General features: G+C 36.3%; 4 protein-coding genes, 2 long non-coding RNA genes and 1 pseudogene across 9 annotated transcripts in view; 6 read left to right on the forward strand and 1 right to left on the reverse strand.

The window, feature by feature from the left end:
* The window catches only part of LOC133029125 (uncharacterized), a 2,002-nt gene extending 1,818 nt beyond the window's left edge, over positions 1-184 (forward strand). The window contains exon 3 of the long non-coding RNA XR_009683329.1: positions 1-184. This exon is cut by the window's left edge and continues 79 nt beyond it. This is a non-coding gene — a long non-coding RNA (uncharacterized LOC133029125).
* Positions 185-5,236: 5,052 nt separating this feature from the next.
* LOC133029295 (uncharacterized) lies at positions 5,237-7,576 on the forward strand. Its single transcript, XR_009683438.1, has 3 exons — positions 5,237-5,924; positions 6,787-6,849; positions 7,314-7,576. It is a non-coding gene; the product is annotated as an uncharacterized LOC133029295 (long non-coding RNA).
* A 10,295-nt stretch (positions 7,577-17,871) lies between these two features.
* LOC115697964 (putative serine/threonine-protein kinase) lies at positions 17,872-21,412 on the forward strand. The gene is made up of 7 exons (XM_030625141.2): positions 17,872-18,272; positions 18,544-18,638; positions 19,076-19,188; positions 19,322-19,532; positions 20,039-20,276; positions 20,376-20,526; positions 20,737-21,412. The coding sequence occupies exons 2-7, from the start codon at positions 18,566-18,568 to the stop codon at positions 21,100-21,102; spliced, it is 1,152 nt and encodes a 383-aa protein (XP_030481001.1). The 5' UTR covers positions 17,872-18,272; positions 18,544-18,565; the 3' UTR covers positions 21,103-21,412.
* Positions 21,413-22,201: 789 nt separating this feature from the next.
* LOC115696306 (pentatricopeptide repeat-containing protein At1g03100, mitochondrial-like) lies at positions 22,202-23,326 on the reverse strand (annotated as a pseudogene).
* Positions 23,327-31,450: 8,124 nt separating this feature from the next.
* LOC115697521 (putative pentatricopeptide repeat-containing protein At5g09950) lies at positions 31,451-35,058 on the forward strand. The gene is made up of 2 exons (XM_030624561.2): positions 31,451-31,567; positions 31,824-35,058. The coding sequence occupies exon 2, from the start codon at positions 31,831-31,833 to the stop codon at positions 35,056-35,058; it is 3,228 nt and encodes a 1,075-aa protein (XP_030480421.1). The 5' UTR covers positions 31,451-31,567; positions 31,824-31,830.
* Positions 35,059-35,808: 750 nt separating this feature from the next.
* On the forward strand, positions 35,809-39,935 carry LOC115697522 (protein root UVB sensitive 2, chloroplastic). The gene is made up of 9 exons (XM_030624563.2): positions 35,809-35,925; positions 36,516-36,604; positions 36,703-36,787; positions 37,870-37,929; positions 38,067-38,160; positions 38,306-38,403; positions 38,669-38,848; positions 38,932-39,054; positions 39,139-39,935. Exons 1-9 carry the CDS (start codon positions 35,815-35,817, stop codon positions 39,562-39,564), a joined length of 1,266 nt encoding a protein of 421 aa, XP_030480423.1. The 5' UTR covers positions 35,809-35,814; the 3' UTR covers positions 39,565-39,935.
* Positions 39,936-42,732: 2,797 nt separating this feature from the next.
* Positions 42,733-53,330, forward strand: LOC115697237 (RNA polymerase II C-terminal domain phosphatase-like 2). Of its 4 annotated transcripts, none has more exons than XR_009683440.1 (17): positions 42,733-43,258; positions 43,414-43,884; positions 44,321-44,531; positions 44,831-44,988; positions 45,068-45,138; positions 45,229-45,334; positions 45,441-45,524; positions 45,683-45,824; positions 45,919-46,280; positions 46,396-46,453; positions 47,188-47,321; positions 47,400-47,453; positions 48,569-48,665; positions 49,024-49,187; positions 50,274-50,350; positions 50,612-50,870; positions 52,902-53,330. XR_009683440.1 is itself a non-coding variant. In XM_061101787.1 (17 exons), exons 1-17 carry the CDS (start codon positions 42,989-42,991, stop codon positions 50,718-50,720), a joined length of 2,391 nt encoding a protein of 796 aa, XP_060957770.1. In that variant the 5' UTR covers positions 42,733-42,988; the 3' UTR covers positions 50,721-51,069. The 4 variants fall into 4 exon arrangements, 3 of the variants coding, with proteins under 3 accessions (XP_060957770.1, XP_030480023.1, XP_030480024.1); XM_061101787.1 differs by lacking the exon at positions 52,902-53,330 and having other exon boundaries at positions 43,414-43,513; positions 43,691-43,884; positions 50,612-51,069; XM_030624163.2 differs by lacking the exon at positions 52,902-53,330 and having other exon boundaries at positions 50,612-51,069.
* The last annotated feature ends 18,215 nt before the right edge of the window (positions 53,331-71,545 follow it).

Here is a 71,545-nt window from a genome sequence, read left to right on the forward strand (position 1 = left end):
AAGCGGGTTGGGGTCTACCAGCGTTGAAACTTTTGTAACTCTATTCTTGCCGCTTAGGTCGGCTAAGGAGAAAAGACTTGTAATATTTTGTAAAATGATTTTTTTTGGGATCCCGTAACATGTAACTTTTGTTTGTAAGGTTAAAATTATTACAAGTTTATTTTCATTCCGTTTTCGTTTAAAGTTTTAATTTCTGCGCTTATTTTAAAACCAATCCCGTTTAGGGGATTAGGGTTTCTTAATCATATTGGGTAGCGTGCCTAAATCTTAGGGCGTTACAGTTTGGTATCAGAGCGCCAAGGTTTTTAAACTTCCTGTAGACCGGTCGAACATGTACAATCATCGTCAGAGATAAGCTCGACTCATGGTGCAATAAGTGTTGAGAGTAAATACTTTACTGCTTATTTGATCAATTATTTACCGCTTTCCAGTTTAGGCAGTATGTAAGCATCTAGAGTATTTATGTGATATATGATGCCATGCTTAAAATTCTATATGTTAAGTGTTTAATTATATGAAGTAAATAGTTGAGTTAGGGTTTAAGGTAATAAGTGCATAAGTGTGGTATTGGTGCTTAACTCGCTGGGGTTGTTGGTTACAGGGGTACTTGTAAAAATGGACCCTCCGCAATCATCTAGAACACAGGGCGAGCAAGTAGAGCATGGTGTAGACCAAACCAATCCACCGGCACCGCCTGCACCTCCGCAGAATCCGGGGGATAATGCGGGGGTTGGCAATGCTAATCCTCCTGCCGGCGCGGCAGATGTTCCATGAAATGCGAGGTATCATACTTCGTCAAGAGGAAGAGTTGCGTCGATTAAGGCAACCGGCACCGGCTGCCCCTGTTGAGCAAGTGTTACCACCAGTGCCTGTGCCAGTGGTGGGTAACCAGGGGTTTATGATGCCGCATAGAGATTCCGTGTTTGAGCGGTTTGTGAAGCTACAACCTCCTACTTTTCTGGGAGGTACTGACATAATTAAAGCTGAGCAATGGATGAGTACAATCACCCATATCCTTGATAATATGGGAGTGACGGGAACAGAGAGAGTGAATTGTGCAGCTTTCATGTTACAAGATCATGCCCGCGTCTGGTGGGATATTGTGGGACAGACTCGTGATGTCAATGTAATGACTTGGGATGAGTTTAAGAATTTGTTTGAAGAAAATTTTTATAACATCGCTGTGAGGACTTCACACATGGAAGACTTTGTGAAATTAACTCAGGGGAAGATGTCTGTGGCCGAATACACTCTAGAGTTTGATCGGCTGTCCAAGTTTGCTGGTGATCTGGTGCCCACAGATTTCACCGGGAAACGAAAATATGTGAGAGGACCGAATGCCACAATCGGTCGGGACTTGAAGATTACCACTACTCATGACACTTTGTACAAGAAAGTGGTAGAGCTAGCCTTAATTCTTTGAGGAGGTGAGCATCGAGTAATAAAGGAGCGGTACGCAAAGGATGTTGTCACGGCATCGAACCCTGCTGCTAGTGGTAATATCAGTAAAGGGACCGACAGTGGTAACACTGATCACAAACGAAAGGTTGATGCTTCCGGAACATCAGGGGGTAACAGGAAGTTTTGAGGAAACAGAGGTGGCCGCCAGGGCCGCGGATCTTCATTCCGATCTTATCCTGAGTGTTCAAAATGCAAGAAACACCATCAGGGTGAATGTCGGGCCAAGACTTGTTTCCAGTGTGGCATGGTGGGCCACTTCATCAGAGATTGTCCTCAGACTAAGAAAGAGGAGCCTAAGAAGAATGTTACTCAGAACCCGGGACGACTTTTTACCATGACTCGGGCGATGCTGATGCTAGTCCGTCAGTGGTGACAGGTCAGTTGTCTATAAATGGTTGTTCTTATACTGTATTGTTTGATTCGGGAGCTACCCACTCTTATGTGTCAAGTAGAGTAATTGAAAATTTCGATAAACCATGTGATATTTATGCTTCGGGGTTTGGTACCCTTCTACCTTCGGGAGACCTTATAGTATCCACTAGGTGGATTCGGTCCTTGTCCTTCTGGATTGACGGTTGTGAATTAACCGCCAATCTAATAGAATTGCAACTGTCTGATTTTGATATAATCCTGGGAATGGATTTTCTGTCTAAGTATGGGGCAACGATTGACTAAGTCGGAAGATGGTGGTGTTTGAGCACGATAGTGCCAACCCAACGGTGTTTGTGGGTAAAGTTCGGGGGCACGCATACCAAGAATAACACTTTTGAAAGCTAAGGACACGATGAGCGAGAGGTTGTCTGGGATTCATAGTTACTGCAGTGGATACCAGCCAACCTGTGACATCTGGACCTGAGAGTACAAGATTGGTATGCGAGTTTCTTGACGTCTTTCCAGAAGATCTACCGGGATTGCCACCTACCCGGGAGATTGAATTTGTAATTGAGTTGGTTCCGGGAGCGGAACCAGTATCAAAGGCACCGTATCGAATGGCTCCAGCAGAATTAGAAGAAATGAAGATACAACTACAAGAATTACTGAATCTGGGATTCATTAGGCCGAGTTACTCTCCTTGGGGTGCTCCGGTATTATTTGTGAAGAAGAAAGACGGGTCTCTGCGAATGTGTATTGATTACTGAGAGTTGAATAAGCTTACCATCAAGAACAAATATCCTTTACCTCGAATTGATGATCTTTTTGATCAACTGAAAGGGAAGATGGTCTTCTCCAAGATCGATCTTCGCTCAGGCTATCATCAGCTGAGAATTCGAGAGGAAGATGTCCCGAAAACTGCTTTCCGTACTCGGTATGGACATTATGAATTTCTAGTGATGTCTTTTGGACTCACCAATGCCCCGGCGGCATTCATGGATCTTATGAATCGGGTATTCAAGGATTACCTGGATAGATGTGTGATCGTGTTTATTGATGACATCTTGGTTTATTCTGAATCGGAAGAGGAACATGAGTTGCATCTTAGATCTGTATTGCGACGATTACGAGACCACAAGCTCTATGCTAAATTCAAAAAGTGTGAATTCTGGTTATCTCGTGTCTCTTTCTTGGGGCACATAGTAGATAAGGATGGGATAATGGTGGACCCGGCCAAGATTGAAGCTGTTCGGGATTGGCCAATACCAAAATCGGCTACTGAGGTCAGAAGCTTTTTGGGTGAAATTTGGGTATTATCGTCGATTTGTTGAGGGTTTCTCAAAGATCGTTGTACCCTTAACGGAGTTGACTCGAAAGAATTTGAAGTTTGTTTGGACTGATCGGTGTGAGAAAAGTTTTTTGGAGTTAAAGCATCGCTTGATTACCGCTCCAGTGCTAACTCTTCCTTCAGATAAGGAAAAATTTGTTGTTTATTGTGATGCCTCGAGACAAGGTCTCGGCTGTGTTCTTATGCAAGCTGGAAAGGTAATAGCTTATGCTTCTCGGCAGTTAAAGGAGTACGAGCAGAGGTACCCTACTCACGACTTAGAACTCGCGGCAGTAGTATTTGCGCTAAAGATTTGGCGGCATTACTTATATGGCGAGAAATGTGAGATATACACTGATCATAAAAGTCTGAAATACTTCTTTACCCAGAGAGACCTGAATATGAGACAAAGATGCTGGCTAGAACTGGTGAAGGATTATGATTGTGAGATCCTTTATCACCCTGGTAAGGCCAACGTGGTTGCTGATGCATTGAGTAGAAAGGGGCAGAGTCAGATAAATACTGTGAATCAAATCTCGCAGCAGTTAGCAAATGAGATGACCCGAGCTAAAATCGAGTTGGTTGTAGGGCAGTTGGCTAATATTACCCTGCAATCTACTCTTTTAGAGCGAATCAAAGAAGCACAATTGCAAGATCCAGAGTTAATGAAATCCCGAGATAGGGTTTTGGCTGGGAAGACTAGTGACTTTACAGTGGATGAAACAGGAATGTTACGATTTATGAATCGTGTTTGTGTGCCTATGGATGACGGTATTAAAAGAGAGATTATGACTGAGTCTCATACGACTCCTTACTCAGTTCATCCGGGGTCAACGAAGATGTATCAAGACCTCAAGGCCATGTTTTGGTGGCCAAGCATGAAGAATGACATCGCTAAGTTTGTTGCTAAGTGTCTTACCTGTCAGCAAGTGAAGGCTGAACATCAGAGGCCTGCAGGGTTGCTGCAGCCATTGAATATCCCAGAGTGGAAATGGGAAGACATTGCTATGGACTTTGTGGTAGGCTTGCCGAGAACCACGGGACAGTTCAACTCTGTATGGGTCATAGTGGACAGGTTTACAAAGTCAGCGCACTTTTTGCCTGTTCGAACGAACTTCTCCATTGATCAGTATGCTGAGTTATATGTTAGAGAAATTGTTCGTCTTCATGGTGTCCCAAAGTCCATTATTTCGGATAGAGATCCGAAATTCACATTAAGATTTTAAGAGAGTCTACATCGAGCTATGGGAACTCAGTTAAAGTTTAGCACAGCATTTCATCCTCAGACGGATGGACAATCCGAGAGGACTATTCAGATCTTAGAAGACATGCTACGGGCATGTGTGCTTGACTTTGAAGGATCATGGGTAAAGTACCTTCCCCTGATCGAGTTCTCGTACAACAACAGCTATCAGGCAACAATCAGGATGGCCCCTTATGAGCTTTTATATTTAAGAAAATGTAGATCACCTATTCACTGGGATGAGGTAGGTGAAAGAAAGTTCTTGGGTCCCGAGGCTGTTCAGAGAACAAGTGAGGCAGTTGATAAAATTAGAGCGCGAATGCTCGCGGCTCGGAAAGCGGCGAAGAGTTATGCCGATCCAAAGCGACGGGATATTAATTTTCGGATCGGGGACATGGTGTTTCTCCGAATATCGCCGGATGAAAGGCATCAAGCGCTTTGGTAAGAAAGGAAAACTTAGCCCCGTGTTCATTGGACCTTTTGAAATCCTTGAGAGGATAGGGCAAGTAGCGTACGGAGTTGGCTATGCCCCCCGGCGGTGCCGTACATGATGTGTTCCATGTTTCGATGCTTCGAAAATATGTCTCAGATTCGTCCCATATCCTGAGTTATGAAGCATTAGAACTACAACCAAATTTATCATATGAGGAACAACCGGTGCACATACTTGACAGAAGGGAGAAAGTCTTGAGAAACAAGACAATTGCACTGGTGAAAGTGTTATGGAGGAACAGTAAAGTAGAAGAGGCAACCTGGGAACTCGAGACGGATATGCAGCAGAAATATCCAGAGTTGTTTAGGTAAATTTCGGGACGAAATTTTTATAAGGAAGGGGTAATTGTAATACCCTGGAATTAAGGAAATGGATTAGCAAAGCCCTAACTAGTTAATTGAGTATTATTGTAGAATTATATTATATTATAATTTATTATATGCGAATTAATATGAGAAATGACATGTTAAGACCCCGTTGGTGAGTTAGGGGCATTTTAGTAATTTTGACCCGAGAAGGGTAAAACTGTGAATTTAATTTATTTATGTGCTTATGAACTATATTATTATATAGTATATCTGGTGTGTCCTTTTTCAGGTGTGTTCTGACAAGTTGGCGCGGTATAGTCACAATCGGGTATTTCGGGCTGAACCGGGTTCGGGGCCGAAATATAATTTTGGGATAAATTATTGGCATTTTATTTATGTGTGAATAATCTGAAATTATTTAAATATGTGTTATATATGAAATGAATTCAATGCCCTTGATTGTTTGAGTATGTGAGAAATGGCCCTAGGGGCAAAATGGTAAATTTGTATTTTTGGATTTATTTTCAACTAAAGGCCTTATTTGTAAAAAAATGAAATTCATTTTCTGCATTTACCTTAACCCTAAAACAGCCCCCTTTCCTCTCTCTCTCTATCTCTCTTTGTATTTGGTTGAAAAATTGGTGATTTGCTTGGTATTCAAGCTTGAAATTGAAGAATTGTTTGAGGAGTTGTGGCTTGATCATTGCATTGAAGCTTGAGGTAGTTTTTCTATTGCTGAAATTTAATGAATTTGCTGCTGTGATTTTATGGTTGAAAAGCATGAAATAGGTTGGGATGGTCTTGAGATGCATGTTGGTGTTTTCTTGTTGATTTGAGCATGTTTGTACTTGGATCTTTTGAATTGATGTTGGGTTAGGTTTAGACAGAATTTAAAAGGAATTTTATTGTGTTTTTATTCTGTTATTGAACTTTGAAATTAATTGTTCAAGTTCAAGTTCTTGAGCTTGAAGTTCTTGGTGATTTTGCTTAAGTTGGAGCTTTGAAGTTTATGATGTTTAATCTGAATTTTTGGGGTTTTTACCATTGGATTTTTAATGCACGAATTGTGTTTTAAGCTTTTAATTTAATTACTGGAAAATCTATTTAATGGATTTAAGTTTTGGTTGTGAATTGAGTTGAAATGGATGAGTTTTTGGGGCTTAAATTCATTGTTGAAAGCTGATTTTTAGTTGCTGGTTTTTGGTGTTGATTGGAGAGTGAATTAGGTGTAATTCCTCTCTAATTACGTGGTTTATGTTAGGTGAAAGTTTGGTATGATTGTGGGTTGATATAGCATGAAAATTGGTGTTTTTAGATGCATTTTCGTGGCTGGAAACTGGGTTTCCTGGGTTTTTAAACCCAGTATCCGCGGCCATTTTTGGCAGCTTATTGTATTTTTTTTCGGGTTTTTGTTTTGGTCATAACTTTTGACTCGGGACTCCGTTTGGGACGTTCTTTATATCGTTGGAAAGCTCGTTCCGAGCTCTATCTGAATATCTGGAATTTAAATGCCCAGTTTTTAATTTGTGGAAATGGATTTTGGGATTAACCCTATACTTGTGTATCCCGGAATTGTGACTAGGATTACCGGCACTTGGTCAGGAGCACCCGGAGATTTGGAATCTCCATATTTGTGGGACATCAGGTAAGACAGTAGTTAGCACGTAGAGATATGCGCAATGGCGCTTATATGGAATGTGATTTATATGAGAAACTAGAAACCGGGATTAGAGTTATTACTCTAAAGTGAGCGGTTTATTGGCTTAGGGTTATTACCCAAGTGAATTGTTAATATGTAATTGTTATGCCATGATGTATATAGCTGTATATTGAAGTAAAGGGTTATGTGTTCAAGGCATAATCGGGTTGGACTCGGTAACTAGAACCGAGATGAACCGTTCTAAGGCCTTATTGTAATTAGACGTGTGAGCGTAACACGTAGGTCTATGCCACATAGACATAAATAGGCGTGTGAGCGTAACACGCAGGTCTGTGTCATACAGACAAATATGAAATGGCATTATTATTATTTATGTGATGAGTTATATATGATTAACGATATATCTTCTTGTCTTCTTGGGCTTGGCTCACGGGTGCTCTACTGTGCAGGAAAGGGTAAATCTATCTCTGATCAGCCATGAGTATGGGAGTTGGGCGATGTATGTACATGTTCGGGCCACACTAGACCAAGCGGGTTGGGGTCTACCAGCGTTGAAACTTTTGTAACTCTATTCTTGCCGCTTAGGTCGGCTAAGGAGAAAAGACTTGTAATATTTTGTAAAATGATTTTTTTTGGGATCCCGTAACATGTAACTTTTGTTTGTAAGGTTAAAATTATTACAAGTTTATTTTCATTCCGTTTTCGTTTAAAGTTTTAATTTCTGCGCTTATTTTAAAACCAATCCCGTTTAGGGGATTAGGGTTTCTTAATCATATTGGGTAGCGTGCCTAAATCTTAGGGCGTTACAAGAAACGAGGTACCCCATCATCGAAAAGCTGGTCTTTTGCCTCCTGATGGCCTCAAGAAAATTAAGGCCATACTTCCAAGCGCACCCGATCAAGGTACTAACCAACCACCCGCTCCGGCAAATCCTCCAAAAACCTGAAGCATCGGGAAGGCTCCTCAAGTGGGCAATGGAGTTAAGTTAGTTCGACTTACACTACATTCCCCGAATCTCCATAAAAGGCCAAGCCTTGGCAGACTTCATTACCAAATGCAACGAAGTCGAGGCAACCGCAAATGTGCCAGCACCATCGGTCCCCGCATGGAGAGTGTTTGTGGACGGAGCCTCCAATGAAAATGGATCCGGAGCAGGAGTGGCAATGATATCCCCGACCGGACTGCGACTCCAGGCGGCCCTACGGTTCGACTTCCCAGCTTCGAACAATGAGGCAGAATATGAAGCCTTAATAGCAGGGCTGAAATTAGCGAAAGCCGTAGGGGCCAAAAGAGTGGAAGTCTACAGTGATTCCCAGTTGGTCGTAAATCAGATATCGGGAGAATACCAAACGCGCGGCGAGCGAATGGCCGCATATGTAACAATAGTCCGGGAGCTGCTCCACGAGTTTGTTAACTCAAACTTTTATATCTCCTTGTTTTGATGATTAACAAATATTTGATTATTATTTGTTATTAATGATTTGTTGATTTTGTAGCAAAATTAAAAGAGAAAATAAATAAATTGGTATTTTTACCAAACTTTTTAAAGCAACCCTAAATGGATTCAACAAGAATATCAAGAGCAAAAGATTCATCAAGAGATCAACAACTCAAGACCCTATTCAAAAGAGGTCTTCAGAAGGCCAAAGTCAAAAGTCAACCCGAAAGTCAAAGTCAAAGTCAAAGTCAAGAGTCAACTCTCGAGAAAAGTCAACATGAGATCAAAAACATGCAAATCAAGCTAGGAGGCTCATCTACATCAAGACTACTCAAAATCAAATGGTATAAATTTACTTTAGTCTTGTTAAAGTGAATTGGAAACATATCTTGGGCTAACAGAGTTCACGGACTACAAAATAGAAAGAATCCCCCGGGAAAAGAACGCTCATGCGGACTGTCTGGCTAAGTTAGCTTCAGATAGTGAAATCGAAGGGCTGGGGGTAGTACCAGTGGAACGCTTGGCAGAGCCAAGCATCAAAGTAAAAGAGGCCATAATAACGGTTGGGCAAGAACCCAGCTGGATGGTCACCATCATAGAATACATAACAAAAGGTGAGTTGCCCCAAGAAAGGGCACTGTCTCGAAAGATTCAGTATCAGGCTCATCGTTATGTAATGATGGATCAAATTCTCTACCGAAGAGGACTCAGCATGCCTTATTTAAGGTGTGTATCGGACCCTGAAGCTAGACAAATTATGCTAGAGGTCCACGAAGGGTTCTGTGGAGATCATACAGGAGGACCCAGTCTCTCAAAGAAAATATTGAGACAGGGATACTTCTGGCCAACAATGAAAAAAGATTGCATAGACTACGTCCGAAAGTGTGATTCGTGCCAAAGGTTCGCGAACATACTGAGAGCTCCTCCCAATGAAATTACCCTGATGACTAGTCCCTGGCCCTTCGTGGTGTGGGGAATAGATCTTATTGGGTCCCTGCCAATAGGAAAAAGAGGAGTAAAGTATGCAATAGTAGCAGTAGACTACTTCACCAAATAGACAGAGGCTGAGCCCATGAAGACTATAACTGCTAAAAAACCACTAGACTTTGTTATCAAAAACATAGTGTGTCGATATGGCATGCCTCACAAAACAGTCTCTGACAATGGAAAGCAATTTGATTGCGAAGAATTTACTGACTTCTGCAACCAACACGGAGTAGTGAAAAGCTTCTCCGCAGTGGCAAGACCGCAAACAAACGGTCAAGCAGAAGCAGTCAATAAAATCCTAAAGGTCACCCTGAAGAAAAAGCTGCTGGCCTGCAAAAACAACTGGCCCGAAGAGTTGCCAAGAGTGTTATGGGCCTACCGGACGACCCCTAGAACCACGACCGGCCACCCGCCTTTTTCAATGGCGTACAGTTGCGAAGCAATGGTCCCGGTAGAAACGTTATTCCCGTCCCACAGGAGAACGATTTATGATCCAGGCACGAATCAGGCTTTGCTTCAAGAAGCTCTGGATCAGGCTGAAGAACTCCGGGACGAGTCTCAAATACGGATGGCAGCTTATCAAAAGAAGGTGACCAAATATTTTAACTCCAAAGTCAAAAACAGAAAGTTCGCTATTGGGGATATGGTCTTAAGAAGAGTCTTCCCAGCCACCCAAGAACCCGAAGTGGGGGTACTTGGGCCAAATTGGGAAGGACCATATGAAATCGAGGACGAAATCAGTTCAGGCACTTACAAGCTAAAAAGGATGGACGGAACCATTGTGCCAAGAGCCTGGAATGCCGATCACCTCAGAAAATATTACCAATAGCCAAAAATGTAACTTAGATTTTGTTTAAAGAGTTTGTACCGTCTAAAGGTATACAGCCTCCGCATGATAAATAAAACTGATGCCTTAAAAACAAAGTTTCTATGCCACTCAGGGGGTACTAAGGTATACCACACGGATAGACAAAAAACAAACTAAGTAAAATATCCTGACCCAAAGGGCAGGTCAAAATATCGTGACCCAAAGGGCAGGTCAAAAAAGAGTATGCACAAAAAAAAAAGAAAAATGAAAAGCATATGTATAAACATCCTGACCCAAAGGGAAGGTCCAAAAGAAAGATATGTGCATCGAAAAAGATCATATATAAATATAAAAATCCTAGCCCTAAGGGCAGGTAAAAATATATACAAATGGCCCGGGGACAGGCCTTAAATATTGTCTCCCCTTTAAATAAAAAAGAAACAGCTATGTAAATATTGTCTTAAATACAAGAAAATTGGCTGTAAATAAAAAAAAAAAAGAGAAAAAGAGTGAAATCCTGGTTGTAATGGGTTGAACTCGAAGCGGCCTAATCAATGCGAGGAGGAAGGCGAGGACCGATGCGCGCCTCCACCATGGCATCAAGCTTTTTCTTCTTCTCCCGAAACTTTGCGATCATCTCCTCGGGTTTGAGGTAGAAGGTAAGCTTGATATTCTAGTCATTTGTAGACCAGGCCATGAAGACGCCATCATCAAAACGCTTGGCACACCGACTGCAGGAGACAGGAGAAAGGAGCTCATCTCTTTTTGCCTTCTTCAAGGCTTGGTCTTTGAAGTCCTTGAGCTCCTTCAACTCCACAGCCAGGTTGGCCCTAGACTCCAAGTTTGCCTGGTGAGTTTCCTCTAAGGACCTCACCTTGGCAGCCATTTCATCCAAGGCTTCCCTGACCTCCCGAAGCTCTCGCCTGGCCTTAGCAGCAGCTTTGACCTCCGCCCTCAGCTCCTCTTGGTGCCTGGCCTCCAGCCTATCTCTCTGAAGGGCCTCCTCCCAGATCATTGCCTCCGCTTGCGCCTCCCTCCGCTTGGCCTCTTCCTCACTGGCCTTGGCAAGGGCCTCCCGGCGCTCAGCATCCTCCTGATAAAGCTGCCTTTCAGCAGTCAGGTCCTGAAGGATTTTCTTGACTTCGTCCATGCCCCCAAAATCGGACAGGACGAAGTCATGATTAATTATGTTCTTGGAAAGGCGGCCAGCCTCAGCAGTAAGCTGGGAAAGGATACAAGTATGAGTAAGGACCTCTAAGAAAAAATAATAATGAGAAAAGTAAACTACAGAATATTTACCACGGTGAGGGACTGGACTTGGAAGATGGAGTTCAAGGACGCACAAGCAGCAAACTGCCTGGGTGCACACCGGGTAAGCTGGGACGCAAACTCGCCAGTCATCTCCGCGGCAAAGGGAGCTAGTGTGGGCCCGAGGAAACGAACGAACCAGTCCGACAAGGGATCCAAATTTAGATCCCACGGATTCTGGTAGTCCAGGTTGTTGAGAGTATTTTGCATCTCAACTCGCAAAATTCTCTTCAGAGCCTCCACTTCAGCATACCCCCGGGAGTATTCGTCCATGGCGTAGTTGTGTTTAGCTATCCGGAGCTCCTGTCTCGCCTCATCTCCAGGAACCGGAGTCAGCATAATGTTGGGAGGGGCTGTGTGTTCCTCCATCTCGGGAGAGATCCCGCCATCAAGACCATGGGCCGGAGTATCAGCTCTCCATTGCCGTTTGGGCTCCTCCTGGGCAACAATTTTGCCCTTGCGCTTGCGAATCAGGGCAACTTCTTGCTCTTCTTCACTTTCTTCAACTTCCTCAGGAAGCGCCCATTGCTCTTCTTGACCTTCTTCAACTTCCTCAGAAAAGCCCCATTGCTTTTCTTGACCTTCTCCCGAAAGCACCTCCTCATCCACTAAGTCAATAGTGTCTGGAGGGGCACTGGAAGAAGCCTTTAAAGGGGTGGCCATCTGGGAAGAAGTTAAAGGAGGAGGAGCTTCAGGAGTGTGAACCCCGGCAAGTTTGGCCAAAATGGCATCCATGGAAGTACCTGCTACAACAAAAGAAAAAAGGCAAGTGTTAGAAAATCCATGGAAAACAACAAACACTCAGATATAGCAATCAAGCTAGTCCTACCCTGACTCTCTAATTCGGCCCTAGCAAAGTTCTGAATCTTAATGCTGGCAGCATCGTCTCCGAGATAGCTATCCGAAGGCCAGAACCAGCTGGATGAAATATAAGCCGAAGGGTCTAAGGGAACGGGCTCCGGAGGACCAGAACCCATCCGGGACCGACCTAGGAAATCTCCTAAGTTGGAAAAATAAAATTCCTTCATATGGTCTCCCCACCGGGTCGAGGGCATCCTAAACCTATAAAGACGCTCATCGAACCCTACAGGCCTAAGAATGGCATATTCGCCAACAGAAGGGACGTAATGTACTGCTAAAGGAGACTTACCGGAGCCGGAAGTGCTAGCGCCAAGAGCCCCAGTGTTCGACTCCTGAGCCGAAGGCTTTGGCCTAGGAGCCCTTCTCTCAGTCGAGTCCCCAATACGAAGGGGCTTCCCACCGATCGCCTGGCTTCTCCTCTCGACCGGGCTCCCCACGCGAAGTGGCCTCCCGAAAGCTGCTTGAGCCTTGGAGTAAGCTTTCTCCTGAGCCTTCCGGTAGAGATATTCTTGGTACTTCTTCTCGGCACTGGCGATGATCTCCTCCCGGAAGATCTTCTCCGCGGCAGGCGCCCTCACATTGGGACAGATAACCCTGGAGAGGTTAGAGTCCTCCACTGATTGGTGCAGCAGGATGGGCTTGGCCTTCCGGCAGTTCTCCGTCGTGACCAAGCCTTCGACGTCAAGTTCCGCCCGGTCATAAGTTGCAAAGACCTGGGCCCTCCGGAGAAAGACCTGAGTAGGCGCGGTCCACTCATAGGGCGGAATCCTTACCCACTTCGTGAGAAGCTCCGGGTGCTCCACTGCTCGGAACCCGGAGGAGAAGAAGAAACGGTGGCGGTACTCCTTAACGTGAGTTTGCCTATTATAAGGGACCACCCCGTCATTGGCAGGGTGGGCCCGGAATCCATAAAAATCATCTTTAAATTTGTCCCCCTTTTTGGGGACAGATTCAAGTTCATAAAAATACAAAATCTCCGCCGGACTGGGAGAGCCCCATCCCCGGGCGGAGTAAAAAATAAATAAGCCTGAGAGCAGGCGGTAGGCTTGGGGAATCAGTTGGTATGGCGCGAGGCCGACAAAAACTAAAAAATTAACAAAGTAATCCTGGAGAGGAAGCATAGCCCCGGATATCAAGTGCGTCTGGCTCCAAGCCCTGAAGCCGCCATAGTTATGGTTGGGCGTCTCCGCATCTCGAGGCGGCCGGTGGTACGTCGCGGATGTGGAAGGCTTAATTCCAGCCACCTCCACGATGTTCTCCAGCTGATGGGGGCAGGTTAAGGTGGAGTGAAGCTCTGTCGCCTCCCATCCGGTGGCCCGGGACTTATACCCCTCCTGGGCAACGGGACCCAGGGAGACATCTTCGAGGGTAGCTAGACGCTTACCACTCTTCTTGGACGACTTTGAACCAGATGCAGACATGTTTTGATTCTGAAAAAAGAGTTAAGATTCCAGCAGTTAGGCCCCATACCAAACCCTAAACCAAGAAAAAGGGAATGGGGGTCCCCTAACCGCTGGAAAGAGGCCCCCTCCGGACATCTGTCAAATAGGAAACCCCAGAGAGGTTTCCTGGACAAGAGTCTGGTGCAATAAATTCACAGAAGACGACATTGTGCATTAAAGAAAAGGAAAGGGCAGAAAATCGAGAAAAAAAGCAGTCTCCTCTATGCCCTAGACGACCAGTATACGAAGAACGTATGGTCCTTTGCAGAAAAATAGTAACAAATACGTGACAAGAGCAGTCCTAACACCCGAAATGGTGAATCTAGACCTGTTACGTGAAAAATCTAAAAGAGTGCATTCCTAGAAACTTCAAATACAAAACCCAGAAAAAACGAATAGATAAGTAAAAGCATGCCATGTACGTTAACAGTAAAGCAAGGGGTGCAAGAAACTTACAGTGAAGTGTTGAGACTGGGGGTTCTACTGTAGATCAAACAAAGATAAGAAGGATTGACAGTAGTGAACGAAGATGGACTGGGAAATTTGCAAAGTGTTCAACAGTGTTTTCTTGGTCTGAGAATTTTTTCTCTCTAGGAAACTTGAGCAAAGTTGGCAAGAAATGGGAAGTAACCGAAATGAAGGAAAGGTGGTGGCTTTTATAGGCAAAAATGCATGAGGAACAGGCACTATCACCTACCAATCGAACGGTTGGGGAAACGCACGATTCGAATTCCCAAAGATCAACGAATCAGATTGATTTGTAATTAAGGCGGTGGAAACGTTTGAGTGTCCGTCTGACACGATTAATGCGCCGTATCAATCAATGGGCGTGAAACGAATCGACCTCTGCAAAAAGTGAATCGCTGCATTAAAGGCCATCATTAAATGCACCCTCACGCGCTCAAAGCTCGTGCCAGGAAACCGAGGAGTCAACCGGAGGCACTTGAGCAAGCCTTGTTTTATTTTTCAAATAAACAATGCTTGGGGGGTAAATGTTGCCCCTGATTTTGCCCAATATATGTGGACCAACCAGACAAGGACACGTGGATCAAGCAACTTATCATCCAAACTATTTGCTAAGTCCTTATGTAATAAAGCAGCATCCGGGACATGCTTCCCGGAGAAGGCATATGGAACCCCATATGCTCCCGGAAGCCCAAGTAACGCTAAGGCATCTCCGCGAGGTGTCAGGTTTCCCCTGAGCAATCAAGTCGCATTTAATGTCGCATGGGAGGAAGCGTGTTGGGACTGCTACACGCAATAAAGTCTGACGACACAACCCCCAATCTGCAGCTACAAATTAATGATCATTTAAGTCTATCGACGGCTACACTGTGAAGAGTCACATCAGTCAAAAGACAATAAGGACATTCCACATAAAAGCCCTACAGCACCTAGGGATTGGACCATGCATTACCCATGGTATATTCATTGGGAATACCCAACTTTATGGATACTTACAGATACACTTGTACAATAGTTCTGGGGATCACCCCACCAAAAACACTATAAATACCCCCTCAAAGCTCATTAAATGGGGTCGAGAATCTTGGGTTGCATAAGAGCAAGAAGAGTAAATACTCACCAAGAACATTCTCTGTATTTATAAGAGTGAAACATTCACCAAATACATTCTCTGTATCAAATACATCCATAAATAAGATAGACTCGTGGACTAAGGCTCATTAACGCCCTAACCACGTAAAAATCCTTCTCTAATTTTCTTACAGCTCTATAAATTTATAATATTTTATTGGTTGCCGAAAACCTCGGTCAACAAGTATAATTTAGTTAATATTTTTAATGTGTATTATTTTTAGAGTTAATTAAATGTAGTTTATTTTGTAAGAGTGAAAATGTAATAGAATATTTATTGTAAATGAAACCCCTATTACAACTAGCGCTGCAACAAAAAATCGTATAGAAACTCCTATTACAACTAGCGTTGCAACCACTTTAGAAACCTAAACCGTAAATTTAAAAAGAAAAATTAAAAAAAAATAGTATATGGAGTAATTCCCCTATAAATAATTAGTTATAACAAATTATTATTATACAATAAATAATTTATTAATTAATTAAGTTTTGAAATGCATTAATTAAACCCTTCAAAATAAAATTTAATTAGTATTTTTAAGGTGTTTTAATTTTTTAAGTAAATTAAATACTATTTTTTAAGATTAAAAAAAATAATGTAATGTTATTACAAATTAAGAAATTTAATATTTTACTAATATAATTTATTGGATTTAATAAATATTTAGTATTTAAATATTTTTAATATATTAATAAAATAATAAAAAATATAAAATTTAATATAATTTTTAGTGTTGTAATTAAAATTAAAAAAAGTTAATAATAATGAATCGCCTCATTCCTCTCTCTTGTTTTATCGGCTGTCCACCATCTCTTTAATTTAAGAATTCATGCACACACAGTCTAAATTGGAGAGTTTTTTGGCAAGCCTGAGGCAATTGTATAGACAATAAACTTGAGGACAAGATATTGGAGAATACTATTGTATTGATCTTCTTGATTGATGCCAAAGTTTTTCTCATTCCCACATCAACGTCTTCTTCTGTGAAGGGTTCAAGAGCAGTCGTCTGAAAGTAGTTTGGTTCGGCTCAACGACGTCATTCGTTTCAGATTTTTGTTTTCATTTATTAATTTATAATTATTAGTTTAATTCTAATTAATATTTTTATGGGGTTATAATTATAAGGAGTTCATTCCTTAATTAATTTTAATGCTGTGATTGTGTTTATGTGTTGAAACTAATTTAGTTTTTACATTAGTCTTGTCTTTTGACATGGTTCTTTAGTCTTTTCCTTTTAGTTTTTTCTAGTTCGAGTCTTATCTTTGGCATGAGTTGTGTAGCTCAGAATCATCATGGTGCTATGGTAGAAGCATTCAAGAAGGGGAAGATTGGATGTGTTCAATCCGAAATTGCTGAGATAATAGGCATTAAAGAAGTATTGAGTTGGATTGCAACTCATTCATGGGATAGAGTCATGTTGGAAACAGATAGCTTGGTGTGTCCAAGCGATTTAGAGTGGTATTTTATGCTTTCACAATTTGTGTTTTGTAAAACGATCTGCAAATAAGTTGACTCATTTCTTGGCAAGAGACTCTTGTTTATCTACAGATCGTGTGCTTCAATTGGAGGATTGTTCCTCTGAAGTACGTTATATTGTTTTGAACGAATTTATTAGGCCAACTCCAATGGGCCCGCAAAACATCAATTATGGTGTGATATTACACCAAAACAAATTCCAACCGAACGGCAATTGTATAGCCATTTTTGAGTTTGTCTACAGTGTTCCACCATATTTGGGTGGGCACTGTAGACAGCACTAAATTATTTTTTAATTTTTTTTTTAGTAATTATATAATATTTAAAAAAACTAAATAATTATAAATAAATATTAATCAAAACTTTTATAAATGTATTTGTTTGTATTTTTATATTTTTAAGTGTGCTAAAAAAAATTTAGGGGTGTTCACGGGACGGGTATTGCGGTTTTTGACCATTTTTTTAAACCAATCCACACATGCAGTTTTTTTAATTTCCCACACCACACCCGTACCGCGAAACTAAAAAACTACGAAAACCGCACCGCAAATAATAGATTATTTACTAATATAATTTATTGGATTTAACAAATATTTAATATTTAAATATTCTTATTATATTAATAAAATAATAGAATAATGAAAAAATATAATATTTGGTGTAATTTTTTGGTGTTGTGGTTGGAATTGAAAAAAAAATTAATGTTAAAATAGTAGTTTTTTGGTTGAGTTTCTCCATTAGAGATGCCTTTAATTAATAGATCTTATGATTTTTATTCGAAAAAAAAGTTAATAATAATAAATTTTTAGTGTTGGTTTAACATCAAATTTAAGTTTTACCATTAGCCAATCCAGTCCAATCCTGCGTACCAAACGGGCCCTAACAGACTAAAAAATGTCTGTATTTGATTTAGTATCTTTTCTCTGCGGCATCAAATTTAAGTTTTACCATTATTAATTTCTAACATTTTTCTAAAAAATTTGAAATCTTGGCGGGGCCCTGGTTGTGATGAGCAAAGTAGCTTAATCTTAATCCCCAACTACCGTTCGCCATTAAAGCATTTCCAAAAGTTTAGCTTTGGGTTGGTGATTTTAGTTTCGACTATTCTCTAATCTATTATATGGTGGGAAACCAAAAAAAAAAAAAACATAAAAAAAGAAAGAAATGAGAAAAGGGTCGCACTCAAAATGCCCTTTTTGCTATCAATTTTGTCTGTATTCCTACTTACGTATAGCCATTGACGTTTACTGATGATGAAATTGGAAAAATCCAATACGCCCAAATCCAATTCCTTTCTGCTATGCCTTGCCAAATTTATTTTATTTGAGTTGATTTATTATTTTCCCTTTCTTACTTAGTCCAATTCTTCTGCTGATAAAATAATTGATTTGAAAAATTGACCATCTTTATTTCTCAATTATTTTCCAAAGATGAATTTAGGTCCCTCTCTTGCTCAACTGTTTGGGTTTTATCATTTGCCACTACTCAAAGGTAGGTGGTATTTTCACAAGACTTAGGACTTTCCAGTGTGAAATCCCCTCTTATGTACTGTTGTGCCTCTATTTTGTCCATTCATTCACTTCCTTCCTTCTTGTTGCTTTTCTTTCTTTCTTTCTTTCTTTTTTTTGGTCATTGAATTTTAATATATAAATAGAAAATTTTGGTTTCTGGGTTTTGAAACTTGTTGCCCAATTTAGAAGTTGAATCTTTTTGTGGGGTGGGCTTGATATTTAATGTGGTGTTGATGGGGGATATTGTTCAGGAAAGTGAAATTTAGATTGGTGATGGGTTGTGGTTGCTTTGGTGAATTGAATTGGTGTAGAGGAAGCTTTAAATCTGGTGAGCCACAAACTCCAGGTGAGATTTGTATTCTAGAATATATTGATTAAATTTCTGGTTTTTATGTCCTTTTCACATTTTTTGTTTGGTTCCTGTTTTTTTTTTTTAGTTGCTAAATTTCCAGTTTTTCAGACAAGGGTTAGAACTTTAGTAGCCAAAGCTTTAAAATTTTAGATTGGAATGGACTGTTTTGTTGTCAAGCCTTATTGTCAACTGTGTGAGTGAAATTTGAAAATGGTTCCTCTCCTAACCCTATGAAACATGAAAACTATAACAATTGCTGTGTAGGTACCAATGAGTGATTCAAACCTTACATCTTGTGGGAGCAAACCTTACATTTTGTGTTGTGTGTGTGCGCATCTGCTTGTGAACTTTTAAAGCAACAAAAAGCTTTTGGAAAATTTGTCTGATCTCAACTAAAGGGGTTGTTTTTTTAATTGTTTTTGCTTGTTTAGGGATATCTACCGATAATGTAAGGCAATTTTCGTATAATTCGTTGAGATCAGCTACAAGGGACTTCCATCCTTCAAATAGAATAGGTGGTGGAGGCTATGGAGTTGTTCACAGGGTGAGTCCTTTCTGTTGTTGGTGTTTTTATTCTACTTGTTAATGTTCGGTTGGTGGAGATGATCATGAGTTTGAGGCTTCTTTTTACCCATCCTGCTCAGTACTTGTACTGATTTTCCATTACATGGTAACAGGGAGTGCTAAGAGATGGTACTCAAGTTGCCATTAAGTCTCTTTCAGCAGAATCTAAGCAAGGATCAAATGAATTTTTGACAGAAATTAGAATGATATCTAGAATACAACATCCGAACCTTGTTAAGCTTGTTGGGTGCTGCGCCGAGGGAAGTTCTCGAATATTGGTATATGAATATCTGGAGAACAACAGTCTTGCCACTTCTTTGCTTGGTAATTGTCTGATTGTTTTAAGTTTTTTTGTTGACTGTCTTTTGTATGAGTTGAAATGCATCATAATTTTTTCAAAGAGTTTCGAAGTTTGAAGAAGTATGAGAAATGTTCTTTTGTTTTACCAAGTCAATAATTTTGTTCTACCATTTCCTCAAAACTTGACTATTTGATTATAAGTTTGGCAATCCATTACTACAGAAAGCTAGAGGAGAGGTGGGGAGTAGAAGAACCAATCAGGAAAATTGATAACAAAAGAAGAAAGGATTTTCCAATTTTGAGAAAGTAAAGCTAGTTTTTTAATTTAAGTCAAGGCCAAGTTCTATAAAAATTCCTTAGCAAAAATAATTTTTCTAAAGACTAGTTGATTTCTTTCTTTTCTTCTTCTTCTTTTTTTTTTTTTGACTAATTCATTTCTTAGGACATTATCTTCTGAAGGGTGTATAGTCTTTTTTCAGTGAATTGTTAAGCTATGCTGACACTGATTTTTTTTACTTTTATGTTTACAGGTTCGAAAAGCAAACATGTTTTTCTGGATTGGCCAACTAGAGCTGTGATTTGCGTGGAAACGGCAACTGGTCTAGCTTTTCTTCATGAGGAAGCTGAGCCTCATATTGTCCATAGAGATATTAAGGCTAGCAATATACTTCTTGATGGAAATTTTCACCCGAAGATTGGAGATTTCGGACTTGCAAAACTCTTTCCAGACAATGTCACTCATGTTAGTACTCGAGTGGCAGGAACCATGTAAGCTAATTTTTTTTTCTTTCCATGTACATACAAGTTACCCCAATTCTGGTTGTATGTATGTATGTTCTCATTTCTGATTGACTCGTATGTCTGCAGAGGTTATCTAGCACCGGAATATGCACTCTTAGGACAGCTTACTAAGAAAGCCGATGTATACAGTTTTGGGGTGTTGTTGCTTGAAATAATTAGTGGCAGAAGTAGTAGTAAGGCAGCATTTGGAGAGGAATTGCTAGTTTTGGTGGAATGGGTATGTGATTATCTGTTTATCATCATTCATTTTACATTTTCACAGCCCAAAATGGATTAAGCTTTTATGTGCACACTCTATATCTATCTACACTCTGATTCTAATAAGGAAATGGCCTGTGTTTTAAAACTTTAATCAATCCCTTTAGCACCATTCAAAACCATATGTTCTAATTTGTTGTCCCATAAAATGAAATGAATGGTGGTACAGGCATGGAAACTAAGAGAAGAAGGAAGGCTTCTTGACATTGTTGATCCAGAACTTACTGCATACGCCGAGGATGAGGTGATACGCTTTGTTAAGGTTGCATTGTTTTGTACACAAGCAGTTGCTCACCAAAGACCAAGCATGAAACAAGTAGTGGAAATGCTTTCGAAACAAGTCCACCTCAATGAAAAGGCCCTCACCGAGCCTGGTGTGTACAGAGCAAGTAGTTCACGGCGGGGCTCGAGGGGAGCCAGTTCGGAGGAAACATCCTCATCCCAAGCAGAGAAAGGCAAGCATTCAATGACTGCTCTCAAGATTCAGAGCCAGTATGATGATCCTGATTCTATGACTCAAATGTCTCCTAGGTAATTTGTATCATGTATGTAGTAGCAGTAGTAAGCTAAGCCTAAGCCATGTGAAGTTTTTGCCTTTTGGCAAGCTTGTAAAGAAAGAGTTTGTGTATTTGATTTTGTACTCTACATTTATTCTTATTATTCTTTCAAAGTGGTTTGGTCTATATTTGTGTAAAGGAAAATATCATTTATGTATTTATATTATTCTTTGACTGATTTGTTTTTAGTTAAAGATGTAACTCTTCTTCAATTGTACTAGAGAATCAGCCTCTTGTGTTTCAATATTTGATTATTAATGGATGAACTATTTACATTGCAAAATAAAATACCAAAGCCTATTTTTTTACCTTAACACTCACTAAAGTGTTTTTTTTTTTAATGTTTATTTAAAGGGTAAATAGTGGCATAAGTATCCAAAATTTTGAATTTATAAGCGGTATAAATAGTGGCATAAATACTCAATATTTATAAAACTGTAATTTTCTCTATTTTTGTCAGTACAGGCTCCGTTTTAAATTTATTAAAAGAAGATTTAGATGAAACTGATACTACATATTTCTGTCCAGACCAAATAATCTAGAATCTAAGTCTTATATATGTGCACTGTTTAAGACAATAACAGAGTCTATACTGATGAAACTGGAGGAAATTTGCAGTTTTATAAACATTGGGTACTTATGCCGCTTAAAAAAAACATTGGGTTTATGCCACTTACAAATCCAAAACTTTAGGTACTTATGCCACTATTTATTCTTATCTAAACGAGGGGGTGTTCGTTATAGGAAAAAGGCTGGCCTTAAGACTAATTAGGCCTTAGGTAGTAATAAAATTATTTGCCTTTAAAAAAATGTGGTATTTTCAAAAATTACTAGGAAGATGTGTATTTTTAAAATATTTATTTTTATTTTTGGGTCTTTGGGCGGTGGGCCCTAGGCCGGTTCCTAGTCTGCCTTAGCTCAGACCCAACCCTAGAAAGGTATGAAATTCAAAAAGGTTGTAACCACCTAGTCTAGGGGCTAAGGAAAAAAATATTATTTTTAGTAATTTTTTAAATATACTTTTGAAAATGGCCTAATAATTTTGCTGCTACCTAAGGCCTAATTAGTCACAAATTCTTAACAATTGGTTTTTGGTATCTTTACAACTTTCATCTCTTTGAATAGATGGAGAGCTCCTTGTGTATCTTCTTCCACCAACTTAGACTGAATCAATGCCTGATAAGAGTTGGAATCTAGCAAGATTCTTGCCCTACGGGCATCCCGAAGAAGTGCTGAAACATCTCCTGTCTAGTTTGCTTGACAATATGCTTTTAAGAGAGAAGAGTATACAAAAAATAATACTGACACCAGCCAATATCAACTCATCTACAAGGTCACGTGCTTGGTCTAACCAACCACGCACTATCAATGAATCATCATTGAAAACTAGAGAATCTTTTCTCTATCCACCATGATAAGAAATTATGCTAAATCTTTAATCTTTCTTGCTTATAGAAATGCCTTGACTAATTCAACAAAATTTTCACAACTGGTTGAATAATACCTCGTTCAGATGTTAACAATTCAACTCGAGTCTATAGCTTAGCTAACATAGTATTTAGCACTCCTTTGCTTCAGTATCAAGTTTCACAAAATTCCAATCTCGTAAATACTCCTCGTAAGACATCACATAAATTTTAAAAGGTCTATCATATTTTAAACATCTAGATTCTTCATGGCTCGAAGTTGGCCTGAAACCAAGAACACAAGAGTATTTACCATCATTTTCAACAACATCAACTACCATTGATGCAATAACAAAAGAGGACCTAGCTTCTTTTACTTTCCGAAGCAATTCTAAAACCATGTTCGATGCAAAACAAAGATCGCCTAGTCTCAAATGGCATTGGAGGAAACTGTTATAGAATTGTCGTAATTGAATATCACTTAGATTGTGTGCATCATTTATGTAATGTTGGAGTTTCCTAAGCTCTTCTCTTCTTCCATTTCTCTCATATATGTGTGCCATGACTATCAACAAGTCAGTGTCAAGTCTCACACCAACTCTAGGCATCATGTTAATGAGTTGCTCGGCTTTCCTATGCGTTCTAAACAAGAGACAACTGGCTAGAGTAATGTTAAAAGCAGTAGTATTAGGCTTCATAGCAAGCAAAGGTGTGGTACTTTTTTTTTCCTAGGATCTATCCTATTATATGGAAATAGATAACCAATCTCAAGTGTTATTTCAATGTTTACTCGCATGATATGGCATGTCCATGTAAGCAAGATTGATGCCACGTAGAGTACAGCTTGTTAACAAGAAGGCCAAGTCATCATGCACAACATACCAGGTTACGAGGAGTCCAAATACTTAATCGGGACAAAGAGACAATGAACTGACCAACTTAAGGGGTTTGGACGGACCCCCCTGGCCGACCCTATTGCTAGCATGGGCTGGCCATCCTCTAGCAAAGGAAGGGCAGTCCAACCTTTTTCCTGACAGGGACTTTTTATGCCTTTGTAGCCTTCAGCCTGGACAACACTTCCAGTTACGTATTGGGCCTCAACAACCAACAAAAATAGGAGATACGCTTCAGTTATTTACCTATTCTTGGGGATTAATTAACATGTTATCTATTTATTTTTAATGTGTAACAAATAGGTGATATCTCCTCATTTTAAGGGATATCAACCTATCATCTCTTGTAAGTTCTCTTATATAAAGAGCACTAAACTAAACCGAATCTCACTAAGTTCTAAGCTCTGTACAATTTGAAGCTCTAAGTTCAAAAGCCCTAGCTCTCTCTCTATCTCTCTCTTCTACACGCCTCTAGCAGTGTAGAAGAGACTAAGTCTTCCTCATCTCACCTACTTGAGATTTGCTTCTTGATTCTTACTATTGTAATCTTAAAAGAGCCATTCCGTCTATCTAAGGAACAGTGTCCTACTGATCCTCAAGAGATAGAGGACATGGCAAAAGTTCCTTATGCTTCTGCAGTTGGAAGTCTAATGTATGCAATGTTATGCACTAGACCTGACATCTGCTATGCAGTTGGAATCGTGAGCAGGTATCAGTCAAATCCAGGACAGGAACATTGGAATGCTGTTAAGTATATTTTGAAATACTTGAAGAGTACAAGATATTACGTGTTAGTCTACAAGGGTGGTGCTCTAAATCCCATGGGCTATACAGACTCAGATTTCCAGACATGTCTTGAAGACACGAAATCTACATCTGGGATGGTGTTTACTCTTGGGGGTGGAGCAGTGGTTTGGAGAAGTGCGAAACAGACTGCGATTTCAGATTCTACCATGGAGGCAGAATACATAGCTGCAGCTGAAGCTGCTAAAGAGGTTGTCTGGCTAAGAAAGTTCTTCACCAGTCTTGGTGTAGTACCTGGAATGGAAAAGCCTCTAGTCCTGCTTTGTGATAACAATGGAGCAATAGCCAACAGTAAGGAACCTCGGAGCCACAAGAGAAGCAAACATATAGAAAGAAAATATCATATTATCAGAGAATATGTGGCAAGAGGGATGTACTGGTGGAAAAAGTGGACACACAAGACAACTTAGCTGATCCATTCACCAAAGTCTTGGCAGTGACTGCATTTGAAAAGCACCGTCAGAATTTAGGATTAATTGAAATGTACTGATTAGTTTTATATTAGTGCAAGTGGGAGTTTGTTGGGTTTTATGCCCTAAATAAAACTCTATTTCAATGTAATCAAGATTACAATATCAATAAAATAACAGAAGTATTTTTCATTCATTTGTGTATGTTTTGGTTCATCTTATCAATTGTTTGTTTATTTAATTTATAAATTCATTCAAACCCTTTTCACATACTTAATCATGTTTATTGTGTTGTCAACACAGTGGAAAGTAAACATGACTATGTGATTAAAGATTCCTATATTTATCAGAACACTAGGATTTTACTGATATGACAATCTACAACAGAGTTTACTTGCATTTGGTGAAATGCTATGTTCTTTCTAGAGCATTGGTTAAAGTAAAGCTTGGGTTTGATGCATGGAGTATGCAATGGAATGGACCGATATTGATTTTGATATAGATTTATTAAACTTACCGTAATATCTATTCAATTCAATATCACTTAGTTGATCCTAGATCAAATGATCTTAATCCTGATATGATTAGGTTCAATCTCAAGAGTGTTATTTGTGTTCTTTGATTTGTTAGTTAAGCCTACTTTTGGGTCAGGGTGATATGTACATTTTGGGAACACGGTATTGCAATTGAGTGGGAGCGCTAACATAAATATGAAATCTATAGCTTCTATCTGGCGAATAGAAAGTAAAGGATGATTTCCTTCGAGCTTAACCAAACAAAAATAAATGGTGGAGTACTCATTTCACTTAGCTGAAATATCATTTATACAGGGTTAAGTGTTTTAAGGATAAAATACATTGTAGGGTGTTACGGTAATTAAATCCCTTTACAGTGTAAATCATCCATATAGAGGATCATTGATCAAATTAGGATTATAACAATGGATAATTAATGACGTGTCTATATGGTGGAATATATAGAGCGTTCTATATAGCTGAGAGTGCAATTCTAAGTTCTATGCATGGATTCAACGAAGAATTAATAAGTCAGTGAATTTAAGATGTAAATTCTTGATCTGCTTATTGGAAGCTCGGATATATAGACTCATGGTCCCCACACTAGTTGAGACAATATTACTTGTAAGACTCATTTAATTAGTTTTAATTAATCAATTATAATTCTCAAATTAGACTATATCTATTTGTGAATTTAATCACTTATTAAGGGTAAAACAGTAAATAGAGATTTTATAGGGTATACTTATTAATTGGAAAACTTTGATTAGTTTAATTAATAAATATAATAAATGACAATATATTATTTGATAATTAATTATAATTATTAAATAATTAGATTTGACATTTATGTGGTTGAATGAGAGAATTGACAATCTTTGTGAAAATGGGAAACTAGAAATGATAAAATAGGAAAGTTGAAAAAGTGATAGGCTTGTTTCCACAATGCTATGGCCGGCCACTTTACTTGCCCTTTTATCATTTTATTTTTCATTTTTAATGCCAAGTAATTCAACCTTAACCCTATGTGGTATTCTATAAATAGAAGGTAAAGGCTTCAGGTTTCATACATATTTTTACTGCATTCTTTTCTTTCACACAAAAACACTCCTGAGCCGCCACTCTCTCTCTCTCTCTCTCTCTCTCTCTCTCTCTCTCTCTCTCTCTCTCTCTCTCTCTCTCTCTCTCTCTCTTTCTTCTCTGTTTTTCGAAATCCCTCTAAGTGATAGAGTAGTGCCTGTTGGGTTTTATGCCCTAAATAAAAGTCATTTCAATATAATCAGATTTACTTATTAATATAGATCAGAAATAACATTTAATGTTGCATGGTTCACATGATTTATTTCATGATTATATGTACTTAATGTATAAATTCATCTTAAACCCTTTTCACATACTTGATCCTGTTTATTGTGCCGTCAACACATTGGAAAGTAAACATGACTATGTGAATAAAGTTTCCTAGATTTATCATACATAGGGTTTTACTGATATGATAATCTACAACAGAGTTTACTTGCATTTGGAGAAGTGCTATGTTCTTTCCAAAGCATTGGTTAAAGTAAAGCTCAGGTTGGATGCATGGAGTATGCATCGGAAGGGACCGATATTGAACTTTGACTTAGATTTATTAAACTTACCGTAATATCTATTCAAGTCAATATCACCTAGTTGATCCTAGATCAAATGATCTTAATCCTGATATGATTAGGCTCAATCTCGAGAGGCTATTCGTGTTCTTTGATTTGTTAGTTAAGCCTACTTTGAGGTCAAGGTGATACATACATTTTGGGAACAGGGTAGTGCAATTGAGTGGGAGCGCTATCATAAACATGGAATCTATAGCTTCTATCTGGTGAATAGTAAGCAAAGGATGATCTCCTTCGAGCTTGACCAAACGAACATAAATGGTGGAGTACTCATTTCACATAAGCTGAAATATCATTTATACGGGGTCAAGTGTTTTAAGGAATAAATACGTTGTAGGGTGTAACGGTAATTTAATCCCTTTACAGTGTAGATCATTCATATAGAGGATCAGTGATCACATTAGGATTATAACAATGGATAACTTATGATGCGTCTATATGGTGGAACATATAGAGCATTCTATTATACTGAGAGTGCAGTTCTAAGTTCTATGCGTGGATTCAACGAAGAATTAATAAGTTAGTGAATTTTAGTGCTAAATTCTTGATCTACTTATTGGAAGCTCGGTTATATAGACCCATGGTCCCCGCACTAGTTGAGATAATATTGCTTGTAAGACTCATATAATTGGTTTTGATTAATCAAATATAATTCTCAATTTAGACTATGTCTATTTGTGAATTTTTCACTAAGTAAGGGCGAAATTGTAAAGAAAGAGTTTTAGGGACATATTTGTTAATTATGATACTTTGTATGGTTCAATTAATAAATATGATAAATGACAATATTATTTAATATTTATTTATAGTTATTAAATAGTTAGAATTGGCATTTAAATGGTTGAATTTGAAAATTGACATTTTTGAGAAAATCAGATGCAGAAAAGATAAAACTGCAAAATTGCAAAAAGTGAGGCCCAAATCCACTTGTATAGGGCCGGCCACTTTTGTAGGAAATTTAAACTGATATTTTCATTATTTTAATGCCAAATAATTCAAATCTAACCCTAGTGGAATGCTATAAATAGATAGTGAAGGCTTCAGGAAAATTACAGTTAAATTTTCTACTTTTTCATTCAGAAAAAACTGAGCCTTCTCTCTCCCTATCTTTGGCCGAACCCACTCTCTCTCTCTCTCTTCCTCATTGAGACTTCGAAATTCTTAGTGTATGAGTAGTGCCCACACACAGCAAGTGATACCTCAATCATAGTGAGGAAGATCGTGAAGAAAGACATTCAGCAGAAGGAGTTTCAGCATCAAAGATTCAGAGAAAGAGATCCAGGTTCAGATATTGATAATGCTCTGCTACAAATAGGAATCAAGGGCTAGATATCTGAACGGAAGGAGTCATTATATTCCGCTGCACCCAATGTAAGGTTTCCTAAACTTTATATGTGTTTATTTCATCGTTTTAGAAAGTTCATATTTAGGGTGTTAATCAACATACTTGTGAGTAGATCTAAGATCCTGGTAAAATAATTTCCAACAGTGCCCACACACATCAAGTAATACCTCAATCATAGTGAGGAAGGCTGTGTAGAATTCAGAGTCAACAAAGAAGAACATTCGGGCTTAGATCTTGATTATACTCTGCGACAGAAAGGAATCAAGGGTTAGAGATCTGAGTGGGAGGAGACATATTATTCTGCTGCACCCAATGTAAGGTTCCTCATACTTTATATGTGTTTTAATTATATTCGTTTTAGAAGTTCATATTTAGGTTGTTAATCAACATACTTGTGAGTAAATCTAAGATCCTGGTAAAATAATTCCAACAAATGGATCTCCTTGAAATGACAATTCAAACAAATAACAGTGATCCAAAGCTTGTCGAAAGTCATCCATTTGAGATTCATTTCTCAAGGCACTCCCTTGCTTATTCACATTAGAAAGTATCTCATTAAAATCCCTAATCACTAGCCATGGTAAAAGTGGAGCTACATCAAGTAATCTCTTTAATATCGTCTATGAATGGCACTGATTATTCTATTTTGGGGAACCATAGAAAGCAGTAAAATGCCAAGTAAGACCATTGCCAAAAGCAATATAACAGTCAAACATATTTGAATAAAATTAAGAAGTGTTACATTCACATCGTCTTTCCAAAGTAAAAGTAAACCCCCACCTAGACCTACCAGTGGGACTTCAAGTCCATTATTAAAATTTAAAGTATGACAAAAATGAGAAATTACATTAGAAATTAGTTTAGTTTCCATAATAAATAATACATGAGGAAATTGCTCTTTGACAATAAAATAAAGATGGAATGTGCTCGAATTCCCCAGACCCCGCGCATTCCAACTGATGATTTTCATGGCTGGTTGTGGGGCTAAGAGTTAGCCACTGCATAATTGTCTAAGAAACCCGAGTGATCTATTTTAGGACTAGAAATGCTCTAGTTTGGCTCATCTCTAGAAGACAAAGTTAGAGAGAACAAGATTTGCTTAGGTCCCTTGCATCTTTTTAGAGTTTTTCTCATAGAGAGGTTGTCCGGTTGTCTTTTGGAGATTCGATTTGGTGATGTATTTTCTTTATTCGTAGACTGCTTTGTAGTTGAACATATGACAACATCTGTTGTTGCAACGGTGTTCATTTGTAAAGGCTTGAAACTAGATCCACCATGAGGAGTGTATATCGTGGATGGAATTGGAGGATAAGTGGCAATGGTACCAACATCTGGTATGTAAAGATCAGAGAGATCATCTACATCTAAAGCCTTCACTATTGGTTTATTTACTACAATTGCTAAAGAAAATTGACTTGAGGCTTCAGTCTTTACACCAAAATTATGGTTCATGATATTTGTCAAAAGGGCTGGTTTAAAGAGGCTAGTAGTTGCAGATTGTGTATTTGTAGTGGCATTCTTATTTGCATTTATTACCACTACACTTTGAACAGAAACTTTCGAGCAATTAGACACATCATTGTTAATCAAAGGAGAGGTTACTCTTATGGACTGAGTGGATCTTGGAATAATAGCTCCAGGGCTATTATTTTGTTGTCTCTTTGATGATTCTGCTAGCAGAAGAGGCCATGAATCTGGTGTTTTCTTGTTTGAGAGGGCTGGAACTGCTAATGATAAGGAATTTCAAGCCAAGTGCGTAAGGAGTGGCCAGACATTCCCTTTAGAAAAATTTGTTTTGTACCTATCATCACTAGAAGTAGGGAGTACAACCCTTTTAATTCAAGATCATATGGTAATTCCGGTTCAATACCATTATCAATTTTTTCCATCCACTACAAGCATTTCTGAAAATGGGTGTCCAAGCCTTCCACACTCCATACACCATTTTGAAAGCTTTTCATAATGGAATTCCACCCATAATTTGTCACAAATTTACTTAAGTCATATGTTGCAACCCCTCAATAAAGGCTTGATGACATCCAATTTGACTCAAAATCGTAAAAAAGGACTCCCAACCTTTTTCCACCGAATCTTCATGGACTTTCAAAATTTCACCAATGATGTCTCCTAAAGCTTTGGCTAATGCTTTAGACTTACTAAGAAAAGAAAGTCTAAAACATGGATCCAAAAGGGGGAGAAGATAAGATCTTCAGGTGAAACATTTTGTAGAACACTTGGCGTGTATATCACAATATGGTAGTTTTGAAAATGATAGGTCTCTGAGAAGTACTCTTCGTTTGTCTCCTTCACATCTAAAAGTAAGAACAAACAAATCATGTGGATTCTCAGTTATCATCGTGTGGTACCTTCCATTCCAATAATTTTTCATCTACCTTTGTAGTGTAGACAAGAAGAGAAATTTGGTAGTGAGCACTCTAGCGACCAATGCATTATTCAAATTAGCATTTTGTTTATCAACATCATCAAAGATAAGCGTTGATTCATCTTCTTCAACAAGAGTCATCGTTCCTTTCATTTTATTTACCTTAATTTTTTATTTATTTATTTTAAAAATAGCATCAATGCCACCGTATGACATCAATACAAATTCTTAGAATGCCACCTATTTCTTTCCAATAGTACAACACTCTCATATTTTATCAACTAAGTTGTCTACCTCAACAAACATTCTCCAAAATTTAACTATTAAAGATGCTCTTACACTATCCATTATCATTCCTAATTCTTGTTAGCCAAAGTTGTAAATACTAAAAGGTATTAGTGGTGCTTAATATCCTCTTTGATATTATATCGCTATTGATGCAATTAAGTATCAGGTTTCATATTTTAAGGTAATAACTTTTAAAAAATATCGCTAACTAATAGTCTTTTATAATTAATACAATCTCTATTTTTTTCTTTTCATTTATAAAAAAATTAAAAAAAAAACAAGTAAAAAGCAAATAAAACCCAAATAACATCGGGTCTCATGATTTGGTTTTCATTTAGGGAGTAAGTTGAAAAATGTCTCTTTTATTAATTAATTAATCAAATTTGCCTCTAATTTTATATTTATTTGAAACATACCTGTTTTTATATGTATTGTACCCAAAATACCCTGATATAAGAGAGTCACATGGAGAGTATGGTATCTTGAAGTGACAAGGGTAAAATTAGTGCAATATTTTAAAAAAAAGATAAAAATAATAGACTTTAAAAAAGAGAGTAAAAATAAAAGAGGACAATATAAAAAAAGTATAGAGTGTAATTTCCTCAATCTCATTTATACCATTTCAGCGGAAAGCCCAATAATAGCCTTAGCTGTAGCTGAGTTTCATCATCACTATCTTCATTTCCTTGGGCACAACACAACCGCTCAACTACCACTCACTCATGCTATAATCTCAACTTCTCTTACCAAGTAAGTATGAATTCAACGTTTTCTTCTTCAAAAACTATGTTTTTCAATTATCAGATTCTGAGATTACATGAAATGTTTATGAAGATTTAAGTTATATATATCTATCTATATTCTCAATCTGAAATCTTGAGTATCACAGGTTTTTATCCCATTATTGATGATAGGTTTGTGTGTATTTGAGGTGTACGTAAGAATATGAATGGAAAAGCTTCATTATTCTATTATTTCAACTTCCATTGAAATTGTTTTAGCGCAGGAAACAAATGTACAACCCATGGTCTCGCAGGTTTTTCGGGACTACCCTTAACAGAACAACTCCATACTGTTCTTCTATTGCCTCACTTGTTGTCTCTCCAATCGACTCTTTCTTCTTTAAACCGAAAATTCCTACTACTCCACTCCTTTCCCTTTCTCTTTCCCCTTTCGGAAACTTCTTTGTTAACTACAAATCATCCCTGCCACCCCCTTGTCAAAACTATGAATTTGTCAATACTCAATACCTTTGTGAAAAGAGTGAACTTCTCACTACTCAGTTCCGGAATTCGTGTACTTTAGATGATGCTAACACCCTTCATTTGCAAATTCTCAAAAATGGGTTTACTTCTGATTTGTTTTTGTACAATTCCCTTATCAATATATATGTTAGGATGGGTAATTTGGTTTGTGCACGTCAGTTGTTTGATGAAATGCCTGAGAGGAACTCTGTTACGTGGGCGAGTTTGATTACGGGCTATACCAAGAATGGTATGCTAAATGAGGCATGCTTGCATTTTAAAAGGATGATTTCTGCTAGTTTTTTACCCAATCATTATGCATTTGGTAGTGCCCTTCGAGCTTGTCAATATTCTGGGCCACCAATGCTTACACTTGGACTGCAGATTCATGGGTTACTTTCCAAAACACCATATGCCTCTGACATTGTGGTTGCCAATGTACTGATTTCAATGTATGGAAATTGTTTGGCATCTATTAATGATGCACGACGTGTTTTTGATGAAACAAAAATAAAAAATTCGATTTCATGGAATTCTATTATTTCTGTTTATTCCCATAGAGGGGATGCAGTTTCTGCTTTTGAGCTCTTTTCTAGAATGCAAACACAAGGTTTCAGATATAGTTTGAAGCCCAACGAGTTTACTTTTGGTAGCTTAATACCTTCTGCTTGCTATTTGGCCAATTCAAATTCGAGCATGTTAGAGCAAATGTTGGCCACAGTGAAGAAATCAGGATTATTACAAGATTTGTATGTAGGGAGTGCTTTGGTCAGTGGATTTTCAAAGTCTGGATTAATTGATTATGCTTTGCAGATATTCGAGCAGATGGGTAATAAAAATTCAGTCTCTATGAATGGTTTAATGGTTGGATTGGTGAGACAAAAACGGGGAGAAGAAGCTGCGGAAGTTTTTTCATATATGAAGGGACAAGTTGAACCAAACCTGGATTCATATGTGGTTCTCTTAAGCTCTTTTGCTGAATTTTCTGATTTGGAGGTAGGAAAGAGAAAAGGTCAAGAGGTTCATGGATATGTTATCTGCACTGGTTTGGTAAATATGAAGGTTGCAATTGGAAATGGGCTTGTTAGCATGTATGCTAAATGTGGACTTATAACAGATGCTGGCTCGGTTTTCAGACACATGATTGACAAAGATTTAGTCTCATGGAACACCCTGATTTCTGGCCTTGACCAGAATGGGCGTTTTGAAGATGCAGTCATGAGTTTTTGTGATATGAGAAGATTTGGATTGGTTGCTTCAAATTTTACGTTAATTAGTGCTTTGAGTTCGTGTACAAGTTTGGGATGGATCATTCTTGGTCAAGAAATACACTGTGAAGCACTCAAATTAGGACTTGATCTGGATGTGTCAGTTTCAAATGCTCTTCTTTTGTTGTATGCTGAGGCAGGGTATCTTGCTGAGTGCCATAAAGTTTTCTTCATGATGCCAGAGTATGATCAAGTATCATGGAATTCTATAATTGGTGCTTTAGCTGATTCTAAGGCCTCAGCGTTAGAAGCTGTAAAGTATTTTATGGACATGATGCGAGCAGGGTGGACACTAAATAAAATAACTTTTATTAACATTCTTGGTGCGGTTTCATCTATTTCACTTACTGAGCCTCTTCAGCAAATTCATGCTGTAGTATTAAAATACCCTGTGGCAAATGATTGTGCTATTGAGAATGCACTTTTGGCTTGCTATGGAAAGTGTGGAGAGATAGATCATTGTGAGAAAATTTTCTCTAGGATGTCTGGGAGGAGGGATGATGTAAGTTGGAATTCCATGATATCGGGATACATACACAATGAGCTATTGCCTAAAGCCATAGATTTAGTGTGGTTTATGATGCAGAAAGGTAGAAGATTGGACTCCTTCACCTTCGCTACTGTCCTCAGTGCATGTGCCTCTGTTGCAACATTAGAACGTGGCACAGAAGTTCATGCTAGCGCTATAAGAGCTTGTTTAGAATCTGATGTTGTTGTAGGAAGTGCCATTGTTGACATGTATGCAAAATGTGGAAGAATTGATTATGCTTCGAGATTTTTTGAGTTGATGCCTGTAAGAAATGTGTATTCATGGAATTCAATGATATCTGGGTATGCTCGCCATGGACATGGAGACAAAGCTTTGAAGCTTTTTATACAAATGAAACTGCATGATCAGTTACCAGATCATGTCACGTTTGTGGGGGTATTATCAGCCTGTAGCCATGTAGGTTTGGTGGATGAAGGATTCAAACATTTTAAATCCATGAGTGAAGTCTATGGTTTGGCTCCTAAGATGGAGCACTATTCATGTATGGTTGATCTTCTTGGGCGGGCAGGTGAACTTAAGAAGATAGAGGATTTCATCACTAAAATGCCTTTCAAGCCTAATGTTCTTATTTGGAGGACAATTCTAGGGGCTTGTGGTAGAACTAATGGCCGTAATACCGAGCTAGGGCAGAGAGCTGCAGAAATGCTTTTGGAATTAGAGCCGCAAAATGGGGTGAATTATGTGCTTCTTGCTAACTTGTATGCATCTGGGGAGAAGTGGGAGGATGTGGCAAAGGCTAGAATGGCAATGAGGACGGCATCAGTAAAGAAAGAAGCTGGGTGTAGCTGGGTGACAATGAAAGATGGCGTTCATGTTTTTGTAGCTGGAGATAAATCACATCCAGAGAAAGAATTGATATATGAAAAGTTGAAGGAACTTAACAAGAAAATGAGGGATGCTGGCTATATCCCTGAAATAAAATTTGCACTTTATGACCTTGAGATGGAGAATAAGGAAGAAATTTTGAGCTATCACAGTGAGAAGCTTGCTGTTGCTTTTGTTCTCACTCGCAAGTCAGAGTTGCCTATTAGGATTATGAAAAATCTCCGAGTTTGTGGTGACTGCCACTCCGCCTTCAAATATATATCAAAGATTGTTGGTCGTAAAATAGTTTTACGAGATTCAAATAGATTTCATCATTTTGATGATGGCCAGTGTTCATGTGGAGATTACTGGTAATTTCGTGGTTATATCTGTTTGTGGAGACACTGGTACAATGTCACCACTATGTGGCAGTAGTTCATGTGATAATTACTTCTTATTGCACAGGTTAGAACTATATTATCATTACATTGGTATGATTGATAATATGGGAATTTTCAGTTGTTAAAAAAGGTATGGATGAGGGATTCATGGATTTGCAGACAATTATTTTTTGTTTTGTTGACTAGAAAATGTTGCAATTGGTGTGACTCGAGTGAGTCGGGCGATGTAGTTTTGGCTGATGATGCAGTGTGTTTAAGCTTATATAAAGGAGTGATTTTTGAAATTGAAACTGTCTCAGCAAGTTTCACAGTTAAAGCTCTTTATTTTTGATGTATTGTTTGAGTTTTCTTCTTTATAAGAGATGAAATATCAAATTTATAGACAGACAGCAAATCTTATAACATAAAATAAATATATTGTAAAACAAGATTCGAAAATATCCAAATAAGAAAATTGAAAGAAATTTCACAAGAAGCTGCTTGTGTTTTTTTTTTTTTTTTAATTTTTTATTTAGTATTATTATTTATTATTTTGTATATGTTCAGCACACAATCTAAAGAGAGATTGCTTAAAATAGTCAACCAAACTTAATGTACCTTATCCCAACCACTGAGCTCATTGCATTCATTGTTATTTCCATAATTACTACTATTAAGTGGGACAATAGGTTCTCTTGTTTGTTTTTTGTTCACAGTATTGTCAATTTGTATGAAACAGGAGAATATAAAGATGCAGAAGAAGAAGGATTTAGATAAACCAGCCCAAGCACCTGTTTACTGGATTGAAATATCTGATTCTGTATCACGCCGCTGCCAATTTGAACATGACGGTCAACTTTCTGTAAGTTTCTTAATCACTGCATTCTTTTTCATGGTTCCATTACCATTAGGTGTTGTCGAGAGATGTATGGGTGGGGTTTCCTAATCATCCTATTTGTAGTAGAATAAGGGCATCTGACATCTTTGTGGAAAGCATTGTAAAGATTGGTGAGAATCAAGCAGTAATATCATTGAGCGGGAGCGTCTTTTGCATAAACAGCCAACAAGAAGGGATTTTTAGGGATATGGTGATGGATGTATGAACCAATGGATGATGCACTGCATCAATTTTTGTTGCTGGGTTATGTTCAAACCACTAGATATAGGAGCATAACACTTCTGACTTGATACTGTGGATGAAATCGAAAAGCCTTTGTTAGCAATGTCGTTGTACAATTTTGAGATAAACTATCTGCTAATTTTCTTTTTCTAACTTTGTAGTTGATTATCTCCAAATTGATTTAGTAGTGTTTTTTTCTTCTCGAATTTCTCTTTAGATGCGTGCTCTATGTTGTCTTTTGAATGCATCAAGATTGAGTTGAGATGAACACTTGATTTTACTGATGTACTTTACTGGTATGAGTTTATTTATTTGTTTTCAATTTTATGCAGGTGTCACTTGTTGATGACTCGAGACCAATAGCCCATAGAGTGGTTGAGTCCTTTCAGAATAAATTTTTCCCCTCAGGATATCCATACAGGTGACTTGATTGGTTCATCATTGCTGGATGTGAAACTAGCTCTATAACAGATATACCCCTATTAATTATAAGAAGATTATGGTGTTTTACTTATGTAGTGTCAACGAAGGATATCTAAGATACACACAATTTCGAGCGTTGCAACACTTAACCAGTGCAACACTCTCTGTGTTATCAACTCAGGTTATCTCTCACTCTCTCTCTCTCTCTTTCATATAAAGATATAAATATTACAGCATTTTCTAGAAAGATAGGCAGAAAAAAACTAAAAAAGAAGTATTAAGTGTTTTTCCTTTGTAACAAAAGATTTGAGGAAAAAATAAAACTCCACTAAATAAGGGATCTTGTGAACCAAGAATATTGTGTAAAGAAAGCAGAAAGTCTTGAAATTACTTTGCCACTGAGGACAAAAGTGTAGTATAGAATTTAGTTTCTCTGACAATAGTTGCCCTTTTCCAACAAAATGACTCAAATAATTGCCTACACAACGGAATTCTACATAACTATGTCTACCATCACCATCTTATACTTCCCCTAACCTATGGTCTTTTTAATCATTTATGCCTTGCATCTTTCAGGCAACACCCTGAAATCTGCTTCTTTCAACAACTTATAAGAAAGAACACTAGCTACCTATAATGCAGGAATAGTTGGTCCAGTGTTTTACTATCCATTTTGCACATTACACACCGAGAGGGATTTAGAGCACACACAGGCCTTTCTGATGTACAAAATTACAAATATTAATCTTCATGAGATAAACCAGCTATGAAAAAACTTTGATTATGTTAGGAACGGATGACTTAAAATTAAAAATGCTCAAAAGAAGGAAAATTGTCTGTATTTGTCAAAGCACAATTATCTGCGAATGTCAGGGGTAAGTAAAGGAAGATTTTGAAAAATGGTTGGTAACCCCATATAGACTTAATCAGAAATATTTTCAGAATCTGAGTTTCTATCTCGAGGAGAAATGAGAAAATAGAAGAATTTGTATAAAAAAGATTTGACAGATCAGTCTCCTTATAAGAAATATCCCTCTCCAAGAAAGAAGTATGAAAATTTAGTTCACAAGGATCATTTCTTCTAGCTGTATTATGCATTCAGTTATGTTTGCCGTGTGGCTTTCTCTTTGTGTTTGTCATTTTACTTTTATTGAGTATGGTCAATAGTAATATAATGTATTATACTCTTGTTTGAGTCTGTATGCCATATGTGCAATTTGATAACTGTAAATTGGGTTGTGTTCCATGCTTACTCCTTTGCAGTCACTACTGTTTGCTGCAGGCTTGCGACCCACTCCAGCACAAGCAACTGTAGTAAGTTGGGTAAGTTCTGATTTGTTTTGCTGGGCACAAACATGATCATATCAAAAATATGTAGTTTTTATAAAGATCCCATCAAAAATATGTAGTTTTTATAAAGATCCCATCAAAAATATATAATGTATATCTTGCTTATGTAGGTCTTAAAGGATGGGATGCAACATGTCGGTAAGCTCATATGTAGTAATTTAGGTGCAAGAATGGATTCAGAACCTAAACGATGGAGAGTTCTTGGTTTGTCCTTTTTTTTTTTAATTCAGTCACATTTTGTTTTATTTGTTATATGTTTCTGAATGCAGAATGTCCATGACTGTTTTACATATCTGCTGTTAGTTAGTGTTGATATTAAAATTTAATTTAATAAGCCTTCATATTGCAGCTGATGTGCTGTATGACTTGGGCACGGGCTTAGAAGTTCTTTCTCCATTGTGTCCACATCTTTTTCTGGAAATGGCAGGCCTGGGAAATTTTGCCAAGGTAGAATTATACATAAATACTTTTCTGAATTAAAAATTTATACTCCTTGTGAAATTTATCACATATTTAATTAATTTAATTGTTCATCATTTTCTCGTTCTCGTGACGATTCTGCATCCATGTGATTCAATATTTCTCCCCGGTTGACTATAGAAGCATCGAGTTTGAGCCCTCTTATTAACAGGATATCGTAGCTATTGCAGCCGTACCTCATGCTGCATTTATTTATTCTTTAAAAAATTTATTTAGTCTCTCCTCTTAACAGGGTATGGCAGTTGTTGCAGCTAGAGCAACAAGGTTACCGATATATTCTTCTTTTGCAAAAGAAGGTAATCTCAGTGATCTTTTTGCAAAAGGAGAAGCCATCTCAACTCTTTTTAATGTAGTTGGGTTAGGAGCAGGAATACACTTAGCCTCTACTGTTTGTTCTACAATGCAAGGAAAGGTAAATAATCTGATCCGATCTTTTGTTTTGCATTTGCACTGTGGTAGGAATCTAATTTTCTGATCCTGAGTAACTCATTGCAGTTGATTGTGGGGCCTCTTCTTTCCGTCATACATGTATACAGTGTCGTTGAAGAAATGCGAGCAGCACCCGTTAACACATTGAATCCACAGAGGACTGCAATGATAGTAGCAGATTTTTTGAAGGTCTGTTGGAACTTATGTTTCTCCGTATGTGTATGTGTTTGTGTGTTATTATTTTGTTTTGAGTTTATTTGGTTTATCATCCAGACAGGAAAAGTTTCAAGTCCAGCTGACCTAAGGTATCGAGAATCGCTCCTATTTCCTGGGAGACTCATCGAAGATGCTGGAAATGTTAAAGTAGGGAGGGCTGTACACAAGGTTGTTAAGCCTTCGAAACTTCACAAACTGAGACAAATATTCCCTGAGGAGAAGTTTCTCTTAAGTCATGGTGGTAAATGTGTGGACATGGTATTGATGCACAATGCAACAGGCGAAGATGCCCTTCGGGGTTGGCTCGTTGCTGCATATGTTGCACAAATGGAGAAGTCCTTCCATGAACCAAGTGCTAGTGTCTTGGAAGCATCGTACCAGAAGATGAACGATGAATTCGGTCCATTCTTGTCTCAACTCCAGGTCAAGGGTTGGCACACCGATCGGTTCCTCGATGGAACAGGTTGCCGTTTCGCTATGTAAACTTATACTGTTATTAAATAGATGGCAATCAATCATTTTGAGAGGAAAAAAAAAATATGTCTAGGAGACTCAAGAGTAAGATTTTACTCTTAAGTAGAATAGGATGTAGTTGCAACTTTGCAATGAAAAGTTTTGAGATCTTAGAGCATCTCCAACGGAGAGCTATAAATATGGTGTATTACTGTTTTTTAGAACATTTTGCAAAAAGTTAACTCTAATTGTGATTTAAAATGTGTGCTAAATTTGGCCCAAGCTAAAAATTGTGCCAAATTTGGCACAAAAGATAGCATGTGCTAAATTTTAGCTCACAATAAATGACACATTTTTTAATTACCTATTTGCCATTCATTAATACTATTCATTAATCAAAATGTTTTTATATTTATAAGTTATTAAAATAATATAGATAAAGTTAATTATTTATATATTTTTAATGAATATTAATGTTAATATTAACTTTTATAAATAATTTATACTTTGATGTCGAATATAGCTTTATGGTATATTTTGGGCCAAATTTAATTCAAAATATACACCATCCCTATTAGAGATGGTCTTAACTTGTTAAACTTGTTAAAGTCTCTTGCTAATCAAGATTACATGACTTCTTATATGAGTTTTGTTTTATATTCTTTGTTCTCTTAATTTTTTACTATTATTCAAATGTTTTTATTAATACAAAATGCGATAATAAAAAACCATTCCCCTTCCCTTCTAAAATACCTCTTTGTATATAATTTTTTTCTAAATAATAAATGTTCTATTACTTTTTTTTCGTAAACAATGTTCTATTACTTTTCTCTCCAAACAAACTTAACTTATAGTGTTACTTTTTTTTAAGAGTGATTTATGATTGCTCTCAATAATTCTTAATATATTTATTTTTTCAATCAAAAAATGTAATCTTATTTAATATATTCGAAAAGTTACAATAAAAAGTACATTATACCAGCAAAAATAAAAAGAAATTCTTCTTAAAAAAATAAGAAGATTTTGTATAAAATTGGAATTTTTTTCTTTCAAAAAAAAAAAAAAAAATTGGAATTTTTTTTGGCAAATAAATATTTTTACTGTGTAATGTATATAAATGAGTAACATAAAAATAGTAAAGCCTTTTTCTAAAATAAATAATCAAAAAAGTAACTAATTTATGTGGCATTTGGTAATATTTTTTAATCAGTTTTTTATTTTTAAAACTTGAAAGTAAATTTTTATTTCAAAAACATGTTTTATATAACTGTTTTCACTTTTTATTTTTTAATTGATAATCAAAATTTTGAAAAAAAAAATCACTTTCAATATTTTTTTTAGACAGTTTTTTTCTTAATCAATATTTTAAACTCCGACCAGACCTGGACCCAAATCCCTCCCACGGCCTTGGCACTGAACCCGACCTCTAACTCGAACTCGAATCCGACCCCGGACATAAACTAGACTTAAATAAAATCAAAAAATAAAAATAAAAAATGACTTTACTGTACACACTTTTATTTTTTTGTTTTAAAAATTGAAAAACAAACATAGGTACATAACGTATTTTTATTTTTCAAAAATAAAATTTTTAAAAACAAAAATTTTACTTTCATTTTGTGATTAAAAAATTAGAAAACAAAAGTGTTACCAAACAGCACCATTGAAATGATTTTTTTTTTTTGTTTTTAAAATTTTAATCCTCAATTAAAAAATTAAAAAGTAAAAGTAATTTTATAAAACATATTTTTTTTCACTTTCTTAATTTTAAAAACAAAAAAATTAATTAAAAAATATTACAAACGCCACAATAATATCAAAAAAAAAATGTGAAACTCGAATAAAGGTTCAGTGTACTACTACGACAAACCAACCGTGAAAACATGGGTCTCTAACATATTAAGGGGTTGTTTGGTATGCGATATTGAGAGAAGTGAGAATGAAAATCTGAAAGTTTACTGTGTTTGGTTAGGTTTTTTATATTTTAATGTTAGGCTAAGTGAAAGTGGTGGGCTTTAGTTTGGCTAACAAGGAAAACCTAATGAAAAGGTGGTTTTCACTTAACTTGTAATTAATTTTCCAATACTATTGGCAGTCTGACATAGGGATGTACAAAAAAATTCGTAAAACGCCCAAAGCGAATAACCCGTCCAAACCAAACCGAAAAAACCGATAAAAATTATAAACTGAAATAACCCGAAAAAATTACAAACTGCCCAATCTGTTAATTGGGCGGGTTGAAAATAGGTCCAACCCGCCCAATTAAACCGACCAACCCGACCAACCCGACCAACCCAATTTTGCACCTTTAATTTTTTTTTTTAAACTTTTTAGTTTTTATTATATATAACATAAATGATTAAATATATAATAATATAAAGTTATATACTTAATTATTAGTTTTAAAGTTATATATATGGTGTTGTACTTTGGTGGAATGTGATATTTTTAATTTATCTTTTTAATTTTTATTGATTTTGAATTTGAAACTAAAAAAAAAGTTTGGCCGGTTTGGGCGGGTTAACCCGATCAAACCGCTCAAACCGTTGGTTGGTTTATAGATTTTTTTTTTAAATTGGGCGGGTTGCACTTAAATTTAAGCAATCCGAACTTTAGATTGGATTAGAAAATATATAGGATAAACTGCTCAAACTGAATGATATACACTCCTAATTTGACACAAATTTTTGTACTTTACAATTATTTTTTTATATATGAATACTAATGTATTCATATTATATGAATGCATATGAATACTATTGTTTTTTAAAAATATTTTTTTATACATAAATATTAATGTATATAAAAGTATTTAAAATAAAATAAAATAATATTAAAAAATGATAAAATAAGAACGAATGAAAAAAAAAATACTATTACTTTTTTTTTTATACATATTATTCAAAAAAAATATTTAAAATATAAAATAATTCCACTAAATTAAAAAAAGATATATGATATATATATATATATTTTTTTTTATATATTTTATTTTATAAAATGTATTATCAATTTGTATATAACAACGCCACGTGTCCATACTTTATTTCCCGCAAAGGGCACAGCGATTACGACAGTTGGCATCCATTGATTCGGTTTAAAACTGAAAATAGCTGAATTGGGTCTGTAAACAGAAGGCCCTTTTAGTAATTTCTTACAAAGCTTACGTTTCATGCGCCTATATAAACTCGGACAATGACCATGTTTGAAACAGTAGGCAATAGAGAGAGAGAGAGAGAGGAGAGAGAGAGAGAGAGAAACGTAATACAAAAGTGAGGGAGTGAGTGTGTTAGTAAGGAGAGAGAGAGAGAGAGAGAGCAAGAAAAACAGCGAGCAAAGCTGAGAAACCCAACAAGGAATTTTGCACAATTCATCAATTTTGTACAGACATTAGCGTGTTTGGCCCCATTTTGGAGTTTTTATAGGCTTTATAGCGAAGTCAAAGTCTATCTGAATGAGTCGTTTAGGGTTTAAATCCTTGGTTTACCATGGTGATTTGTGTTTGGGCGAATTGGATGTTGTTTCGGTTAAAGATCAGAATTTCCAGTTCCCAAACAACGAGATTCGCATTCACCGAATTTCACCACCAAGCGAACGATGTCCTCCCCTCTCGATTCTCCAAACGATTTCTTCATTCTCCGTTCGTTGCAAGCTCGAATCGTCTTCACCGGTCGATCAGCCGCATTTAATCAATCTTCACGCTTCCTGCCACTACGAATTGAGGGTTCCGATCTCTATCTTTTCTTCCGTGTTTTCCGGTTTCTGTTTGGCTGCCAAGAATAGCAGTGGTCTAGTTTTAATTTATTATTACTTTTACTTTAAGAATTCAGTTTTCTTTGTCTCGAATTAGTTATATATATATTTCATTGTGACTTGCAGACAGCTGTGGTATTGGCCGGGGATGAAGAGATTCATTTGGTAGCGATGCTCAGTAAGCAAAAGAAGTATCCACGCTTTTGGTGCTATTCAGTTCCGAAAGGTTTGTATAACGCTTCTGTAGGAATGTTGAATATGCGATGTCTATCGATCGTATTCGATCTAGATGAGACTCTAGTTGTTGCGAATACCATGAAGTCGTTTGAGGATAGAATTGAGTATCTACGTAGCTTGATTGCGCGCGAGATTGATCCTATGCGCCTGGCTGGGATGAATGCAGAACTGAAGCGCTACATGGATGATCGATTGATCTTAAAGCAATATGCTGACAATGATACTGTGATGGATAACGGGAAGGTGTATAAGGTTCAAATGGAAGAAGTCCCTCCTTTATCTGATAACCATGAAAGAAAAGTGCGGCCTGTAGTTAGATTGCAAGATAAGAATATTGTCCTAACCCGCATTAATCCCGAGGTAGGTGGATCTATTTTGTTGATTATGGACTTTTATCTTGTCTTTTTAAGTTTTGAACAAAAGAAGAAAAAGAGGAGAGAAAAACTTATCTAAAGAGATGGCATTATGGCAATTGTGGAGAAAATAAATACCTTAGAATATTTGCTTTTCTTAGTTATAGATCAAGTGCATGTTAGGTTGCTGATTAATGCTTGAATAGATGAATTCACATCTAAGTTTAAGTTAGTAACCGAGATTTTCTTAACATTGCTTTGAAATGAAACCATTTGTTGTGTACATGTTAGGAGATAAATATCTCCCTGAAGTGTGAGTAGCTTTGAAATAATTAAGTACTCATTTCATTAGATGTATTTTTCTGAGTGGAACTTTGATGTCTTACAGTCAGTCAGGGAATTGGTTTGAACATAGTTTTTGTGTTTTGCTAATCTTGATGCAGATTCGTGATACTAGTGTGCTTGTACGACTACGACCTGCATGGGAAGATTTGAGAAGTTATTTGACTGCAAAAGGAAGGAAAAGATTTGAAGTTTATGTTTGTACAATGGCTGAAAGAGACTATGCTTTAGAAATGTGGAGGCTTCTTGATCCAGGGTCACATCTCATTGGTTTAAAGCAACTTCTGGGTCGTGTTGTTTGTGTTAAATCAGGCAAGTTTACTCTTGGGGAACTCTTTAGTGATAATAGGTTACCTTTATGCAGTCTAAAATACTTGAATTTTGATATAATTATTTAAACTGATGTGCCATTCTTTTCATTTGAAAGCTTTTCTTTTGTTCTTTTTGGTTATGGATATTTTTGAATTTATCATAACTTGAAAGATAAAGAGTACAAAATGGAGGTTGCTTCTTTGTTTTCAACTCATTAGTGTATTTGTTTAATTAATTAAAGACCGGTAAATGTGCACTCTAGTCATCAATTGGCAAGTTTTGACTTGATTATTGTTTAGGCTCTAGGAAATCCTTGATTAATGTCTTCCAAGATGGTGTTTGTCACTCAAAGATGGCAATGGTAATTGATGATCGCTCAGAGGTTTGGGAATATAAGGATCAACCTAGAGTGCATGTAGTTCCAGCATTCACTCCCTATTATGCTCCTCAGGCAGAGGTATTCGATCGTGTTTTCATAATCTTACACTACAATACAACTTTCTTTATCTCCTTCATTAGTTTTTTCCCTTTAACAGACAGCAAATGCCGTTCCTGTCCTCTGCGTAGCAAGAAATGTGGCATGCAATGTCCGGGGTTGCTTCTTCAAGTAAGCGACTAAGCGTGCTGCTATTGATTATTGTTTCTTTATATAATTTCCAATATTCTAAGACGTGCCTCCTGTATTGATATGTTCAAGGGAATTTGATGAGATTTTGTTAAGAAGAATCTCTGATATTTTTTATGAAGATGATGTGGCAACTTTACCTCCATCTCCTGATGTGAGCAATTACTTGATGTCACAGGTACATGATGTTAAAAAAATATTTTATTTCTTTAATGGTTATAGGGAATGTGTACATTCACTATCTTTAAAATATATAACCTGTACTTTAAACTGGTGAATGTTAGAATGCTGGTTTTGTACCAAATGGGGCTCCACTTGTCAATGAGGGAATGAATGGGATTGAAGTTGAACGTAGATTGGGCCAGACTGTAAGTTTTCATAGTCAGCCATCTTTTGAATTGTCTGTTTTCTCATGCTTTGCAAGATTTTTGTGAAGGATTACCTTTACTATATGCTATTTTGCTAACACATGTCTAAGGGTGAGAAACTAACAACATATTTTTATTTTCTTTCTATTTTCTCTCAGGATGATAGGCATATTATGGAATCAACTTCACATCCTATGACAAACAATGCTGAGATAAGATCTGAAACCTTTCAGGCTTCTGTTCCAATTCTTCCAAATGCTATTAACCCTGCATCTTTGGGACCACTCCTTCCTTCGCAGAGTATGGAGTCTTTCTGTTATTATGGTTATGATGTCTTGATTTTGGGGGGTTATGCATGATTCACATTGTAAGTTCTTTGTACTTCTTATTTTAGGACCTGGTTTGCTTGGACCTCCTGTTAGACGAGATAGCTTTTCTGATCATGACGTGAAACGAGGAGTTGGTTCTATGAAGTATGGTATAGACTTAAGAAACAATAGCTCTGCTGAACCTCCAATTCTGTCTAGATTTCCTGCACCAATTTCAGCACCTCCAGTACATTCACAAGGTGGTTGGTTGGTAGATGACGACATCAATAAAGGACAGTTAAAGAATCGTCCTTCGGGGCCTCTTCCAGAGTCTGATGCATTAAAGCTAGACAAACAACGGGCTCATCAGAACTCAACTTCTTATATGCCTTCGAGCTCTACTTCCACTGGTTTACTTTCACAAACATCTGAGGTGAAGAGTGAAGAGGTTTGTTCTGAATTTTCCCACAATTATTTTTGAGTGGCTGTTGGTGTCAGCATGGCTGAAGAAATTGCCAGTAGCTATAGATTGCCTTATTTGGTTGAAATATTCTTGTTGGCAGGCTCACATTGGGAATAATTTGCAGATGCCAAAACTTTCTCTTACCAGTCAGCTACCTGGTAGGTTTTATCCTTTTTTCCTGGAAAAATTTATGTCAAACAACTGAAGAGAATTGGAAAATTTGCGTGATAATTTTTTTTTACACACAACAAACTTAGGTATTAGGTTGCAAGTAAGAAAATTATGTTACTTTCTTTGCTAGAGGGAGTTTATTTTTCTTTTTAAAAGAAGAAAACAAGAAAGAAGATGATAATGTGCCCTCAGCGGAAGCAAATGTACACACTAGCAAACAGATCAGAAAAGAACTAGTACAGCTAAACAAAGTATTTTCTAAGCAAACACATTATGCTGCTTTTTACAAGATGTGAATAGTAGTTAATCAGCGACTTCACACAAATCACACACAACTTTACACATTTACATTGCTAAAAGATTCAACTAAATTTATTTAAGTAAGATGGGCCCCATTCACCAAAACAAAAGTAAGATGGGCCCCACTTGTTAACATTGACTTGTATGCGTGTAGGGTAAAGTTTGTTATCATTGGTCTTTATAAAAAATATGCTTCCACCTCTTTTCCCACTTAATTGCTTTTTTCCTTATTAGTTTTTGGTCCAGACACATCACATAATTCTTTTATACATAGGAATTTCCTTCACTCATTAAACCTTTTAGTGAAAATGGTGACCACGGGTCACTCCCTTTTAAATCAAATCCCATAAATTTCCTCTTAGTCTTCCATTTGTGATATTATCATTAATTTTATGTTCTATCTGATTATTGCCTTTTGCAGTTTCTGGTGCATTGCAAAATCAGGTATCTTCTACCAATAGAGAACTCCATGCTGAAGGTGGAAAGCTGAACCTGTTACCATCTCCTTTATCTATAGGAGTCCTGCAAGAAATTGCACGTAGATGCAGCTCAAGGGTACCGAGTGATTACATTAATTTTTTATTATTTTTTTGTTTTTAAAGTTTTGTATATCATATATACCTTTCTTCACAGGTTGAATTTAAGTCTGTTCTGAGCACCAGTAAGGATTTGCAGTTTTCTGTGGAGGTTGGTAGACATTTTCCTTTTTCTTTCTCTCAAGTCTCTATGTTGTGTAACCTTTAGTGTACTTATGGTCAGTGATATTCTTGCATGATACATTAGTTTCTATTCTATTCAGCAAAAAATAAAACATTAGTTTGTATTCATTAAGTTGAAGTAGTACCAATCATAAATTTATTCACAAGGATGTTAGGAAAAGGTAGTGTTTCTGAAATTTGTTTCATGTCTAATATATCAAATTAAATAAAACTGTAGAAATAGGCAATGTGCATGTTATTGTTGCAATGAGATTGGAATTTAATGGTGATACTAAAGAATTCCTAATTCTTCTTCTTCTTTTTTTTTTTAATATTAAAGTTATGTTTGGGCTTATCACAGTCCGTAAATTATGTTTTTGGCAAGGTTGTCCCCATACAATTATATTTGGCAGTCGGTTTACAAACTTGCCATTTTAATGCAAATATGTCCCTAGGAGCTAGGCCTACCACCTTAAAAAAATCTTGCAATGATTAAAAATATACTGAGCTTGGTCTCGAGTTGTATTGACAAATTGGTTTCCGACCATATTACTGTTATGTATATACATATATATGTTAAAAATAGAATTAAAACTAAACTTAAATATAAAATAAACAAGAACTAAATACTAAAAAATTGATGCCAACTGTAACAAAAAATATATAAGTTTATTTAACAAAAATATTAACAATATAATTAAATTAATTATAAAAATAAAGTGAAATATTAAATGCGAATTAACAAAACTAAAGTTTGTTTGTTTGTTTTTTCTTTTTCTGCAAGGATTAAAACTATAGTTTATATTAACAAAATGCAATATTATTATGGATCTCATATGTGTTTTAAGAATGATCTCAACCTGTAAATTATATTAATTAATATAATTTTTTATCAGACTATACATTTACAAAATTCTCACTAGATTTTTCAATATTTACAATTATTTATTTATTTTTTTAACTAAAAATGAGGACCTATTTGTTAATACACAGTTTGGGTACTGTACATACAAATAAGCCTTTTGCTTAACTTGTACGTTCTAAGGAACTATCTTTATCTGTTCTTTGAATCTATCGTGCTTACTGTTGACTTGGCACTTTTAGGTACTGTTCACTGGTGAGAAGATAGGCGTTGGGATGGGTAAGACTAGAAAGGATGCCCAACAACAAGCCGCCGAGAACGCCCTTCATAACTTAGCTGGTATAACATCCTGTGATTGATTTTCTTTTTTCCTTTTTCCCTAAGTCGTGCTAAATGAGTTCTTGTGTGTGTAGCCACATGATCTGTATTGTTAATTTTTTTCCCTTCTCTATATATTTTGAAATGAGTTATTCAAAGTTAGTTCCCCCTTGAAATAGAAATAAGATGTTTTTTTGAGCTTGAGGTGGGACTTCTGTTCCTGTAGAATAGGGTGGTTGTTTGGGGAAATGGGGCTTGAAATGAAGGGATACTTTTTGATGCATGTATATTAAATTGATTTTGAATCTGGACAAAGTATCACATGTGTGAAGTATATGCTAAAAGATGCTGAGGTAACTTTTTATGCATTGAATGGCAGAAAAATATGTGGCTTATATTGCACCTCGCTCTGGAGCTGCAGTAGACAGGGATTTTAATAAGCTTTCTCTTGGAAATGAGAATGGCTTTCTATGGGATACTATCAAGCCTGGATCAACAGAAGCAGTTGGGGAAGATGAGTTGGCCAAAGAAAGCACTTCAGAGGTGGGAATTCTTAAATGATGCTTTCAGTAATTGATTTGATATTTTATGCTCAAGATCATAGGTGATGCTTGGATAAAGGGTATGTGGGCAAAGACATTTCCAGGTAAAGGTTAGTGGTTATCTACTGAAAACCACTCCTTTTTCAAAATTTGCATTGGACCAATGTGATGGCTAAAACACTGAAAAAGGGGAGTGAGCTGACTCCATGTCTGCTACTGCTGCCATTTCCTGCTCCATTAGCTCATTATTTAAAAGGTAAGAGCTTGGTGGTCAGTCCCTAGTTCGACCCCTTATCCAAGTATTCCCAAATGATTAATTTATCTTCTTTTTTTTTTTTTTGGCTTTGGTATCAATAATGTTGTTCATCATCATTTGTTGATACACAAGTTATCTTTTTGTAAGGGAAAAAAGTAACTTTTCCCCCATGGTTGCTAGGCTGTCTTCACACTGTTTTTAGTGTTTTGCTTGTAAAAACTATATTTCAATGCACTTTGTTCTTTTTGAATCATTTATGAATTTAGGTGGCATTTGTTGTAGGTAATGATTTGGAATGGAATAGAAAGGACACAATTATTCCATTCATTTTTTTGTTACATTTTAAAGTATTGGAGTTTCATTCTAATGGAATAATATTTCTATCATTTTGGTAGATTAACTAGTCCACTTTTAAATTGAAGGGAAGACCATTCCAATGCAAGAATAGAAAAAAAATTAATAATTTTTTTATCAATTTTTTAATGCATTTTAAATTTAATTCCATCTCATTCCTATTCCCATTCTCATTCCGATTGTTATGTTCTTCCAACCAAACACCACCTATTTCTTGTCAAATTTTGTATGTTTGTGTTGTGCCCAAATAATGTATTCAGTGGATTGAAAAATGATTTTTTTTTTCTCTTCATGTGCAACACAAGCTCCCTGAATAGCTTTTCTTTTTACCAAATGTGTGATATAAAGAGTTCTGTTATCTATGTATTGATTTTTTTAAAGCAATTTGTCTGTCCTTATTCTTCTGATTTTCTTTCTCTCTCTTGATTGGTGCTTATTGATTCATACACATTAATGACAAGTGTGAAATTACTGCAGGCTTCTGACATTGAGCCTGGGAGGGCATCTTCCACAGCAGTCAATCAGCAAGTGCAAAAGCGCGCCAATTCCCCGAGGTAAGGTGGCACAGATGTGAAATCTTTTATTCTGTAACTGTTTGTGCTAAGGCTATCAAGTTTCGTTGGGCAATAGGAGAGAGATAGATTCTGGCATCTAGATAAATATATAATTTAATCGATGTCATTAATTAATTGAATATGTATAACTTCATCAGCTTTTATAAGTTGCTTGCATGATGCCATTTTAGCAGTTGATTTTTTATGACGGCTACTTTTGAACTTGTATTTATATTTATGAATTCTGTTATATTCTTCTAGTTCACGACAATCTTCTCCAACTAAACGATTGAAGGAAGAACTTCAGCAAGGTTCACAAAACTCAACCCCTTCATGGAAGCAGAAAAGTGGGCACTCAGCAGTTTCATGAGTATTGGGAAATTTTGTAGAGCAGAGAAAAAGAAGAAAAACACAAGAAAATAAGTAAAAAGTTTTCCGGCGGAAAATTTGCCATATACAGTTGGCAACAACTCTCGTCCTTAGCTCATTCTTAATTAGCAGCCAGCTAGCTAACACACAGGTAAAGTTAAATGTTTCTTTGTATTATTTCCTGGAAAGGTGGGATGTGTTTTAATTTTACCCCACTTCTTCCTTCTTACTTGGGGTGAAAACTACCCTTAGATTCACAGTGTAGTAATTGTGAAGATACTATTCACTCATTGTTCACCTGTTTTTTCTAATGCCATGTTCATTAATCACAACCTGTTTTTTCTTGAGCAGTCTAGTTGATTCTGAATTTATCATTATAAATAGTATAACCTATCCTAATTTACTGCCCCATTTGATCCCTGTTAATTATTAAAATTTCCATAATGCTTACCTTCTTACAATGCCCTTGAGCAGTATACAAAAACAGTATACAATAAGATTCTTTGTTTTAGAAAAGATGGCATTCATATAGGATATAGCATCACGTCATGTATCAGTCATAGAAGGCATGGTTCTTAAAACCTATTCATAAATAAATATACTCTTTTAGATAAAAGAAGGGCACTTTGTTATAATAAGCTCTTGTTTTACAATCACATCTTTAGGTTTGGTGTTTTACGGTTAAACCCTACTACCTTAACACGGCCTTGTCTATTAGGTAGCTTCATTCCCTTACGACGACGAAGCTGTTGCCACAAATGAATCCTCTTCACCAACACCTTATTAGTGTCAATTTTCACCTCGGGCTTTTCCTTTGAATGGTGGCCACCCACATGCCGCATTAGCCCCTCCACAAGCGCTTGAAAATTCTCAACATTGTCCTGGTTGCCGTGCTTCTTATTCCTTTTGACCACTGATTTTTTCATCTGATTATTTCTTGTAGCTTCGAACCCTCCATGTCTAATTTTTTTATCTTTCTTCTTGGAGTGAAATACATTTCTCAATAGCTTCCAGTTGTTATGGTGATGGTGGTGGTGGTGGTGATGATGATGATGTTGGTGATGGAAGATGAACCCTAACTTGTTTTTCAACCTCCTCAATCGTCCGTTTCCTTTTTTTGAGTCTGTCCTTTGTTTTGGTACATTTGTTCTAGTCTGTCTTAGTCCAGTTCTTCCATAACTGGAGCTACTTTGTTGCTCACTTTCATCATCCTCTGCAGAGCTCGTAGTCAAATACGACCCATTTTCACTTTCATTGCCTTGTGAAGATGAAGGATACGACCCGCTTTCACTTTCTTCGCCTTGTGAAGATGAAGAATACGACCCACTTTCACTTTCTTTGCCTTGTGAAGATGAACGATACGACCCACTTTCACTTTCTTCACCTTGTGAAGATGGAGTATATGAACTTGATGATGAACTAGGCTTGCTGGAAGACCAAATTATCTTTTGTTGGATTTTCTTTCTTTTCTGATTACCTTTATCTATTTGATCCAGTAGAGTCGGCCTCATGATTATCTGATGTGTTAATGGCTTTCTCTTCTTCCTCATATTTGACTTACGGTTATCTGGCCTTTCTTTTGGTACATTTGTTTTAGTCCGTCTTTCTCCAATTCTTCCGGAACTGGAGCTACTTTGTCGCTCATTTTCGTCATCCTCTGCAGAGCTTGGAGTCAAATACGACCCACTTTCACTTTCTTCGCCTTGTGAAGATGAAGGATATGAACTTGCTGATGAGCTAGGCTTGCTGGAAGACATTATTATCTTTTGTTGGGTTTTCTTTCTTTTCTGACTACCTTTATCTATCTGGTCCAGTACAGTCGGCCTCATGATTATCTGACGAGTTAATGGCTTTCTCTTCTTCTTCATATTTGACTCACGATTCAATCTACGGCTCAACTTTTGATCAGGATGATCAGAAGATGACACAAGCGGAGGTACTACTGTTTTCGCTTCATTCTTAGTTGTATCTTTCTTGACTGTTGGATCATCATTCTGATGGAGTGGCACCCTTAAGCCTTGAACATTGCTAGTCCTTTGAGTGGCACCACTATCGGGTTGGCTCTTCGATTCGTTTAGGTGACTCAACAGTGCATTTCCACCCCAAGTTGACTCACCAGTACCACGGTTCTTCTTCCTCTCCAATAATGCCTTAAACAAAGTGTTGTCATTGTTTCTAACAGGGGTACCAGCCTTCAAAATTTGCAAAGCCAAAACGTGGGAATCTATTTGTTTGATTGCTTTTGCTACTTCCTTAGAGAAGTCATTAATCTCTCCAACATCATCAGACTTTTTCCCAGTGGAACAGCCAACTGAACTCGTAACATTATTGTTTGAACTTGGATTTGATAATTCAAAATCAGTTATTCTCCTTGTTATTTCACCACCTTTCGTGCTGGATTGTTTGCCATAATATTCGCTTCCAGCCTTGTTGGATGAGACACTGAGTTTAGGGGACCTGGAAACAACTACTTCATGATGAGAGTTTAACTCTGTTGGGTGCGTACTCTTAAAATCACGACTCAATATAAGTATCTGTAAAAAAGAAAAGAAAAATGAAATATGAGATGATAGTTTAAATGTACAAAATAGTATGGACTTGATTAAATTTACCTTTGATTGGGCACTCTCGAACAGCCTTTGTCTGTCATCATCAAGAAGATTCTTCAATAATTGAAGTGCTTTCCTATCCAATAATTCGCAAGCCTTTATGAATAATTAATTGCACCACTAATTAGAACATGATAAACTAGTTATCAATTTTATTAGTAATTATAAAAAAAGCAAATGTATAGTAATTCTTCTTCTTCTTCTCTCACTTTTTCTATACCAGAAGCAATTATAGAATTGCTTACATTTTCTGTGCTTGTATTTGAAGCATTGTATCCAATAATACTTTGATGAAGCCCATATAAATTTCTCAAGGCAAAGAGATGAGATAGTGATTCATCAACTTCCATGTGCGTCTCGTTTAAATCCATCAACGATTTTATTTTCTAGGCCTATATGAGAATCACATTCACAACATATCATATCTCACGTCAAAATTAACTGCCACTATTGTCGTCTCCATAACTCAATTTTATATAGAAAGTAAAAAAAAAAAAAACGCAGTGAAAAAAATTACTGCACATAATAATATTATTATTATTATTATTATTATTATTATTATTATTATTATTATTATTAACAACGTAAAATATCAGAGTAGACCAAAGGTTGTAACCCTTCTTCTATCCTAGGAATAAGAACCACCAACAGCCAATAAATAGGTTTATCTTTTCCAGTTGAATAAATGGGTACTGTCAAAGATTGCAACTCTTGATATAGTTACTCAAAACGAACTACCATTTTTGTCGAACAAAAAAACCAACCAAACAATATCATTAATCTATCAATAAGTCTATAATACACTCCATTATCGACATTCAAGAAAGTTTTTTTTTTCTTCTTTATATTAGGTCGATAATGTAGCTGTTTTTTTATATTACTGTAGGTTATTTAAATTTTTTAAAATTTTTACAAATGTAATCTTGAACAAAAAAAAATGAACTAAATAATTTGTATACTGAATGTGGAAATAAATAAGTGGATCTACTGAGATGACTTTTTATGGAGCTTGCTATTATTTTATAACATAAACTATCAATAGTGTAATTTAGGAAAATTCTATAATGCACTCTTTTAAAAGGGATGTACCGATATATCTCTATCCGTTTTAGTACCCGATGCAATTTTTTAGTCAAATTTTTTCTTATGATCATGTAAATTATAGTTATTTAAGACATCCTGCAAAATTTTAAGAAATTTAGAAAAGTTTAAAACACCAAAAACTGTGTTCAAATAGTGTATTGCACGCGTTATTATTTTATTTTATACGCGTGTAAAATAGACTGTTTAAACATTGTTTTCTATATTATAAATTATTCTGAATTTCTCAAAATTTTGTAAGATATCTTAAATAGCTATAACGGTCCTGAATACGAAAAAAATTAGACTAAAAAATTCTTCTGCATGCCAAAACAAGTAGAGAGTGCATCAATACATCCTTTTTAAGAGGGTACATTCTAGAATCACTCCGAAGTTTTTTTTTCCTTCAAAATAGTCACGTTTCTATAATAATGGTAGTATTACAAGGGAATTTTGATTTTATATACTTAAAAAATAAAAAATTTTTATTATTAAACCTAAAACTTAAACCCTAAAAAAACTATACCTTTTTTTTCAAAACCCCAAAAATACCCCCTCACAATTCTCTCTGCATCATCTCTCTCTCTCTCTCTCTCTCTCTCTCTCTCTCTCTCTCTCTCTCTCTCTCTCTCTCTCTCTCTCTCTCTCTCTCTCACATCCCAGCCGCCACTCTCACCACCACCTCCGACTTCCATTCTCCGACCTCCAACCCTCACCGCCACCTCCGACCACCCGCACCAACACCCCGACCCAGCCCCACTCTCTCGGGCCGCCCAAAAGTCGCACCCCGAAAGCCCACTCTCTCTTCTTCTCTCTGAAATCGCAAAAAAAAAAATTGGTCCCGTCCGACAATTTTTTTTTTTTTTTTCTTCGCGATTTCGAGAGAGAAAATTGGTCCGTCAGATGGTCGGACCATGGGTCCGATGGGGTCCGATTTGGTCGGACCCCATCGGACCCATGGTCCGACCATCGGACGGGACCAATTTTTTTTTTTTCTGCGACTTTCGGGGTGCAATTTTGGGCGGTCTGAGAGAGTGGGGCTGGGTCGGGGTGTTGGTGCGAGTGGTCGGAGGTGGCGGTGAGGGTCGGAGGTCGGAGAATGGAGGTGGTGGTGAGAGTGGCGGCTGGGATGTGAGATAGAGAGAGAGATGATGCATAGAGAGAAGGGGGTATTTTTGGGGTTTTGAAAAAAAAAGTATAGTTTTTTTAGGTTTTAAGTTTTTGGTTTAATAATAATTTTTTTTTTATTTTTTAAGTATATATAATCAAAATTCCCTATTACAATTAATTAGTTTATTATTTTGTTTTCTTTTCAAAAATTTAGTGGAGTAATTTTTTAACCATTTTTTGTTTTGACAATGTAACGAATTTATGTATAATTATTATGAGAAATTGCTCAAAAAAAAAAAAAAAATCACATCATCAAAAAGGAAAACCCTGAAGGGGTGCTCTCTCTCCTTTACTCTCAAATAATAGATCTAGGCTTTTGATTAAGGGTGTTTATTGGATTACATTCAATAGATTTTGACCCATTCGATTCAATCCAATTCAATTATTTATTAAATATTGGATTTTATCATCCGATCCAATCTAATTGAATTGAGTCATCCAATTCGATTCAATAGATGTATTTGACTAGATTGATTCCAACCATTAGATGCATTAACTGGTTTTCTATTGGATTGGATTGGATCTATCCAATTTATTTTAGCTACCATTTAAATTGATTTCATTAAAAAGAAAAATATATTTAAAAAATATAATTTAAAAACTAACAACCCTAGATACATAAAAACATTAATTTGGTCTAATTTAATTCTCATGATCCTATAATTAAATTACTGAAAAATGAAACTTATTTAATACCCATTGACAATTTTATTAACGTTTAGGAAAATGAGAATTAATATTTTATAACTGAAGTTTTAGTCTAATGTGTTTAATATATATTAAATCGATATATTTTTCAAATAAAAAATATTTAATATATAAAGTTATAAATGTATTTTAATAAGATAAATATAATTGGATGATCATTAGATGATAATTGGATTAGTTTGGTTCGGTTATTCACTGGATCGGATGTCCCATCCAACAACTGATACGATCCAATTGAATTTTCAAAGTTTACAATCGATTCGATCCAATTATGATTGGATATTTATTCTATTGGATCAGTTAGGATTGAATTGGTCGGCTGTAATTGAATCAAATGACTTTCTAAACACTCTTATTTTTGATTCTCTTCTTCAATGCTCCACTCTTCCATAGTCCCTTTTTTTTTTTTTTTCTTCTGCTTCTTCTGATAAAATGGTTAGTTAAATCAAGGTGAAAATATAACAAGACAATAAGAGTTTTTTCTTTTTTTGAAAAAGGGCTTTAGTGGTCATGCTGGTACTGTACACCATCGGCAACGAGACAAGGATGGGTGTGCGGCAGCGTCAATGATGGAGGCATTGGATGCATTCCAGAATGCGGTGCTAGGAAATTTTGAGAGGGATTGGTGGAGGCGGAGAAGGTGGTTGGAGTGAAAATGTGTTTGGTTTCAGAAAATCAAAGGAGATTGGAATGACTCTTAATTGCAGTGAAAATAAATCAATAAATAAATAAAAGAACCTTAGAAGAAAAAAAGGGAGATCTATTTATGGATCTTCACTTACTCTTGTAAAGCTTATAGAATGACTTAAATAATGTAGATTTTTTTCTTTCTCATATTCCTTTTTTCTTTTTCTTGTTTCACTCTTGCGTATTAATTTCTTGCCAAAAAAAAAATATCAATTCCCTTAACTTATCTGTTCCCTCTTTCTTTATAGCCTTTTTTTATTATTTATTTTTTATTTTTATAAAAATTCACTTTATGTAAAAGTAGTATAAGTAGAAAAAATATCTCTTTTATTTGTTCTTTTATTTTTTATTTTGACTGATTTATTTTCTTTTTTTTTTATTATTATTATTCTAATAAAAAAAATATTTCTTTTAAGTTTTTATTGAATTATAAAGGGAATATAAAAATAATATCAGTTGGGTATTATTTGTTCGGAGTCATGTGTATTACGAGTAGCTTGTTTGTGTTTCTCGTGATTAATGTATGGCAGAGTATAGGTACTACAACTTGATGCATTGTGAGTATGTACTACGACCAGAGACAGGAGTATGTACTACGACCAGAGACAGGAGTATGTACTACGACCAATGACATAAGAGTATAAATTACCACCAGAAGCATGGGAGTATGTACTACGACCTGAAGCATTGGGAGTATGTACTACGATCAGAAGTATGGGAGTATGTACTACGACCAGAACTATGAGAGTATGTACTACGACCAGATGCTTGGGGATTATGTAACGAATAGATGCATGGGAGTATGTACTACGACCAAAAACATGGAAGTATGTACTACGACCAAAAGTATGAGAAATATGTACTACAATCATATGCATGGGAGTAGGTACTACGACCAAAAGCATGAGAGTATGTAATACGACCATATGCATTAAAACTTAAAAGTATGTACTACGACCAGATGCTTGAGATTATGTACTACAACCAGATGCATTGGGAGAGTGTATTACTACCAGATGTATGGGGTGTATACTGCGACCAGATACATGGGAGTACGTACTACAACTAGAAATATAGGAGTATGTACTACGACCAGATGCATTAAGAGTATGTACTACGACTAGATGCATAAGAGTATGTAATACAAACATAACATCATTTTTTAAGTTGTTCTCACCAATCAATTCATTCATCATCATTTTTTGTAGACCTTATATGCCCCTAAGTAATTGAAAAATCTTTAGTTCTTGATCACTTGTTATGACTAAGAGAGATTAAGCATAATGTATGACCAAAATGAAATATGCTTATTACATGTTTCCAACTTAAAAAAGCAATCTTTTTGATAGTAATTGACTCAAAAATTATCTTCTTTTTCTAATTTACAATCACAATTGAGAAGTTATTACTATCTATTATCTCTCCAGTCTTCCGAGATAGTACAAGCTGTTCATTGAACCACATAATAATTGTAATATGCTAACTGTGCTATTTGACTTTTCAAGCAGTATTGTCAGCTTGTTTATTTTGTTATCACAAGTTAACTAATATGCTTATTTAAATTTATAAGCATATGAATTAATAAATAATTTGCAATACATATACTCTAAGGGGGCATTTGGAATGAAGTATTCAAAATAATTTGATTATAGGGAATATTATGAAGGAGAATATGATTGTAGGGAAATGTGTGAACTGTGTTTGGTTGTATAAGATAATATGTAATTATATTCCCGTTGATTGAATTGTACTGTTTGGTTGAGTACATGAATCTTATATATTATTTTAAAAAATTAAAATGAATTTTTTTATTATATCTGTTTAATGTTAATTATACATAAAAATAAAATAATTATTCATTAAGGCAATATATTTTTTAATTAGTAAATATTAAATTTTATTGTATTTATTATTAATTAAAATAAATATTCTATATATTTTATCATTATATTATTTATTTTTGTTCGCTATGTCATTTATGTACACCATCCATATAAAATTTATGTATAATGCATATATATATGTTATTGCTTATAACATAGAAATAACCCAGTTCAAAATATAAAATTGATCTCACAGTGTAACGCCCTAAATAATTAGGCACACTACCCAAGATACTTACGAAAACCTAATCCCCTAATTGGGATTACTAATAAGATTAGCGCGGAAATTAAACTTTAATTATAAACGGAATTAAAATAAAACTTGTAATAATGTAAACTTTACAATCTAAAAGTTACAGAAGTTGGGATCCCAAAAAATATTTACAAAATATTATTACAAGTCCCTTTTCTTTCAACCGGCCTAAGCGGCAAAACAGAGTCTAAAAAAAAATACAACACTGGTAGACCCCAACCCGCTTGGTCTGATATGGCTCGGACATGTACATTCTTCGCCCAGCTCCTGTACTCATGGCTGATCAACAATAGTCTTACCCTTTCCTGCACAGTAGAGCACCCGTGAGCCAAGCCCAGCAAGACAGTATAAATCATATCAACAATATGCTCATCATATAATATAAACAACAATGCCATTCAAATTTGTCTGTGTGACACAGACCTGCATGTTGCGCTCACATGCTTATTTATGTCTACGTGGCGTAGACCTACGTGTTGCGCTCACACGTCTAAATACAATAAGGCCTTTGAACAGTTCATCTCGGTTCTTGTTACCGAGTCCAACCTGATTATGCCTTGAACGCATAACCCTTAATCTCAACATATATATATATATATATATTTATCACGTAATTAATGGTGCCACTGCACTATTTGTCTATTTGCTATAGACCTGCGTGTTACGCTCACACGTCTATATATGTCTATGTGGCATAGACCTACGTGTTGCTCTCACACGTCTATATATGTCTATGTGGCATAGACCTACGTGTTACGCTCACACGTCTATTTACAATAAGGCCTTAGTAAGGTTTATCTCGGTTATAATTACCGAGTCTAACCTGGTTATGCCTTGCTCGCATAACTCTATTCATATATATTAACGTAATCCATACATTACGTTCTTTCAGTGGTTTATCCTGATAATATATACCAGGTCTAACCAAGTTATGTCTTATACACATAACTCTTAATATATATACATACATTCCATATACACTGTAACATATAAAATCTTAGGATAATAACCCTAACTTGCATACTAAATAGTCTCTCATATAACATATTATTGCATGCTCAAAATAACACTTATAGAGATTAATAACCCTAATTCATGCTTTCACTTGATTAGCAATATTATTGTCATCATCGCTTTCTTACCTTCACATCAATTCTAGGGTAATAACCCTAGACCGCATTACTATCAAACTCAAGGTACTAATTTACCGAGTCTAACTTAATTATGCCTTGTGCGCATAATTCTTTATTACAATATATTTAGCATGACATAGCATTTACTTATTAATATTTACTAGGGTAATAACCCTAGGCCATTAAACCGCTCACTTTAGGGTAATAATCCTAATCTCGATTTCTAATTTATCACCAATATAATATTCAATATAAGCACCACCGTGCATATCTCTACGTTCAACTACTGTCTTACCTGTTTTCCCGCAAAAGAAGAGATTCCAAATCCCCGAGTGCTCCTGACCAGGTGCCGGTAATCCTAGTCACACATAATTTGGGATTTTCACAAATAGGGTTAATCCCTGATTTCACATTCATAAAATAAATTCATGGCATTTCAAATACAGATAATCACATAGAGCTCGAAACGAGCTTTCCAACGATATAAAGAACTCCCAAAACGGAGTCCTGAGTCAAAAGTTATGGCTAAAACAAAATTCAGCATTTCATGATAACTCCAACCAGAATTCCGGTTGGAGCAGCCCTGAACCAACCGGAATTCCGGTTGTCTGGGCAGAGAACACGAAATTTCTCAATCTTTAAACCTCCAAAACTCACTCAAATCATCCCCAAATACTACCAAACTTTCCAGAGCATCATTATATGTCATAATAAACATATTCCACAACTTAAACACAACAATTTAACTAAAAATCAAAAAGTGCCATTAAAGTGCCACTAAACATATTCCATGAACTCAAGCTTTCTTTTCACAACCAAAATCTCAATTTACTACTTACAGCAGCTAGCAAACATTATAGGATTAAAAACATATATCTCATGCATCCAAAATCCCACAATTAAACACAAATCATGACTTTAACTCATAAAATCCAAGCTCTTGAACTAGAGCTTCAAAACCATGCATCCCAACTATTTTTCCAGCAACAATAATCATCAAATACTTTGAATTCAAGATAAGGAAGAAACCCTAGAACTCCATCTAGAGCTCAAACAACCAACACAGAAAGAATTCAAGCAAAACTCACTTAAATTAACAAAAGAACATCATCTCATGCAACATGTAATTATCATCTTCATCAACACCATAATCATGCATTTCTAACAATTAAAATTCAGTAGACACAACCAAAATCACAGCTGTAAGGATTACCTCAAGTTCAATCCAAATGCAAGCACAAAGTTTCTCAATCACAAAGCTTCAATCCAAGCTAAAACCCAAGCAAATTCCTCACCAATTCAAATTGCATTTCAAGAGAGGGTTTGGAAGAGAGGGGTACGGGTTATGGGGGTGAAACAACCAGAATTTTCTTTTTTTTTTCTTTCTAAAAATTCATCTTTTATTAATTGTAGAAAATAAAAGTCAAAAGACCATTTTGCCCCTAGGGCTATAAAACATGCATATACACTCACATGGGCAATTTAGTCAGTTCATGCTCATTAATTTCAAATAAAATTCAGATTTCTCATTATCAAATAAAATGTCAAATATCTCAATCCAATTTACATTTCGGGCCCGAACCCAGTTCGGCCCGAAATACCCGGTTGTGACTATACCGCGCCAACCTGTCAGAACACACCTGAAAAGACAACACATGCATACTATATAATAATATAGTTCTATTAGGCACATAATTAAATTAATTTCAACAATTTACCCTTCTCGGGTCATAATTACCAAAATACCCCTGGCTCACCAACAGGGTCTTTAATATATTAAAATTCATATAAAATCACATATACTGAACTATATAATAATATAATTCCTCCATTATACATAATTATCTAGTTAGGGTTTTGCTAATCCATTTCTTAATTCTGGGTATTACACACAGACTAAATATATATCATAATATATTTTTGTAATAAATTAAAATATTAATGGTATTTAAATTTATTTATTAATTCAAAAAATTTATTCAAATTAATATAATGGTAGGGAATAATCCAATCCTATTCTTTTTAAGGTATCAACATTGCTCTCTTATATTACTAAGGGAATAACATTACAATATTAAATCCTCAAAACGTAATGTTTCACATTACCATTTCCTTGCTTAGTATTAACTCATTCCAAATAGCCCCTTAAGTGTCATGTTTATTTATATATATAAACATGGTGGATTAGGAGTATTACTTAAAAATTAATTCATAAGTAATTTGTAATACAGATGCTCTGAATGACATGTTTATTAATACGTATAAACATGATGGGCTTGGAGAATTATTTAAAACTTAATTCATAAATAATTTATAATACATACGCCATGAATGATATGTTTATTTAGTATAATCACGATGAGCTTAATGTATTACTTAAAGCCTATTTATTAAGCAATTTATAATACACATGCTTGTTATAGGCATAAATTTACCCTCCCCGCGAGAAAGACTTGTCTATAGAGAACTCGTTGTATTAAAGGTGATTCGCAATATTATAGTACTCGCAGTACCGAAAGAAAGGATCTCGCAATATTAGCTAAAAGAGATCTCGCTATATTAAGAAAGGCACACCTCGCATATTTGATGAAGTCGCAGTATCAATAGGGAAAGACGCAAATACATATACCAATCAACGAAAGTCAACAGTCAAACATTCAATGAGCATTCATGACAAACGTTACATATATTTATAACCGTTGTAATTAATTTGATTAATAAGCATATTATTGTTATTATTTTGTAACGGTCTCATTATGGCCATTATTTGTAACCGATGCCTACTACCTATAAGTAGAGGTTTCCCCCTCTATTCAAAGGGGGCTGATCTGAATAAAGAAACAGAGATAGAGTACTCTTTTCAACAGTAGATTAGGCAGGCCAAGCCCGAAGCTCCTGCTGAACCACTATATTTTTCTGTGTCTATTTTATACTATTCACAATACTCGCGTATGTTATACACTATATTCTTTGAGTACTCGCTATTCTAAGGGAGTACTCACATATCTATTTTTGGTATCCAAGTAGCCCTTGAATACTCGCACAAAACTGGTGTTGTCGAAATTTGCTCGACAACAATTGGCGCCGTCTGTGGGAAACGTATTTTATAATATTTTTATGATTTTGGAGGAGAATCATGACGTGACAAGTTGAGTATACCAAGAAATCAACTCCTGCGTACTCAGAAGATAGCCAAAATCAGTCCAAATCTCCGTTAGAGATTATCAACAACCTTGCCCAGAAGTACAGAGTTTTTTCTACCCAACCCCAACCTGAGATAAATCAGACAAAAGAAGTTACCGAAACTCCAAACAAGTGATTACATATTGCTTTGAGTTGCATAAGACGATCACGTTGAAGAAGAACACCGAGGTTGGAGCGCGCGAACTCAGAATATGACAGCAACCGATAAAGGAAAGACCAATCTCCATAGAGCCATAGAGAAGAAAACCCAATAAATTGTCACAAAGGTTCCAACAATCTCAAAACCAATTCCATACTTCACATTCCAGAGCTCAATCACAAATTTGGCCATTGAAAGAGACCACGAAGCTCTAAATAAATGAATTGCAGATCCAGCCACACGAATACAGAAATGCCAATAAGAGGAAAACGAATAATGTGGTACCACCATATATGATAAGTGAGGAGTAAAAAAGGAAAAGGAAGACAAACCGTTGCTACCCATTTGGCTTTCGCACTCATCACTAGAGGAGAAGACCATGCAATTAGAAGTCTTCTCTAGAGTGCGCCAGGTACAAATTTTCTTACATATATATTTTCAATTTATAGTTTATTAAAGTGAATAATTTATGTGGGCATGCAATTAACGCTACCACATATCAAAGTTAAGTTTTATTATAATTGCGAAACTGGCGAGCCCGATCTGTGCTCATTCTCGCATAATTGCTCAACAAAATTATTATTGCGCTTATACATAATTGCAAATAGGCGAGCCTAATATAGTGCTCATTTTTGCGTTATTTAGCAAATTCACTATTATATTTTTATTTGCAAATTGGCGAGCCTTACATGTGCTCATTTTTTGCAAAATTATTTAACAAGTTCACAACTATGCTTATGTACTCTCAAAGAGGCAAGCTCAAACACTTATTTTTTGCATACTAAAATACCAAGTATATGGCAAGCTCGCGATAGTGCTCGATTATTTTTACCCATTAGCACATCGCAGATAAGGCCAATGCCTCGCTTAGACACCACTCCAATTTAATCGGGCAAAACAAACCCAAAAGGTTTGCTGGCTAACGTCGCAGAAAAATGAAAGAATCGAACCCTACTGAAAAGGTTCGGGCGATAAATTTATTACCAAAGGCAAAAGACTTTTTTGTCTTATTTTAGGGCCCGATGGCCCACTTGGTAAATACCACCCGCTTATATATCAGATATATAAAAGTAAAGAGGCACGATACATTAGAGGAACGAGAAGGAATCAATCAATGCTTGGACGCTATAGCCCAATGCCTACAGATTACCAGGTGCACTTTTTCTTTTATTTTAATCAAGTTCAACACTTTGGTCAAATAATCATTTTATATTTGATACATAATTATCCGAGGGGATAGAAATGCATCTGAATGCATGAGCTATATTTTTACATGTGCTCATTTTATTTGCAAAATGGAGTGAAAAATGACACTTATTTCTTGCATAATTATTTATAAGCGAATTGCAATACTTATTTTTCATAATCGCAAATTGGCGAGCCCAATGTGTGCTCATTTTTGCATGATACTTAGAGCCAACATAATGCTCATTTTTGCATACGCTCCCAAATAATTGGCAAGTCGAAAATAGTGTTCATTTTTGCCCACGATTATGCTTATCTAATCGCAAATTGGCGAGCACTGTCTGTGCTCATTTTTGCATGGCTATTTAGGAGCCAGGTATGCTCTTCATACATTTATTCATTCATTGGCGAGCCCGATGTGTGCTCATTTTTTGCATAATTATTTAGGCCAACTATGCTCATTCATAAGTAATCGCAAATTGGCAAGCTATGTGCGCTCATTTTTGCTTAATTATTTAGAGATTCTATTGCAATAATTATTTTAATAATCATAAATAGGTGAGTCCAAAGACTCATTTTTGCATGATAAAATAACGAGTTTATTGCAAATCCCTGATGGTGCTCGGTACTGTATATATGGCCAAATCTATGCCTTATTTGGACGATTCATGAACAAATTGCCTCTCCGTCCTAACGGACAGTACAGACTCCAAAGAGTTCTGCTGACAGGGCATCTTTAAAATATAAATGATGATTGATAGTCATTATGAGAATCTCTATAAGGTAAAACTAAAGATCACCTGCAATGTGACAGATCAAATGTCCCTCAAGAAAAGTTCAACGATTAGACAGCAACATGTCATCGCAAGAACTAGGGGCATGATAAGGGAGCAATTCCCACAGTATTTCCTTGCATGATCAAAACTTGCGAGAAGGTGCGACCGAGATATGGTCTATTCGCACACTATGCATCGCATAGTAAAAATAATAAAAGCGGGACGTAGAGAGAAGTTAGCACAGTCGCGACATATATCGAGTATATGCGATGACCCGGTGTTTCTCCCTCAAGCTTATGTAAAGACTGCATCTTTACCGGCATTTGGTCCGGATGACCAATGTGCACGACAACTTGACCGGAACCTGCGAGTTCTATGTTGTCAGTACATGAATGCTTGATATGCGACCCGTTTAGTCGCAGACATTCCATGACTTAAGAACCCCGAGAGGTTCATACATGAATGCCCGATATGCGACCCGTTTAGTCGCAGGCATTCCATGACTTAAGAACCCCGAGAGGTTCATACATGTATGCCCGATACGCCACCTCTTTAGTCGTAGGCATTCCATGAAATAAGAGCCCCGAGAGGTTCCTACACGAATGCCCAATACGCGACCTCTTTAGTCGTAGGCATTCCATGAAATAAGAGCCCCGAGAGGTTCCTACACGAATGCCCAATACGCGACCCGTTTAGTCGCAGGCATTCCATGAAATAAGAACCCTGAGAGGTTCATACACAAATGCTTGATATGCGACCCATTTAGTCGCAGGCATTCCATGAAATAGGAACCCCAAGAGGTTCATACACGAATGCCTGATACGCGACCTGTTTAGTCGCAAGCATTACATGAGTTAAGAACCCAGAGAGGTTCGCACAACAAAACAAACCCCGAGAGGTTTGTGCATTTATTTGAACCCCGTAAGGTTCATACATCAGTGCAAACTCCGAGAAGTTCATGCATCAATTAGAACCTCACAAGGTTCATAAGAACCCCACCGATAAAAACCCCGCGAGGTCCATGCATCAATATGAACCACGAGCGGTTCACACATCCAAAAGAATCCTGCGAGATTCACATTTTTATTGTGCGATGGTCTTATAAGAAACCTGCGAGTTTAGATAACCAATCGAAAATGTGACGCACAACATGAATAAGGCATCATGATCATCGACAAACGCGGGCTTGGACTATTTTAAGTTCTCCAGCACAGAGCAAGCTATACTGAAGAACTAGGGGCATGTGTTATAGGCATAAATTTACCCTCCCCGCGAGAAAGACTTGTCTATAGAGAACTCGTTGTATTGAAGGTGACTCGCAATATTATAGTACTCGCAGTACCGAAAGAAAGGATCTCGCAATATTAGCTAAAAGAGATCTCGCTATATTAAGAAAGGCACACCTCGCATATTTGATGAAGTCGCAGTATCAATAGGGAAAGACGCAAATACATATACCAATCAACGAAAGTCAACAGTCAAACATTCAATGAGCATTCATGACAAACGTTACATATATTTATAACCGTTGTAATTAATTTGATTAATAAGCATATTATTGTTATTATTTTGTAACGGTCTCATTATGGCCATTATTTGTAACCGATGCCTACTACCTATAAGTAGAGGTTTCCCCCTCTATTCAAAGGGGGCTGATCTGAATAAAGAAACAGAGATAGAGTACTCTTTTCAACAGTGGATTAGGCAGGCCAAGCCCGAAGCTCCTGCTGAACCACTATATTTTTCTGTGTCTATTTTATACTATTCACAATACTCGCGTATGTTATACACTATATTCTTTGAGTACTCGCTATTCTAAGGGAGTACTCGCATATCTATTTTTGGTATCCAAGTAGCCCTTGAATACTCGCACAAAACTGGTGTTGTCGAAATTTGCTCGACAACAATTGGCGCCGTCTGTGGGAAAATAGTGTTCATTTTTGCCCACGATTATGCTTATCTAATCGCAAATTGGCGAGCACTGTCTGTGCTCATTTTTGCATGGCTATTTAGGAGCCAGGTATGCTCTTCATACATTTATTCGTTCATTGGCGAGCCCGATGTGTGCTCATTTTTTGCATAATTATTTAGGCCAACTATGCTCATTCATAAGTAATCGCAAATTGGCAAGCTATGTGCGCTCATTTTTGCTTAATTATTTAGAGATTCTATTACAATAATTATTTTAATAATCATAAATAGGCGAGTCCAAAGACTCATTTTTGCATGATAAAATAACGAGTTTATTGCAAATCCCTGATGGTGCTCGGTACTTTTAATACTAGCACATCGTATATATGGCCAAATCTATGCCTTATTTGGACGATTCATGAACAAATTGCCTCTCCGTCCTAACGGACAGTACAGACTCCAAAGAGTTCTGCTGACAGGGCATCTTTAAAATATAAATGATGATTGATAGTCATTATGAGAATCTCTATAAGGTAAAACTAAAGATCACCTGCAATGTGACAGATCAAATGTCCCTCAAGAAAAGTTCAACGATTAGACAGCAACATGTCATCGCAAGAACTAGGGGCATGATAAGGGAGCAATTCCCACAGTATTTCCTTGCATGATCAAAACTTGCGAGAAGGTGCGACCGAGATATGGTCTATTCGCACACTATGCATCGCATAGTAAAAATAATAAAAGCGGGACGTAGAGAGAAGTTAGCACAGTCGCGACATATATCGAGTATATGCGATGACCCGGTGTTTCTCCCTCAAGCTTATGTAAAGACTGCATCTTTACCGGCATTTGGTCCGGATGACCAATGTGCACGACAACTTGACCGGAACCTGCGCGTTCTATGTTGTCAGTACATGAATGCTTGATATGCGACCCGTTTAGTCGCAGGCATTCCATGACTTAAGAACCCCGAGAGGTTCATACATGAATGCCCGATATGCGACCCGTTTAGTCGCAGGCATTCCATGACTTAAGAACCCCGAGAGGTTCATACATGTATGCCCGATACGCCACCTCTTTAGTCGTAGGCATTCCATGACTTAAGAACCCCGAGAGGTTCACATTTTGTAACTTTTTCGTTTCTATGTAACTAGTTTAATCTTTCCTGTTATGGACCAGGTTGATTAGAATCTTAGATACTAGTTTATTCATATTTTTAAAGTTTCATGTGAATTTTGTTTTCTCACGACATGGTTTTTTCATATTTATAATTAAATTCAAAGTTATCTTCTTTTTCTAGTTGCGACTAGAATTTAGAAGTTTATACAATTTGAAGATGTCTTCTTTTTCTGGTAGCAACCAGAATTTGGAAGTTCTATTCTACAATTGCGACCACTTTAATTAATTATCTTTGGGCATGTCCCCTAGCGAAGAGAAATTTAGTTTGTTGAGGTTCAACTCGCTACGTACCGCGGAATATTCACTATAGAAGTGTCTCCATTTCTTATCTAAGCGAGAAGATTGGGTTAACTTCATGAAGATTGAGTAATCTTTTAACAGAGTAATCGACGAACAAGGTTATCTATGGGTAGACTTATTTACGAGCAGATTTATCTACTAGTAGATTTATCTCTGAGTACATTTATCTACGAGCACAGTTATCTACGAGCAGAGTTATCTACGAGCAGAGTTATCTACGAGTAGATTCATCTCTGAGCACAGTTATCTACGAGTAGATTTATGAGCATACTTATCTACGAGAAGATTTATCTACTAGTTGATTTATCTCTGAGCATAATTATTTGGCCACTACTTCACTTTTTGTTAGAGTGTAAAAATGACCATATTTTGCATATCTTCCAAGTTTTGTTGGCCTCTTCTACTTGGTACTCAAAGGCTATCTAGACATAATTAGCATGTCAATATATAAAATTATATATTTTGGTTAGGCCTCCTATGAATTTAGTGAAGAGAACTTTTTGAGAAGTTGTTTGAACAACTCATGCTTGTGTGATATATTAACAGTCATAATTAATAATTACAAGCAGATTGCATTTTGGAGATATGAGTGAACAAGAATTTCTCATTCTATCATTTGTCCCACTTTGGCTCTATGACATTTATATATATATATATATCCTTTGATAACCACTTGAACAACCAATAAGTGAACACCAAAGTCACTTCTTATTGTTTATGTCATTTCTCTATATATATGTATGTATTTTATATATACCTTTTTAGTGGCCAAAAATATATATACTTCACATATATATTTATATATATTTATGATGTTATGTGAAGTAGGCAAGATTTTAAAATTACTTCTTGCATATTTTGACGATGATTAATAGAAGAGGGTTCTACTGTAATCTCAATTTTAATTAATTTCATGGTTGAGATTGTGAAGGTGATAAATCTTAATCTCTTCCTATTGAATCTCTCAATGAAAGTACCAAGTTGTTGACGTGATTTTTCTTCAACTTAATCTTAGAAGATAATTAATTAGAGAATAAAGTCAAGAAAATAAGAGACAAAAATAATAGATGAACTCCCAATATTTTTACGTAATTTTGTAGTTAAATCTACATACTTTACGAGTTAATATTATTTCTGAGTTTTGGTTGTGTTTACAATTTGTCATAGTCTCTGTGAATCAAATTTTTTCCCCCAATCTCTTTAAGTGAACCCTTATTTATAGGAATAAGATGGTGATTACTCAATCTTATTTTAGTAAAAAATTATAATTTATGGGTGGTTAATTCCCACATTTCACATATAAATGAACATTTAGATAAGTATAAATAATTGTTTATATTTAAAATACAAAGAAGTTATCATTGACTTGGTCAAACCTGTTGTCGAGTGAATTTCGCAACACCAAATTATATTATTTTGTTAACATCAAAGAGAATTTTATGTGTAAAGACAAGTGCGAGTATTCAACCTAAAATGGCGAGTACTCGACTGGGAATGGGAAAACAATCAACGAAAGCTGGAAAATAACAATAAACAGAGAATTATAGTGGTTCAGTCAGATTATGATCTGCTTAGTCCACTGTAGCAAGGGATTCGTAGGGTCATTTCATGGTGGATCACCTCTTTATATACAAAGCAGGTGTCCAATCGGTTACACAAGGATCACATTCATTGTTAATCCATTATTTACATATTGAATTGTAATAATTAAACCCAAGCAACGTTACCATTAATAAATGAACGACAATTATCAAGTCCATCAACGTATGCGTCTTCCACATCTGCGAGTTGACTGTTCATGTTCCGTTGTTGAGCTCGCAGGGTCACCAGTACGTTTGGAACGTCTGTACCCTTAGGTAATTGCCTTTTGTAGACATCGCATGTCAAGTTGGTAGAACCTAGACATGCGAATCTATATCAGCTTGTCAGGGCTATTGGGTCGTTGGAACCAAATCGCATCATAGAGGGTTGGTCTCTATGCTTTCGCATAAGTATAGAGGGGATATTCGCATATGTCTTGGCACATGCGAGTTGGGTCTACCCTGCATAATGCGAACTACGGTTATGCGATCCGACTTAGGTCATACTCGCCGGCTTTATCCTGGGCGAGGTTGAAACTTCGAGAAGTCTCTCACGGACATTTCAGCTTTCATTGGAAATCTGAATACACGTGTCCCTTAAATAGGAGTCTGGTCTCAAGTTTTTAGGTGAGAGAAATCTCACTATAACAAAACCATGTTATATTTTAGCAGATGTATTGTTGTGTGTGATACAGGGTGTTGCATTGCTAACTGTGTATTACAAAGAGATACATTGCTGAGCATGTATTACGAGGTGATTTATCACTATTGTGTATTATGAGATAATTTATCACTGACAGAGTATTACAAGGTGATTTATCATTGATGTGTATTACGAGGTAATTCATCACTGCTGTGTAATACGAGGTGATGCATCACTGCTGTGTTATTATAAGGTGATTCATCACTGTTGTGTATTACGAGGTGATTCAAGATCTTTGTATTATGAGCCGCTACAAGATCTTTGTATTACAACATATTTTTATTGAAATAACATCCCGATAATAGTGAAATAACTCTATTCATAAA

Source organism: Cannabis sativa, chromosome 7 (assembly GCF_029168945.1).
Source record: "Cannabis sativa cultivar Pink pepper isolate KNU-18-1 chromosome 7, ASM2916894v1, whole genome shotgun sequence".
NCBI lineage: Eukaryota > Viridiplantae > Streptophyta > Magnoliopsida > Rosales > Cannabaceae > Cannabis > Cannabis sativa.

What these genes read in the sequence shown, in the direction of transcription:
- LOC115697522 (XM_030624563.2), top strand. Translation starts at nt 35,815, where the DNA reads ATGCAGAAGAAGAAGGATTTAGATAAACCAGCCCAAGCACCTGTTTAC. An exon ending in CCCTCAGGATATCCATACAG is followed by an intron (nt 36,605 to 36,702) that starts GTGACTTGATTG and finishes TTACTTATGTAG; the next exon opens with TGTCAACGAAGGATATCTAA. An exon ending in GCCTGGGAAATTTTGCCAAG is followed by an intron (nt 38,404 to 38,668) that starts GTAGAATTATAC and finishes TCCTCTTAACAG; the next exon opens with GGTATGGCAGTTGTTGCAGC.
- LOC115697237 (XM_030624163.2), top strand. Translation starts at nt 42,989, where the DNA reads ATGAGTCGTTTAGGGTTTAAATCCTTGGTTTACCATGGTGATTTGTGT. An exon ending in CGCCCTTCATAACTTAGCTG is followed by an intron (nt 48,666 to 49,023) that starts GTATAACATCCT and finishes ATTGAATGGCAG; the next exon opens with AAAAATATGTGGCTTATATT. An exon ending in AAGCGCGCCAATTCCCCGAG is followed by an intron (nt 50,351 to 50,611) that starts GTAAGGTGGCAC and finishes ATATTCTTCTAG; the next exon opens with TTCACGACAATCTTCTCCAA.
- LOC115697521 (XM_030624561.2), top strand. Translation starts at nt 31,831, where the DNA reads ATGTACAACCCATGGTCTCGCAGGTTTTTCGGGACTACCCTTAACAGA.
- LOC115697964 (XM_030625141.2), top strand. Translation starts at nt 18,566, where the DNA reads ATGGGTTGTGGTTGCTTTGGTGAATTGAATTGGTGTAGAGGAAGCTTT. An exon ending in ACTCGAGTGGCAGGAACCAT is followed by an intron (nt 20,277 to 20,375) that starts GTAAGCTAATTT and finishes GTATGTCTGCAG; the next exon opens with AGGTTATCTAGCACCGGAAT. An exon ending in TGCTAGTTTTGGTGGAATGG is followed by an intron (nt 20,527 to 20,736) that starts GTATGTGATTAT and finishes ATGGTGGTACAG; the next exon opens with GCATGGAAACTAAGAGAAGA.